At 33.4% G+C, this 69255-nt stretch overlaps 10 protein-coding genes and 1 pseudogene across 12 annotated transcripts; 7 read left to right on the top strand and 4 right to left on the bottom strand.

The window, feature by feature from the left end:
* Positions 1-4282: 4282 nt before the first annotated feature.
* LOC126667827 (eukaryotic translation initiation factor 3 subunit B-like) lies at positions 4283-9369 on the bottom strand. Its single transcript, XM_050360917.2, has 11 exons — positions 9032-9369; positions 8578-8815; positions 8304-8450; positions 7201-7329; positions 6818-6946; positions 6648-6731; positions 6430-6554; positions 6110-6308; positions 5497-6029; positions 5190-5301; positions 4283-4873 (listed from the first exon to the last, which is right to left on the bottom strand). The coding sequence occupies exons 1-11, from the start codon at positions 9151-9153 to the stop codon at positions 4529-4531; spliced, it is 2163 nt and encodes a 720-aa protein (XP_050216874.1). The 5' UTR covers positions 9154-9369; the 3' UTR covers positions 4283-4528.
* A 5184-nt stretch (positions 9370-14553) lies between these two features.
* On the top strand, positions 14554-20391 carry LOC126669318 (lariat debranching enzyme-like; annotated as a pseudogene).
* A 559-nt stretch (positions 20392-20950) lies between these two features.
* LOC126667457 (protein TIC 55, chloroplastic) lies at positions 20951-23406 on the top strand. Its single transcript, XM_050360432.2, has 3 exons — positions 20951-21493; positions 21960-22062; positions 22154-23406. Exons 1-3 carry the CDS (start codon positions 21084-21086, stop codon positions 23270-23272), a joined length of 1632 nt encoding a protein of 543 aa, XP_050216389.1. The 5' UTR covers positions 20951-21083; the 3' UTR covers positions 23273-23406.
* A 106-nt stretch (positions 23407-23512) lies between these two features.
* Positions 23513-31011, bottom strand: LOC126667456 (dynamin-related protein 3A-like). 2 transcript variants are annotated; one of them, XM_050360430.2, is made up of 20 exons: positions 30411-31011; positions 30042-30324; positions 29931-29959; positions 29720-29821; positions 29450-29518; positions 29290-29349; positions 29053-29166; positions 28293-28341; positions 27849-27958; positions 27639-27731; positions 27424-27516; positions 27186-27323; positions 26460-26546; positions 26056-26154; positions 25766-25805; positions 25074-25216; positions 24823-24966; positions 24633-24685; positions 24450-24549; positions 23513-24148 (listed from the first exon to the last, which is right to left on the bottom strand). In XM_050360430.2, the coding sequence occupies exons 1-20, from the start codon at positions 30780-30782 to the stop codon at positions 23960-23962; spliced, it is 2367 nt and encodes a 788-aa protein (XP_050216387.1). In that variant the 5' UTR covers positions 30783-31011; the 3' UTR covers positions 23513-23959. The 2 variants fall into 2 exon arrangements, with proteins under 2 accessions (XP_050216387.1, XP_050216388.1); XM_050360431.2 differs by lacking the exon at positions 23513-24148 and having other exon boundaries at positions 24441-24549.
* A 1205-nt stretch (positions 31012-32216) lies between these two features.
* On the bottom strand, positions 32217-35135 carry LOC126670327 (zinc finger CCCH domain-containing protein 18). The gene is made up of 4 exons (XM_050364030.2): positions 34972-35135; positions 34274-34627; positions 33903-33963; positions 32217-33360 (listed from the first exon to the last, which is right to left on the bottom strand). The coding sequence occupies exons 1-4, from the start codon at positions 35095-35097 to the stop codon at positions 32378-32380; spliced, it is 1524 nt and encodes a 507-aa protein (XP_050219987.1). The 5' UTR covers positions 35098-35135; the 3' UTR covers positions 32217-32377.
* Positions 35136-36434: 1299 nt separating this feature from the next.
* LOC126667572 (uncharacterized) lies at positions 36435-38100 on the top strand. The gene is made up of 5 exons (XM_050360561.2): positions 36435-36642; positions 36733-36828; positions 36959-37084; positions 37307-37346; positions 37835-38100. Exons 1-5 carry the CDS (start codon positions 36529-36531, stop codon positions 37906-37908), a joined length of 450 nt encoding a protein of 149 aa, XP_050216518.1. The 5' UTR covers positions 36435-36528; the 3' UTR covers positions 37909-38100.
* Positions 38101-38261: 161 nt separating this feature from the next.
* On the bottom strand, positions 38262-39921 carry LOC126667573 (protein BUNDLE SHEATH DEFECTIVE 2, chloroplastic). 2 transcript variants are annotated; one of them, XM_050360562.2, is made up of 3 exons: positions 39521-39921; positions 39234-39404; positions 38262-38705 (listed from the first exon to the last, which is right to left on the bottom strand). In XM_050360562.2, exons 1-3 carry the CDS (start codon positions 39707-39709, stop codon positions 38628-38630), a joined length of 438 nt encoding a protein of 145 aa, XP_050216519.1. In that variant the 5' UTR covers positions 39710-39921; the 3' UTR covers positions 38262-38627. The 2 variants fall into 2 exon arrangements, with proteins under 2 accessions (XP_050216519.1, XP_050216520.1); XM_050360563.2 differs by having other exon boundaries at positions 39234-39383; positions 39521-39911.
* A 3349-nt stretch (positions 39922-43270) lies between these two features.
* LOC126667570 (monogalactosyldiacylglycerol synthase, chloroplastic) lies at positions 43271-47432 on the top strand. Its single transcript, XM_050360559.2, has 8 exons — positions 43271-44188; positions 44310-44482; positions 44924-45085; positions 45169-45310; positions 45589-45813; positions 46198-46260; positions 46335-46409; positions 46941-47432. The coding sequence occupies exons 1-8, from the start codon at positions 43667-43669 to the stop codon at positions 47175-47177; spliced, it is 1599 nt and encodes a 532-aa protein (XP_050216516.1). The 5' UTR covers positions 43271-43666; the 3' UTR covers positions 47178-47432.
* Positions 47433-47981: 549 nt separating this feature from the next.
* Positions 47982-52017, top strand: LOC126667571 (thiamine-repressible mitochondrial transport protein THI74-like). The gene is made up of 8 exons (XM_050360560.2): positions 47982-48372; positions 48497-48901; positions 49925-50139; positions 50528-50598; positions 50698-50799; positions 51100-51217; positions 51296-51431; positions 51713-52017. The coding sequence occupies exons 1-8, from the start codon at positions 48292-48294 to the stop codon at positions 51773-51775; spliced, it is 1191 nt and encodes a 396-aa protein (XP_050216517.1). The 5' UTR covers positions 47982-48291; the 3' UTR covers positions 51776-52017.
* A 1516-nt stretch (positions 52018-53533) lies between these two features.
* Positions 53534-56240, top strand: LOC126669202 (uncharacterized). The gene is made up of 6 exons (XM_050362608.2): positions 53534-53821; positions 53907-53963; positions 54633-54786; positions 55271-55368; positions 55474-55539; positions 55961-56240. Exons 1-6 carry the CDS (start codon positions 53693-53695, stop codon positions 55997-55999), a joined length of 543 nt encoding a protein of 180 aa, XP_050218565.1. The 5' UTR covers positions 53534-53692; the 3' UTR covers positions 56000-56240.
* Positions 56241-56698: 458 nt separating this feature from the next.
* Positions 56699-57249, top strand: LOC126669203 (probable steroid-binding protein 3). The gene has a single exon (XM_050362609.2). It carries the CDS (start codon positions 56793-56795, stop codon positions 57096-57098), a length of 306 nt encoding a protein of 101 aa, XP_050218566.1. The 5' UTR covers positions 56699-56792; the 3' UTR covers positions 57099-57249.
* Positions 57250-69255: the final 12006 nt, after the last annotated feature.

The raw sequence follows: 69255 nt of genomic DNA on the forward strand, positions 1-69255 counted from the left end.
CAGACATCAAAATAAAAAATGTGAAAAAGTTCAGACACCATTGATCCAATTTTTTCTTCTTATAATACTATCCATAATAACTCTTAACAACTCTAGTTATTGATATTATTTTTTTAGAAATTAGGCTCTATTATGTTGCTTATAATTTCCACATTTTGCAATTATTTATTTAACATGATTTGCAGTATAGGGTCCACAAATAGAGCAAATAGTTGGTAAAATGATTGATCAAAAACTGAATTATATATGAGTGCAAGCAGCATTCACACTCAATTCATTTCATACGTGAAAGGGATTCGATTTCTGATTGATTTTAACATAGAATTATTAATTAGCGATTGAATTTCTGATTGAATTTTAACATAGAATTATTAATTAGCGATCCAAGGATGAATACCCTTCCATGATTAATGCTACTTTAAATTATAGTTCTCCGATTACAAAGGAACTTGTTCCCATCACTAGTTCTTTAATGATTTACATACTAACTTGATTTGATTACGAGTTGCTTTTACATGAATCCTTCATAATCATGCAAAAAGCATCAATGGAATTATGTTATTTTTTCAAGAGTTAATTACAAATTAAATCACGAACTCTACCCTAATTTATAATTACAACACGAATTTTAAAATTTAGCAAATTCAGTAACCAACTTTCTTTTTTTGACAAATTGATACACTAAGCTAAAAAAAACACTGACGTGGACATTGTAATATACAGTCACGTGATGTTATATGATTGGTCGTTGTACCAATTTGTCAAAAATGAACGTTGGTTATTAACGTTGTCAAGTTTTCAAAATATGTAATTATAAATTACGTTAAAGTTCGTGATTTAATTTGAAATTAACCATCTTTTAAAAATAATAATTGTTAATGATCAAATGATAACAGTCAATAATATAGGGGAAAAAAAGAATCGGATTGTATCAAAAATGACTATAATATAAACACAGTAGTCCAAGAAAGGGCTAAATGAGGTGATTTGAAAAACTTTGATTAGAATAAGTGGCGAAACTAGCACCACTATAAAAAGGTGAATTGACCACCTTTAACATATTATTTCTCAATAAATTACATATAAATTAATACAAAATTATGTATTTGATTATCTTTTACTAGTACATTCCCCACCTTGTTCTTATAATTTGTATCCAATGTTAATTTAAATTTAGGAGTAATGTTAAATAAATTTATAAATTATACATATTTGCTCATTTTAATCACGGATTTTAAAACGTTTCAATTGTATGCATGAAGATTCATTTTTCTTTTCAATTCAATGCATAAGCTGGCGTGACACTCATTAATTGGTGTGATTTTGCTGAGGTGAGCATCATTTTTTGCCTCCACATCATCATAATTTACGTCATCATGTCATGATTTAATTGAGAAAATAATTATAAATTTTTATAACATCACCCCTTAAATTTATAACATATAATATTATGACCTTTAGAATTATTTATGCCTTTGTTCCTGATTATAATTGATCTGATCGTTGAAACTTTGGTATTTTTAAGACATTAGACTTTTATGATTTAGTAATCATAAAATAAAAATATTACTAAACTAATTAGAAATATTTGCATTCTATCATTATAAGGGTTGCAATTTCTTCAAATTAAATTACCCACTTAGTTTCACTTTGGGTAGTTGGGAAGAAAAGTTTTCAATTGTTATTATTAATATTGGAGTATTATTTTACAACTTCCAAGCTCCAAAACGTTTAATGAAAAAGCTTAGAATATTGAAGCCAATTTGACCAGAAAATTATTAGTAAAATTTCCATTCTAGAAGAAAAATGAATTAATCCATGGGTATAAGTCAATTAAACAAGAACGAAGTTTAACTCAAATTTTTAGAGAACAGAAAGTCTATGCAAACAGTCTAAATAATTGAGTCCGCGCAAGAACACTCGAAGCATAAAATATAGTGAAATGCGACCTAACTAAACTATATGTGATTATTAAGTAAATTGTTAAAATATCTAAAGCTAAGAAGTCTTTGTAGTATTAGTTTTTCTTTCAATTAATTCTTATCAAAATCTCGATTTAAAAAAAAATTACTATTAATTTTGTGTACTCATAATTTTTGAACGGGATTACAAAAAAAATATTATTTCATGCAAATCGAGATGGTGATGTTTAATGTACAAAAACAATACCACAATACACAAAAGAACAAGAACACCTTAAAATCAAAAAATTTAATAAGGGCCAAGCAATATAAAATTAATAGTATAGAGATTTCTGAATAGATTAGGCCATTATACAAAATTAGACGTGGATTTTTTACCTAATAAATTTCATTTTCATAGTGATTTCCTCTCTTTTTTAAAAAATGTTGTATTATACATTCCAACCTTTCTATGTATTTATTTATGATAAACAAATATTGTAATTTTATATTTGTTAAAAACGACTATAAACTACACAATAAAAATCGTGAAAGACGAGGGATGAATAATACTATATTTAAAAAACAGAGATTAAATCTTTATAAAAATAAAATGTTAGAATTTGATAGGCGAATAATCCATTAAACATCATATAAAAATACCTCTGTTGATGATACAAAAACTGATAGATTAAAGCCATGGTAAACTATGTGAACAAGGAATCTTATTTGGTTGATAATCTAGTAATAAGTAGGTAATAAGATATGTGGAATCTGAGAGGGAGGGCCATGTTTGGAATCTTGGCCGTAGGCCAACAGACATAAAGAGTAGCTAGTGGAAGAAAGCTGGAATCTATCTATCTCCAAAGACAATTATTAATAAATTGTTATTAACTTAATACGCATTTCACACTTAAATGGGTCATTATTGAACTTCATATCACATCAACTTTTTTGTTTATATATATTCCAACACTAACTAGTTTTGATTATCATGCATGACTTAAGCAAGTCATCATCAGTTTCCTTATTGTTTCTAATCTAACGATTCTTCCTCTTATTTAATCATTGAAGAGGGGGAGCTCTCGTAGGAAAAACTGAGTGAACGACTTTAGCAAAATGATGTCTGTCGCTTATGCCATTTTAATTACAATTCATTGATATGTTTATTCGCTGTGTTTAAAGAATTAGATCATCTTGTTTGACCATGAATTAACGGTTAGTCCAATTCAAATCCTCACTGATAATTAGAATCCCAAAAAACCCATACGAACTCGTCGAACCATATAAATCAATTTCATAATTTTAATTCTAATTCAATTTTTTAACCTATATAAAGTTTACTTATGTTCTTCATGTTGATCTAACAGATTTAATGTATATATAAACTATTAGAAGTATGTTTTGTTATATAAAATTAACTGTTTTTATTCAAATAGTTTAACCGGTTGTTAAACGGATTGAACCGGTTAAACCTAAAACAGATGACCACAGATCTGATTTTTAATTCATTTTTAGTTTATAAGAGTTGCTTGTATTATATTGGCTCTAGGAAATAAAATAGGTCATATTTCTTAAAATTTGTAAAATTCCTAGTTTTGATTGTTAGAGGGTCTTTTTCTTCTATTTCTTACGTGTCACTTGCACATTAGAAGCTTTCATCTTTTTGCTAATTTCAGTACAAGGTTTCAATCCGTCAATAAATAAAAGAAAGCTAAACTTGGCCTACTCATGACAACGGAATATAAATTCTCTAGTCAATTTCAGCATCTCCATCGTAGAAACCAAACTCAAATTCACCTCTGCCTGTATCTATGGGTGAGAGCATTCATTCGGTTGCAAACAAACCAGCTCAAAACCGAAACCGACCAAAGTTACACTTTATCCGAAACCAAATCGATAAAAAATATTAAAAATCAAACCAAACACAAGAAAAATCCAAGTATTTGTCAATTCGGTTAAAACCGATAAAAATACAAGCATCCTGGTCCTCCGAGTATACTTAAGTGAGGCCTTTTCCTCACCCCTACTTGTATCGATATTTGCTTCTTCTTTTTCACCTCAGAATGAGCCGAACTTCGAAACACTCGAATTTTTTTAAACTGAACTAGTTGGTTCGATTAATTTTATAATTCAGTTCGATTTGCACTCAAATTTTTGTATGTCTAAAATAGAAACAACCAAAAAACCAATTTTTGATCATACCAAACCAAACACACGGAAGTTGTTGGTTCGGTTTTTGTAGACCCGTACTTGTATCCCTACATTTGAATATACACTCAGACTCATCATAATTATCAAAGGAGTTTTTGTCCTCGACAGAAAGCTACTTCACTTGAGAGTTAACTAATAAATGAATTTTTATGACCAAGACAAGGATATAATGGAAAATAAAAACTGAAAATTACCAGACAAAATTCACAGTAGATATCAGAGGTCAGCTCCAAAAAAAAAACATCATAAAGCAAATGATATCCTCATCAAATCTAACAAAATTTAAAATACTGCTACAAATCCATAGGGATTAGGTAAATAAAAACAATCTTACCCTGTATTCCAACGATTTCAGTGCTTTGATTTGTAATTATACACCCCTATGAACTCTGAACTGTATTTATTAAGAATGCTTACTCCTGTCCAAATTCAAAAGAAAGAACCTCTTCTTTCACATCCAACAACTCTTCAACTTCTACTTCTTTGGCCTCATACTCTTCTTCTTCATCACTAACTTCTCCATCTCTTAATTGTTGCCTTAACAATTTTTCATCTTCATGCTGTCGTTTCCACTCGTTCACCCATTTTTCCCATTCATCCTTCACCATTTTCCGTTTCTCACGGTCTTGCTCGCTTAATTGTAATGAGACATCCTGGTCCTCCGCCTCGTACTTCTTAGAATATTTCTTCAAATTATTTGCTATCTCTTCCTCCTTTTCAGGACTCAAGAAGCATGGTGGTCTTGGACGCCAAAGGTACTGCACAAAAGATAGAGAACCAATCATCAAGTAGTAATGACAGCAAAAAATGAATGATATCTATAGATTGTAAATACAAGTAAAAAACTTAAACATACTAGAATTTTTTGTCAACCTTTAGCAAGACTACCAAGCCAGATGATTCACATAAAGTGCAATATTACTTTCAAAATTATTTTCTATTGTTACAAAAGAAGCTTCCAAATTGTAAATGTCTAGTCATTTGGTTGCTTGAAACAATCTAAGGGAGAATGTTACTTTCTCTCACACAACAGAGTGAATCAAATAAAACTTCCACAAGAATGATTAACATTACCTGGAAGAAATGATCCTTGAGTATTCGATAAAGCAGCTTGCCGTTAAATGACCATATATTGAATCCATTTTCCATTTCATGATGAACAGACGTCACTGAAGTTGCTACATACCTGCAGAAATAACAGGCATCACAACGTATTAGAAATATAAGCACCTTCCCCACCTTTCGACCGATAAAACCATTCTGCAATCATTAATTTGAAAAACAATAAGAGTATAGCAGCGATTACTCTCATTCACTTCATGAAATATGCTCAAATTACAACCTAAAATGTAAATCAGAACAAACTTGAATGGACAACTACCTTCCAGTAGGATCCCATTCAATATCTGTTGCCATAAAATGCTCAGTGGTTCCCATAGTCTCTAGCTCATCAACATTAAAAAATTCTAGCTGTCCATTGAAACCCTTGAGTCCAGCTAGTATTAGATAGCGACCAGCAGGTGACCAGAACAGGGCATTTGCTTGTTTGGCTTTGAGAGTGGTGAGCTTGGAAACACGACCCGTATTATGGGCCGTCCTCATCGAGTAAAAACTTACATCAGGCCTTGGGCCATCCCCATGAATAACCGCAAACCTGTGACCCTTTGGTTCCCAAGCAAAGGCAATGATCTTATCACTCTTATTGTCAAGCTCCAATACCTCAATGGGTATGTCTCGTTCTTTTATCCTGAAAAGCTCAAATCCTGTGTATGTTGTCCTTTTTGATTTGGTATAGCGATCAACCTTCACAGCAAGATAGTCCCCATTGCTTTGCCAGTACATTTTGCAATCACTAACACTAAATAGATTCTTCTGCCTCAATTCCTCCTTACTAGGAACTTGAATAAGAGACACCTATGGATTCCGCAATTGTAAAGAGTGGTTAAAATACAGCAGAAAATTAAACCCCCAACCATTTAAAAACAAGTACTCACTCTAGCAGGTTGATTTCCGCCAGCATGTTCAGGAACAAAAAGTGCAAAAATGGGATCAGTGGGTGACCAACTGAAATCCATTATGTTTTCAACCTTCAAAGACTTCTTGTCAATAAGAGCAAAGGTCTCAGTTTCATAGATAGAGATCATATTTTTTCCAATTTTGGCAAAGTACTTGTCCTCTCTTCCACCACCCCACCTGAAAAATATGAAGTATTAGTTCTATCAAATAATGAGTAATGACAAGATGATAAAATTCAGTGGTCAACGTAAAAGGAATTATTTCAATGAGGCACATGTAGGTTATCAAAGAAAATCACCTAAATATGGGCCAGGACACTCCTGCAACACCACCAGTTCCTCCAATGGAAAACTCATCAGCGCTTCCCTTGAAATCTCTCATCACTTTTCCAGTTCTTACATCAAAAATATTTATTACAATCCTCTGTATAAAAGAAAAAACATTTTAGTAACAGCACCGTACCAAATAGACCATTATTAAGATAAGGCCATAAGGGTGAAGGAATAGGAAACCAACATTTGCATCACGGGGATTGCTTGGTTCATGGCTGCTGTATGTAACTAAAAATTTCTCACCAGGTGAAAAATCAATAAGTTTAACCTGTAGATATACTTATAAGCTTAGAACAATGAATTTAATAGAAATTATAACAAAATATATTCTGAATGAAACCCAAAAGGTGGAACCTGAGGATGAGCATAGCGCATAAGCCTGTTAAAGGCATTTGCCCCACCCCAGACAGCAGCACCCTGCCTGTGAACTGTTGCCAAATAAGTCCCGTTTGGGGACCACTGCACATAACTTTCAGTCCAACACTGCAAAAGACACATGGATGATCAGTCACCTTATCACATCTAAAGTAAAAAAAAAAACAGATGGCTGATAACTAACAACCTTCAAAAAAAATTGCAACATCAAGAATTTGAACTCGACAATTTCGATTATACAGGTATTACATGTCAAGCTCTAGCAACTTGCATTGACACACAAACAAACAGTTTCTATGGCGGACCAACAAATTATGTTACAAGAGACAACAATGAGATTTTATTTTATCAATTTAACTCACAGCACGCTTGTAAACAGGTTCAGGCTTCATCTGTCTTGCATCATTCCAGAAAACCTCAGTGTCCGAGCCTGCACGAATTACAAATTGATCTCGAGCTTTTTCATCAGTAAGCCACTTTTGAAGATTTTCCTGTAACAAAACAGAAGCATCAGCTCAATAAGTGCAATACACATGCTTTACTATTTATTAAAAAAAGACCATTAGGCAGAATAGAACAAAATTAGAATAAATAAACCATACATTATAAGTTTAAAATCTTCCTTAAAGGTCAAGCTGTATTAGATTATGGACAGTCCTTTCACCCTAAAATTTAAAATTTACTTGTTCTGTTTATAACAAAAGTTTAAGCATATCCTGTTGATCGGGATTAAAAGTGAGTCATGATAACAATATGCTAAGATATCCGATGTATTGGACAATATCTTCAGAGTCCAATAAATTCTTGTAATGTTTTTGCCAAAATTAAATAAATTAAGAATACCGCATATGCAATTATCCTAAAGAGCTACAACTCAGTCATTCCAAGAAAATAAAATCCTACAACTTTAGAGCTTAAGGGCAGAGCTATAAAATCCTACAAGTTTAGAGCTAACAGCTCATAATTGTAAATTGGTACTAGAACTCGCATGAACAAGACAGAAAGGAAAGAAAGTGATTCATGTGTTCCAAGAGGATATGTGTTCCAAGAGGATGTACAAGTGCGAAAGTCAGGATGAGAAGAAACAAGTCCTAGATTTTTGGACTTTACATGACTATCAGCACTTCTGTGTAACCGGCATAATTTTTCCATAGTGCCCAGTCCCAGTTTTACATTGGCAACTTACAATTCTGAAAAGTATTGGCTCTTTAATCACTAACATTAACATGACCATGACAAGAATAAAATCATTCATCTGTCTACCACAAACATATAAAACATATGCGACCAACTGTAAACAATCTCTATTAGATAGAAATTTTAATAACATCTATAATAATAATAAAAGAACAACACCATGCCTAAACATGCACAGAAAAAATAGCAATGAAATCGATCGAATCAATAGAAAGAACTATAAAAAATATAAACAGGATAATTAAATGGTTGAAATAATTGTAATTACCCCATGAACATAAGGCTTGAATTCAGGAGGGGCCCACTCATCTGGAACTTTCATGAACCTATCAAAGTCCTCAAACATGTTGACAGCAAAAATATGTGCTCTGTCCAACTTATACCCGTTTGTCTTCTCCTTAGCCAGCTCAGCTTCCTGTAATAGTGACCAACACCGATCAGATAAGCTATAAGCAATAAGAACATATTAAATGAGTAATAACCTGAGAAAGAATCATCAACCAAGAAAGTTTAGTACAAAACTACATCAAGTGAGCAATAACCTGAGGTGAATTATACTCGATAAAGCAGTAACCTAAGGTTTTTTGCGTCTCAGGATCAAGGGGCATCCAAAGGCCATCTTCCTTGATAACACCAATTTGACTATAAATTTTTCTGATAACTCCTTCAAGCTTTTCGAACTTCTCCTTAGGAACAACTGGGAGATTATCAACAACAATAATATTACCAAACCCAAAATCAAAATCCAGCTGCTCTTCTTGGACAACATCTTCATCATCACTGCCAATCACAACATCATAAGCCCAAAATTACTAAAAAAATATGCAACAAATCAAACTAAAAACACGCCGGCATCCGAAGTTCAATTGGATAAACAAATACAATTAATGCCGCTCAATCTACTCTTAAAGCATACCTAATATCAATTAGGTTAGGTGTATAATCAATTTTCTGTGTAACTAAATAAGGGGCAGTTAGTTATGGAACTGTATGTACCTGATGATTCCGAAATCTTCTCCGGGAGGGAGCTGAATAGAGCTGAGATCGAGCTGTGAAAGATCTATGCCGGCGGCTGCAGCTCGCGCATCTAAATCTTTCATTATCATAACGTCCATCATGATTAGTTTCTGTGGTTTTAAGGATTCTCTCTCTAAGTCTTAGAGAGAGAAAAAGCTAACAGTTCCGCTATTGTTCGGAGAGAGAGGAAACGCCGTGGAGATTGTGGATGAAGAAGATTGGATTCGAGAATTTAGGTGTTACTGGAGAAATTTTTTTAGGGTTTTTGGCTTAGCTTAGTTTAAAGGGTCGGTTCAGTTTGGATATGGTTGAAATGGCCATAATATGATTCGTTCGGGTTGTATTTGAACTAGTGGCTAATGGGGCAATGGCCCATTACTGGCCCATTAACCCTTTGAGAATTTGTGAAAAATACTAAAAAAAAAGGCCAAACACATATTTAGGTCCCTGCACTATCACTCTTTTCCAACTTAAGTCCCTAAACTATAAAACGTTTAAAATAAGTCCATACACTATCAAAAACATCTATTTTAAATCCCTATTGTTGCGCAAGTTAACGGAATGTGGATGACGTTAACAATTACATATCAAAAATGCTATTTTGATCTCTGCACTATCATTTTGTTCCAAATTAAGTCCTTACACTATTACAAACATCAATTTTAAGTCTTTTTATCACATAATTCAAATAATATTAATAATATTTTTATTTTCTTCTCTTTTTTAATGTTATTAAATTTTTTAGCATTTCCAAAACTAGAATCATCTCCGACTATTAATAAAAAAATTGTAATTTAATTTAAAATTGTAATTATTTAAAATTTATTAATTTAATTAAATAAAAATAATTTTTTTATTTATACAATAATTTTTTATTTTATACAATTAATTTTTTATTTTTATAAAAAATTAAATATATTAAAAAATTGTTCGTCTACCTCGCAATCTTTAAAATATCACATTTTTAGAAATAATTATTTTTATTTAACTAAATTAATTTATTTTGAATTAATTAATTTTGAGTAATTAAAAATTTAAGTTAGATTTATAGGCAAGGACTCAAATGGTAAAAAAATTATAGTGCAAGGACTCAAAATTTTAATTTCATAAATTTTAACTACAACCAATCTCAGAGTCAAGCGTTTGTATCTCACTCTCTAACAGAATGGCACGGAGGGACTTAAATCAGAGACTTTTTATAGTGCAGGGACTTATTTTAAACGTTTTATAGTTCAGGGACTTAAGTTGGAAAAAAGTGATAGTGCAGGGACCCAAATATGTGTTTAGCCAAAAAAAAATTCAAACTTAATTTGCAAAAGATGTTGCGGTAAAATACTTTCTACCCTATTCTTTTTGTAATTTTATTCATGCTCTTAAAATTTACTAGTTTCGCATTACGTATTATGCACGTGGCTCGTAACGTAACTCGTCAAGTAAATTTATCATAATTATATCAATTTTTTATTTATAATGAATATTAAATTAGTTAAGAATTTTTGTAAAAGTAAATATAATATATTTCGTTATTAAATTTTTTTCCATACTGAATTTATTCTTCTTTTGGTTTTACAATAACCATAATTAAATAATTAACTTAATTTTATTAATAATATCTTTAAAAATAATAAGATATAAATTTAAATAATATTATATTGACCAAATATATTATTTTAATTTTGTAGTTCAATCTATACTATATATAAAAGTACGGATGGGGGGGGACATGCAAATTTACTGAATAATCCTTTTCAGTTTACTACTAAATAAAGGTTTTATAGTCATTAACTAATTAGTTATTTAATTAATCACTATTGTAATAAAGTCTTAATCAGAATAGGTAACTTAATTATCTCCAATTTAGTTTTTATCTATACTATATATAAAAGTACGGATGGGGGGGCAGACAAATTTACTGAATAGTCCTTTTCAGTTTACTACTAAATAAAGGTTTTATAGTCATTAACTAATTAGTTATTTAATTAATCACTATTGTAATAAAGTCTTAATCAGAATAGGTAGCTAAATTATCTCCAATTTAGTTTTTAGTATGTAAAAAATAACTACATTGTCTCCAAATTATTAGAAATACCTATCTTTTAGTCATTAACTAATTAGTTATTTAATTAATCACTATTATAATTAAAGTCCTAATTAGAATAGGTAGCTAAATTATATCCAATTCAGTTTTAGTATATAATAAATAACTAAATTGTCTCCAAATTATTAGGAATACCGATCTTTTAGTTTGATTTAACTACAAAATTAAAATATCGTATTTGGTTAATATATTATTATTTAAATTTATGTCTTATTATTCAGTAAATTTGCCTGTCCCCCCCCCCCCTCCGTACTTTTATATATAGTATAGATATAGATAAAAATACTATGTTCTGATCGAGAAAGGGAGGATTTGACAAAATTACAAAATAGTTTTAAAAACAGTTGTAAATTGTTTTTTTTTAATGTTTAAAACCTTTTAAAACTGTTTGAAATTGTTTTGTTTTTTGATATTCAAATAATATCATTACTCGAAACAGTTACAAGCGTAAAAATTCGAAAAAGTCCAAAAACTAATCCCGATAACCTGATAAGAAATAGTCATTGCGTGCTAAATAGTATGCAGTATGATTGACAATGCAAACATAAACGACAAATTAGTAAATTGTCTAGCTAAAAACACACGATCGTCTACCAACACGTCTCCACTAAAAGCCCTGAGGATTCCGGATGTCCAAAATTGCTTCAAAAGCATTTGAATCAACAACAACTCTAGACCAAATTTTGATCCAGTTAAGAGCTTCTTTTATCCCAATAATCAACTTAACTGTTCTCGGGTTATAAAAACCTGAAATATTGACTTGCCGAGCTTGGATCAAACACCCGGTCCCGCTGCCATCACACACCACACAACCAACCCCCATACTACCTTCAACGCCAAAAACAGTAGCATTAACATTCAACTTGAACCAGCCAGCTGCCGCCAAACTACACCAACATCCTCAAGCTCTACCTCCTTCTTCGGATAACCTGAAATCTCCCTTCTCGCCCTTTGCTATTGGATAAGTTGTTGACCTGCAAGATTTACTAGGCCTTCAAACTATTAAGTTTATAGTTCCAGACTACCTCGTTACGATTCCTCCATAACCGCAGACATACCATTGAGATCAGTTCACAGTCCTCAACTTACAACGACCCAACCTATGACTAACCCACTGATTAATACACATATTACCACCAGCAGAAACTGACAACTTAGCTGATCTCCAACACCACACATCATAAATACAGTCCGCAAAGAGATGAACTACAGTTTCATCTTCACCATTACAAACCTTACAAGAAGCATTTATGAAGGCTTGCTTTTGCTGCCAATGCATCACAAAGTCAACAAATAATTTAGTCTACATGAAATTCCTCACAAAAGTGAAAATATTCAAAAAATTTAAACGATTCAGAACCGACTCATACTACTGTCTACCTCCAATCCTTCTTCACCTCTCAAAGCCTAATAAACACTCTTAATCAAAAAATGATACTTCGGATAAAAAATCCACACTCAAGTATCATCAATATCATGTCAAGTAATAGGAACATTGTTTGCTATCTGTTTCATGTTAATGATCAAACGAAAATTTGATCTTTTCCTATTAGTTTGGAACTGTTTTGAAACTTAAGCATTGGTTGCAAATTGTGTTTTTATAAATCCGTTAAAATTGTTTGCAACTTTTTTTAAAAAAAAACAAGCCGGTGAAATAAGATTTGGAGTAAGAATCAACATGCTAGAGTAAAAAAGATAAAATATGAAACACACTGGATTAGACATGTCTGTGAGCTTAACTTGACTATTTTAAATGCAAGCCTGAGTCCGCCCCGAGCTCACTATCCAAATCCGGTCCGTACATTAAATTAAATATGGGTCCAGGCTAGGTATTTTATGGGTCTACATAAAAAGTTATGCAATTATAAAAGTTCGAGTCTTCACATAAAAAATCGGGCGGATTACAAGCTCAAATTCACATCGGGTTTAAAGTGAAAATTGAATGTTCAAGCCCAAACCAAGAAGGATGGGCATGGGGGACTGAATCCTAGCCTATGATCATATCTAATTGAGTTAATTAGACAAAATACGTTCATTATCCAAAGTAATTAGAATAGTACGGTTGCACTTTCTCTTTTTGAGGAATACAATTTCCATCTTTTATTTTTAAATTTTAGGTTTTCTATTTTTGACATTTACGTTTTCTATTATTGTTTTATTCTACAATCAATCCATTTCTATCTCTAATGCTCATATCAATTCTTCATCTTCAATCTCCAAACCCTAGAATCCTCTCCTCTATTCAATCGTCACCAAACCATCGGCGCCGTCGTAAGTCTGCCGCCATCGCCCGCCATTGCCGTTCGTGAAGAGATTGCCTACGTTTCCAGAAAATTACAAATGCTTTTTCCACAGCAGAATCATTAAAAATGGTGAAGGAAATTAGGGTTCATGGGCGGATCCGAAGTTTGATTTCAGTCTAATCCTTTGTTAATGTGAATATTTTGGGCTAATCACATTTTGTGTGTTGTTTAATCTATTTTTTATTTTTCTTTTGTAAACGATGCTGTTGATGAATGGTGGTTCGATTTTTTTGTGTTGCACAGCATGTTGCACTCTAAGTGTTTGAAGAAATGCTTGTGAGAATTGTAATATTTTTTGGGTGTTGGATAACCAATGGTTAATATTGGGTAAACCGTTAGGTAACCTGTAATTTTTGTTTTGAATATATCATTAATAAAATCGTTAGTAAACAGTTGTTGAATTTTATGTTTGTGATTTGATTTTTTTGTGTTGCACAATATGTTGCACTCTAGGTGATTGAAGAAATGCTTTTGAGAATTATAATATTTTTGGATGTTGGGTAACCAATGGTTAATATTGGGTAAACTGTTAGATAACCTGTAATTTTTATTTTGAATATATCGTTAATAAAATCGTTAGTAAACAGTTGCTGAATTTTATGTTTGTTGCTAGTTAACCAATGGTGTACTAATAGTACACTAATGACCTTGTTTTTAGTACCTTGTTGGTTAACAAATGGTTAATCAATAATTTTAGATTTTAAAAAGACAATTTAGGTTTTATTTGACGATTATTCTTGCGGTGATGAAGGCGAGGGATTTGTAATAGAATTTTCAACTAGTTTAATAAAGATGGAGGTTTGAATTTGTAATAGTTTTGTTTGTTGGTTAACCAACGGTGTTAGCATACTGTTAGATAACCAAAATCGTATTCCTGAGATTAAAAAAGATATTTTCGAGAATAACAAAGTTATTTTTCAAAAAAAAAAGTACAGATTGTATTTTTCAAAAAAAAACTTTGAGATAGTATTTTTGAGAATATTTTATCTTTTTTTGGTATTTATCTAAAAAACCCTATCTAATTTGGGGTAAGACTTTCTAAGTTATAAATTTTCTTTTGAATGATGAGGATTTACTTCCGTGTAGATTGCCGGCAAGTCCACATATCTGACAATTTCGAGCTATAACGCTAATAGCCAGTTCTAAACACTCCATTTATCAAAAATAACATGCAGTTGGAGTTTAAACCCGCGACCAATAACGTGTAAACGGCGGAGATTTTACCACTAGATCAAATTTGTGCGGAATTAAAATTATAATTTGGAATTAAATTTTGCAAATAATTGTTGTCCTTTTAGATTTTTTGTAAAGATCCTTTGTCCACAACAAACTGAAAAACCTAAAACAGATTATACTGAGTGAACCGTTTGTTCATCGGAAAAACAACAGCAAGAAGAAGAAAGCGATGAAGATAGCAGTAGAAGGATGTATGCACGGAGATCTCGACACTGTTTACAGAACAATCAAACACACCGAAGCTCTACACAGTATCAAAATAGACCTTCTCCTCTGTTGCGGCGATTTTCAGGCCGTCAGAAATAAAAATGACATGGACAGCTTAAACGTACCCCCAAAATACCGCGAGATGAAGTCATTTTGGAAGTACTATTCCGGCCAAGAAGTCGCTCCGGTTCCCACCATATTCATCGGCGGAAATCACGAAGCTTCTAACTACTTATGGGAACTGTAAGTAGTGTTAATTTCTCACTTTTCTATTGTAATTGTGCAATAGAGTACATTTTTGAAACATTCTTTGTTTTTGTTGCTGTTAGATATTATGGAGGATGGGCAGCACCTAATATATATTTTTTAGGGTTTGCTGGAGTGGTGAAGTTTGGTAATATACGGATTGGTGGACTTTCCGGAATTTATAGTGCCAGAGATTATCGTTCAGGTTTGTGTTTCAAGTATTCAGTCGTTTGTTGCTGCAGATTACTTGGCTGAGTCAGTAATTGTTGAGTTAGAAACTGAATTGGGGTTTTTGTGTATGTGTGTGAGCAGGACACCATGAGAGGCCTCCGTATAATGGTAATACTATAAGGTCTGTGTATCATGTTCGTGAGTATGACGTACACAAACTTATGCAAGTTGAGGAACCTATTGATATCTTTCTTTCACATGATTGGCCTCTTGGTATTACTGATTGTGGGAATTGGCAACAGCTTATTCGATTTAAGCGGCATTTTGAAAATGAGGTGAGGTGATTGTAGTTGTTCAATTGATTAAGGAATGAGTTAATTGCAGTTGTCGTTGATATTTTACCTTTTAGAAGCTGTCTAGGAGGTAAAGGCTGCAAGGATTTATAAATTGTACCATTAAGATGTTAGTATTGTTTAAAAATGGAGAGGGAGGTAATCATCTAGAGTATTTTACCTCAGTCCTAAAAGAAACAATTTGGAAAATTTCTTATCCCAAATTTACTATCTTCAGCATCACGAAAACGTCTGTTGTTTGTTTGCATCAGTGAAAATCATTGAATTCAGCTGTGTTGTTTGCATTTGTTAGATTCATGAGAGAACTTTAGGGAGTAAAGCTGCTGCTCAACTGCTGGAAAAATTAAGACCTCCTCATTGGTTTTCAGCTCATCTGCATTGCAAATTTGCAGCTGTTGTTCAACATGGGGAGAATGGACCAGTAACGAAATTTCTTGCTCTTGATAAATGTCTTCCAGGAAGAAAGTTTTTGCAGGTATCTAATGTCTTAGTGTATGTAGTTGCTATCTATAGCAAACTCTGGTAGTTAATGTCTTACCGTTAACTCTGGTACTTAATGTTTATACAGATTTTTGATATAGAATCAGAGCCTGGACCATATGAGATTCGATATGATGAAGAGTGGTTGGCAATAACCAGGAAGTTCAACTCTATTTTTCCCGTAACATTTAAAAATGCAAATTTTGGGTGCGTGTTGACATAAATGCACTTGTCATATATGACTGTGCTCCTCTTTCTTGGTGACAAAGAGAGTGAAACTTGGTCTTTTTCTTTTTTTCCTATCAATGACTTTATGTTTTCATGTGATAGGCATACACAGCTTCAAATGGAAGATTGTCGACAGTGGGTTAGGAGCAAACTGCAAGAAAGAGGTGGCCAACTGTTTGAATTTGCGAAGACTGTTCCTCCTTTTGCTCCCAATCAACCTGATTTGATCAATTCTTTCTCTGGTAATACGGATTTACATTTAGCGATTTTGTCATGGATTATCATGTACTTGTTGGCAGTTGTTACTTGTAATGGATTTGTTCCAACTTGTAGTGGTGTAGGTGTTTTGCCGGTTATTTATTTATTTCCACTTGTTGTATATAATAGGAGGATGCATAGGTTATTATATTAGTTCCATGTACCAAAACTCAGAATGATGATGCATTGGCTCATGATGTGGATGTGGCTTCTTGTTTTGCAGGCTGTCCTAGAAATCCTCAGACAATCTCATTGTTGCAGCTTTTGGACCTTCCTTATCTTCTTGATAGCAAATCAGAGTCAAGAGAACCAACTCATAGTCCTGCCTCATTAGTTCTGGAAGGTAAATTAGTTTTGTTTCTGTCAGAAAATTGTTGCAATAAAATATGAACATCAAGTGAATTATGGACATATAGATATTGAATTGGAATTGCATTCCATTTGTATACATTTGTTGGCTTGTTGGAAATGGATGTTTATTACTTCTTTATGTGCATGACTAAAAACAAATTTGTCAACGCTGTATATTAGGTTCTTCTGCCGAGGATAGTGAAGAAATTAACATAGATGATGTGGATGAACTAGAAGAAGGTGCAGAGGATAACGATCAGGAAACCTGAGATGAGTAATTTGGGATCTTCTACGAGGTAATGATCTTATAGTAGAAATACATTTTCTTGAGGGCTGCTAGTCAGTCAGGAAATACTGTTTGGGATATAACTAACTTATTTTGCGCTCTATTGTTACTGCAGCCAGCACAAAAGGTGAAAGCTTGTGTTATTTTTTATGATAGATACGGATCATCGTAAAGTGGAATGCAGTCACCGGTTTCCAGATGCAAGAGGGATACCAGATATGGTTTTACCAGTTTAACCCTTAGTACATGTAAAGACATGCAGAAAGAACAGCCACTCAGTGAAGTCCCAACTCCTGTTGGAGGCATCAATTTTTTTCTCTCCGATGCGACCTGATGACATTCTTGCGAATCTTTATGGGCATAAAGAGCCGACACTGACCATAGCATAGTTTAGCACAAAGTATTCGAGTATGGTTATTGTTGATGTTAGTTTGCTTGTGTACTTTAACTCTAAACGGATGTCTTTATTGATTTTTTATTATTAAGGTGACAGCCTTCTCTCTCTGTTTCTCTCTCTAGCACTGTAAATTTTGAAGTGATAAATTAACTTGATAAGATTAGCTGGCATTCACATGGGAATGGACGAAGCATTTGTTATTATGCAAGTCAATACGCTCTTTCTGTTCCTTGACTTTCACAGTGCAAAGGCTTGTTTGTGGGGCTCAAAGGGAAGCACCAAATAATTGGTTGGGGAGCTGACAACCTGACATTACCAATTCAGAGCTGCAATTAACTCCGTCAACTTTGTCTTTTCACAATCAGGTATGGCTTGTAATAAATTAGCTGCCGTAATAAATTCTTGAACCTAAGAAGTGATACTTAATAATGTCAATACTAGCCGTGGCCACCAGAGGAATGTGCATACATGTACCGATAAGATGATACCACACAAATTGAGATGCTCTTGAATTTCAATTTTTTGTGAAATACTACGTGATAAGTGTTAACTGCATGACTGAAATACATCTACCTTCTGACATCACCAAACTCAATTAAATGCAGCTTTAAATGCTGACATATTTATTTATACCTGGTGGCCATTTTCTGTTTTCTCTTTTGAAATAGATCAATTTGAAGTAAAGACTAAAAACTAATCTCTGCATTGTTTTCCGAAAACCCACCCAAAGTAATTTTCATGGAGAGAAAGCCTGAATGTCAAAGACCCTGTTTCCGTCACTTTCTCATTTTGGTTCTTTGCAGTTTTGTTTTATCTTCTTCTGCTAGTCTGTCTTTCGACTTTTATGCAGCTTCATGCCCGGCTGTTGAATTCATGGTTGCAAATACAGTAAGAACTGCTTCCTCTTCTGATCCAACCATTCCTGGAAAGCTGCTACGCTTGTTGTTTCACGACTGCTTTGTGGAGGTGAGTAGATATGTTCTCTTTTGCAGTCTTTTTGTTCATTACTTGCTCGAATGTAAAATGACCAAATCCATAGCCACCTGTAATATTTGCATGTTCTTATTTGTATCTAAGTTCATTATTAATGTTGCACTACTGAATAAAATATTTTGGAATTAAAGCATACAGCTCTTTCAAACTTTTAATTGCTTAAGAGAAAATTGAACCATTAGTTATAATCAAAATGACCATTTTTCCTACTAACATCCAATAATTCACCCTTCATAATCAAACATGATAAAAAATGGCAGAATCTTAGTAGGGAAATTGGTGGCTTCTATTTAGTTGAATTATTGTCATGGTTGTAGGGTTGTGATGCATCTGTACTATTACAAGGAAGTGGGACGGAGCGCAGTGATCCAGCAAACACATCTCTTGGTGGATTTTCAGTTATAGAGTCAGCTAAACGGCTCCTTGAAATATTCTGTCCAGGAATTGTTTCTTGCGCTGACATTCTTGCTTTGGCCGCAAGAGATGCTGTTACCATGGTAAGAAGTAACTCTTTGTTATTTCTGTTACTAGATACTGTATTTATGCTGCTTTTACTTGATTGTTATGTATTCACAACATGAAAACAGACTGGAGGACCTATTATCCAGATTCCAAAAGGTAGAAGAGACGGGAGGGTATCTTCAGCTGAAAACGTCAGACCAAATATTATAGATACAAGTTTTACTATGAATCAAATGATCAAAACCTTCTCCTCTAAGGGGTTATCCTTGGATGACCTTGTTACCCTCTCAGGTATTTGCAATTTATGCTCTCTGCCATCTTTATGAGGTGATGTTATCTAATGTCATAGTGGTTTATATTTTGTAAATTGGCAATTTTTTTTTTCCAAAACTCAAACACCTAAACTTTAGACTGCTCAAACAAAATAAAAACATTTTTAGGTGCAGAAGTAGGGGGTTAGATTCAGTTGGAACTTAACCAAACCGAAACAAATTTATAAAGAAGTAAAAAAATGTAAACCAAATTGAATCAGTCGATTCGGTTGATTCTGTTTGTATTCAAAATTAATTAATTTTTTTACGTCCAAAACCGAACCAGAACCCAATTTTTTTTTATATTGTCTAACCGAATCAAATCAAAGTCGTTGGTTCTGTTTAATTCTTTTTCTAAGCAATCCTATGCAGGATATTTCTGTCATATCAATGGATTGAATCAATAATCTGGAAGTGTCGCCTTTGCAGGTGCTCACACTGTAGGAGCAGCTCATTGCAGCGCATTTAGCGACAGATTCCAAGAAAACTCCAAAGGACAACTCAAACTTATTGATTCAACACTAGACTCGAGCTACGCTAATGAGCTAATGAAGAGATGTCCAGCACAAGCAAGCTCATCAATAACAGTAAACAATGATCCTGAAACCTCTTCTACATTTGATAATCAGTACTACAGAAACCTCTTAGCCCACAAAGGCCTATTCCAATCCGATTCTCTACTTTTAAATGATGCAAGAACAAGAAACCAAGTCGAGAATTTTGCAAATGATCAAATCAGTTTTTTTGATTCTTGGGGTCGGTCTTTTTTGAAGCTAACCAGCGTTGGAGTTAAAACAGGAGACGAAGGCGAAATTCGACAATCTTGTTCATTGATTAATAGGTGAACAACCTATTCACATATCACTTTTCTTGTTCTGTAAGAACTTCTGAAATACACATATACATGCATATATAATGATGTGTAAATTTAATTCATTAATAACTCTTGTTTTTGGTCATTTTAGAGAACTGCATATAATCCTTTTCAGCATGAATAAGTGGAAGGTCCATTCCAATCAGAAAAATTGATGTTCTAGATATACAATTTTAATTGGAGAATTTTTTTTTTATAAATCCTTGTTTAAAATAAATGTTCTTTTAAAATACAATTTGTCAACATAAAATGTTTTTTTGGAAGAAAAAAGTTTAAATAATAGGAAAATTATGCCATTTGTTTTTATATATAACGACAAGCAATGAGAACATTTTCTCTAGCATGGAGTTTTTAGCGATGAGAAAGCCATGCTGCAGAAATTTTAGTTGACGATGCTAAAACTACAACTATCAACACAAAAATTAATTGCTGCTGAAACAATACAATTTTAGTCGCCTATACGCTAACTGATAATGCAGAATTAACCGCTGCGAAAACTATTGTAAAGTATCATTAGCCCTTTTAACAACGCTGAATAAAGATTGTCGCTAATGAAATACTAAAGTAAGTCAGGATCAAGCATTTCTTTTTTTTTTTTTGAAAATTTGCAATGTATATTGTGTGGCTACAATAACAGCAACTTCCTTACAAGCAATTACCTCAAATTTGGACACGCTTCCTCCTTCTTAGCTTCAATAATTCTTCATCTCTCTGCTTAATCTCCCATTTATGTAAATTCACAGCTTTTTCTTATACTCCTGAAGTAAAATTAATTCAATGGCCTTACCGTTTCACCCATTTATCTCCCGTACAACTTCCATTACTAAACCTCTTCCTTTCACTCCCATCTCCTCTTCTTCTTCCAAACTACTTAAACCCTACTCCATCAGACCAGTAACATTACAGAGCAGCTTAAAACAACAGCACATAAAGTGTCATGCAGCTGCTACTGATCTGCAAACAGGAGTTGTAGAAGATGAAGATCAGACAGTACTTGTGGGTTCATCCAGTGATGGAGAAAAAGTGGTGGCTGATTATGATTGGACTGAGGAGTGGTACCCACTTTATCTTACTAGAGATGTACCTGATGATGCTCCTTTAGGGCTTACTGTTTTTGATAAGCAGATTGTTCTGTATAAAGATGGAGATGGTCTGCTTCGATGCTTCCAAGATAGATGTCCTCACAGGTCAATTACTAACCTTAAATCTTTTTAGCCATGTTAAGTAGCACCAATACTTCACCATAAATCCATTGATAATTTGATGTTACTGCTCTTCTATCTTGTTCAATCTTGTGGCGTAGTCGTAATTACGCTATGATGGGGTGAAAAGAGTTTGTGATTACTGAACTATATATAGGCATTTTAGCAATTCGTTTTATTTGTTAAATTTTGGTAACCGAACTTTCGTGTCAATATATTGACCGGAAGGTTACTGTAGCGATTCAAGATATATGTCCTTACATAAACAACTTTTGGCCTGGATTCTAGAGTAACCTCCCGTTGATGTAAAGTTTAGTTACCAAAATGTAACAAATAAAACGATAGTGACCATTCTGTAAAAGACCTATAGTTCAGTAGCCGGCCATGATGTTTGTGAAATTTGACCTGAATAAGCGAGAAAAATTGAAATTTACTGGTTTTCTTGAATTAGGTTAGCTAAACTATCAGAAGGTCAGTTGATTGATGGAAGACTTGAATGTCTGTATCATGGATGGCAATTTGAAGGGGAGGGCAAATGTGTCAAGATACCTCAGGTGAGCCTTGAATCCCTGTTTTTCTGATTCGGCTGTGAATGTTTCATGCTCTAGTCTAATCCTCATTATCGTTACTGGGTTTATGAAACAGCTTCCTGAAAATGCGAGTATTCCACGATCAGCTTGTGCGAAAACATACGAGGTTAGAGAATCACAAGGAGTTGTGTGGGTATGGATGTCTCAAAAGAACCCGCCAAATGTCGATAAGCTACCTTGGTTCGAGAATTTTGCCAGGCCAGGGTTTCAAGATACTTCAACCATCCATGAGCTTCCTTATGATCACTCTATACTTCTTGAAAATCTCATGGACCCTGCTCATATACCAATCTCACACGACAGAACAGACTGGACTGCGAAAAGAGAAGATGCCCAAGCACTGCGTTTTGAGGTCACGGAACGCACTGATAGGGGATTTGCAGGGTGGTGGGGGAAGGATAAGGATCCTTCTTTATTGAATTTCTTGCGGTTTGAAGCACCGTGTGTTCTTCAAAACAATCGAGAATTTCTCGATGAGAATGGAGTAAAGCAGTACTTCTCAGGACTTTTTCTATGTAGACCAACTGGACAAGGAAAATCCATGCTCATTGTTAGGTTTGGAGGAACAAGAAGACCTTATGTTTCCAAATGGATACCGGAATGGTACTTTCATCAGAATGCAAGTAAGGTCTTCGAGCAAGACATGGGATTCTTATCGTCTCAAAACGAGATTTTAATGAAAGAAAAAGTGCCGACGAAGAATTTGTATCTTAATCTGAAGTCATCTGATACATGGGTAGCAGAATACAGAAAATGGATGGATAAAGTTGGACATGGAATGCCTTACCATTTTGGGTACAACACAATCCATCTTTCTGAAGTGCCTGCTGTTGTAGAACACGCCCCAGCCGGTCTTGTTGCTGCACATTCAGCTTCTTCACCAGCTAAAGGCGGTATTGGAACAATGCATGCACCAAATTTGGCTAACCGGTATTTCCGACACGTAATACATTGCAAGAAATGCAGTAATGTAGTCAAAGATTTTGAAACCTGGAAAAATGCGTTGTCGGCTATAGCGGCTGTAGTGACTACATTAGCAATTCTAGCGTCTGGAAAGCAGTGGAAGTCGTTATTTTTGGTATCAGCAGGATTGTGCTTGGCAGGAGTATATGCATGTTCTACTGCTATTGCAATGAACACAACAAATTTCATAAGAACACACAGGAGAATATGATTCAGAGGCGGCAATTTGAAATTCTTTAGTTAATATCGTAAATCAAAAAAATGATGTTTAATGAAAAACAAACTTTGTCGATGGTCTAATGTTAAAACAATGGCATGCAATTGAAAGAATTATTATTATTATTATCATAGAAAAGTTCAACTCTAACCCTATGATTGATTTGATTCATTTCACTTGGAAATGAATTTATTTTAATAATTCATTTGACAAATACATAATCAATTCTAAAAATATTAAAAATAGTTACAAAAATAAATTAATAAGTAAACCAAACACAACTATATCCATTTACAATAAATTCCACAAAATTTTGTGAATTCATTGGAACCAAGCACACCTTTAATGCTAAATGCTTCAAGACCATAAGATCAAGAAGATTAATCTTAAAACAATACAAGACAATATAGCAGAGGACAGAGCAGACAGACGAAAAGTATCTGTATCACACTTTGCTGCAAAATTGGAAGCTCTAAATAAAGGCAGAAGTTCCTGCTCATTTACGGCGAGGCCCGCATATCGAAATTCCCATGGGAAATGCTATCATTTATATGATAACAAATGTTTAATTTATACACATTGACATCAAAAACCCCAACCCATAACAACCTGGAATTGAATTAACCAGCAGCCATCTTGAATTAACACCTCAAAATTTGCAAAGATAGCTTACAGTCCAATTCAGTTCACAGGCAACACCTGCTCATCTGAGTAATATAATCTAGGGGATTTGCCGACGGATGAAAATGTCCGAGATGAACTATTTTTACCAGATATTGAATGAAGACGCCCTGAATATCCTGGCGGCAATCCGGTAGTACTGCCCTCATATGATCGAGATGACACATCAGATTCCACATCATTAAGGGTCTGCAATGTTGATATGATTTAAGTTCTTTTCCCAAAAGCAAAACAGCCAAAGAAATAGGAACAAATGATCAGCTTAAACATCGGTAAACGCCAGACGATTTTAGTTCTGAACATTAGAAAAGAGAATCCAAAAATGAAAGGACCAAAACTATTTACAGAAAGAAGATTTGATGGTTACAGCTTGCAATTTGACGAGTTTGCTTGCAATTTGACGAGTTTGCTTGCAATTTGACGAGTTTGCTTGCAATTTGTTATCAGGTAAGTAACCCAATAAGATTTTATGGTTACAGATTTAACTAACCTGTATAGCTTGCTTCAAAACAATGAAAACTTCTCGGGCATGTTTTCTCTTTGCAGCCACCTCAGCATGCTCCTGCAAAAGCTCTTCAAAAAGAGCATCCCTGGTTTTTTTAACAGAAAGTAAAATTTAAGACTGTTCACCCTGATAAAAATCAAACTATTGTTAATCAGATTATACAAGCACCTGTACAGTTTCTGTACGAAGTTGTTATGTAGCTCCCTTTTAGTATGATTCACCTAGAGCATGTAAAAAATTGTTTAGATATATAAGGTATTAACCAGAAGAAAAAAGATTTATTTTCAATGCTCCGAGGAAATTATCACATGTCCCTCGTACGAAGCTCGATAATCTCAGGAAAAAATGATAAAATTACCAAAAAGTGCATTATGGTTTTGGGCACTAAGTCTTGAATGTTCTTCCGAACAATGTCGTAGTAAGACCTCAAAAGCACTTTGGTTACAATTATTCCCACTGCTACTTTCTCTGTCATTTCTTGTGCTCTCAAGATGGATGGAGGCTATAATAACCACCAAGAGAATGCAAAGAGTAGAAACTCAAACAGTAAGCAAAATGACAGATCATAAGATGGAATTAGAAACCAAGATCTTTTCATAAAATTATCACCTCTCTCAATTGGATTGTGTATGATGAATGCTCAGTGTCATGGAAAGTTTCATGAAGATTTGTTCTGGATGTAACTACTCCAGATGATACCTTGCTTCCAAATATAGATGAAATGCCCCAGCTTCTCGTGGATGAATTGCGACCTAAATCAATTACTGCTAAAATCAGTTTGGGTAATTGGAAACGCCTAGCCACCATTGCTAATCTGTTGGATGACCGTGGTAATCTCTACAAAACTAGGATTCTCCACCAACTTTGAGCAATTATATGATGATTAAATTATTAACTTAATCTGTGTATTTCTATCCTCATATGAGCATGTGCATCATTGGGAGAAAAAAAAAAGACAAAAGATTAAACTGTACATTGCACAGAATAAAGAACTGGCAAACACACACTTGCATGTTAGTCTATGATCCTTCACTAGATCTTGGTGAAATCATACTATTGTTAGGAAAGTTAATTGAAGCTGCACATGAATATGCACTCTTCCACATGTATATTTTTCATCTCAGAACAGCAGCACAGAACACCACCAAGCCACTGCGCCTTCCCATCCTCACCCAAATAACCAAATAAAGGAAAACATATAAACACACGCAACCCGAAAAACATTCAGTAAATTGCTTATCTAAGGTACGTTCTCAAAGAAAACAATGGTAGCTTAAAAGATATCAACAAATATAAATTACCTGCTGGAGCTTTATCATTATTTGACTGGAGATGACTTCCCTGCCACATATCAAGCCAAAAGTAAACATCATGCAGTTTAAAGTTTGATAATTTTCGGATAAATTGGGTAACTTCTACCGTTTAAGTACTACTTATAATATTCTTCTTCATTTAGAGTAGAGATTCTCCCCTTTTTATAAGGATTTAAAAAAATTCACCATTCAGAATAGAGATTCTCCACTTTCTTTACAAAGAACTTGATTTACTAATCAACTGTTTGAAAAAACTTCATTCTAAAATAATTAATCACCTGATTAGATGTATTTCCGTTGACACCTGACCTAGCAATACTAACCCGCAATCGCTGTTCTCTCTCAGGTGTTGATATCCTTTCAGCGTTAATATTATCCTGAATTGTGATGATGAAGAATCAATAACAGTATTGAGGTGGTCCCAAAAAGTGCAAAGGTATTAGTAGCTTCTACAATCCATAATGATCTAACATCAATAAGGAAATCCTAAATGCATACTGGACTTAAATGTCCATATATGAATTAAGAATTTAGTTGATTCTAAAACTGAAACCACAATTTGGTTTAAAGACCAGAAATGCAGATGATGAACAAACATCAATGAAGAAACCGAGATCAGTTGAAAATTAAGGGGCAGAATGATCCTGATTAAGGTTTGGCTTCACAAAGCAGTGGGTATTACCTGTGTTGATTTCACTTCCTGCATGGCAAGTTCAACAGCTTTGTTCCCACCTATAAAATTTGGATGTGACGAATTTATGTAATCCATCTGAACCAATAAAGGAAAAACAAACTAGGCTTATAATTCCATATAACAAACTGAAGCAAGGAAACTTTCCAAAATATTGAGAAAAATGTCAACCCCCTGGATAATGATCCAAACCATCTACCAGATAGAGTGGCAGGTCAATACCTCATAATCGAGCCAATAGTAAATTTGATGATGGCAATAAAACCCATTAGACAAATAGGTGCATCAATCTATAGTAATATAGCACTTACATATTCAACAACTGGTGACAGATGGCATTCTCTAATGAGAGCCACAAAAGCTCTTCCAGCTTTATGTACGCTCACAATATATAATGGCTTGCTTAGCAAACAACTAAAATAATTGTATGAATCTTAAGAGAATTAAAGAAGTTGGGGTATGTTAAAACTGAATGACAGTAATTAAAATACCATCAAAACTGTTTGAAAACCATATGTTTATTCCATCAAGAATTAAGGTTTCTTTATTTTTAAATTTTCATTACAACAACCTAGAAATCAATTGAATGGAAAAAGGAATTTTTTTTTTAAAAATACATTTCATTTTGATTTTAATAAGAACATATAGAAGATGGACCTGAATAATAGAAAACTGTCCAATTTATGCAAATTTAAATGAACACAAACAAATAAATACCTCCATCTCAATTAAGTTTCTTATCATACTCTCTGCTGGTTTTCTACCACCAAACATAAATTGTCCCATCTCTTCATTTAGGCGGCTCCTCAAAAATGGATATCTCTGTAACTCAGTTGCTTGACAAGAACGACTCATCTGTGGTGAACAATGAACATACTAAGACAACCTGTGACAAAATTAATAGCAATGAATCATGCTAAAGCTTCTAACCAGCAAAAAGAGTTGGCCTTTTAACCTTCATCAGTTCGTCATGAACAAATCTTAGACACTGGAGGCTAGGGTCTAGCAACTGCACTATTTGTCTTCTTATCAAAACTTCAAATGGAGCCTGAAACATATATTTCATAGATAGTTACTTCACAGCATGTAAAAACAAGGATAAAAGGACTTCCACCAGGAAGATGCAAAACTTACAAATCACAATGTACAACCATCAATGCTAATGCTAACCTCTGGCACAAAGAGAGCATTTCTAGGACCAGTAGAGTTCTGAACTGCTGTCCGAATATCGTCATCAGTTAAATCTTCACAAGGATCAACTTCCTACAAAAAATCTGAAGAAGTTAACAGCAAACAGAATTTTCAATAAATAAGAGTACTACCAGAGAAATGTTCTTTCACATAAGAAGGTGGCATAAAAAACAGCAAAGAACTCCGCACCTCCAATCTTTTAACAAAAATTGACTGAAAAATGTAGTTGATCCTCGCTCCTCCAGACAGCTCTTTGGTTGACATATGCTGACCTTTTCCATCCACCATGGCAATAAAATCTGTTGAATAATTATCAAGAAACCAATGTAATCTACGTTAATATTGAAATGAAAATGGATAGACAAACTAGTATTAGGTTGAATGAAACATAACTTTGCACTTTAAATGAAAAAGAACATAACTTTTCGATGCACAGGATATACTAGTCAACAATTAGGAATATGCAAAATGAATCTCAATGTAATCTACGTTAATATAGAAATGAAAATGGATAGACGAACTAGTATTAGGTTGAATGAAACATAACTTTGCACTTTAAATGAAAAAGAACATAACTTTTCCATGCACAGGATATATTAGTCAACAATTAGGAATATGCAAAATGAATCTCACCTTCACAATATCCTTTCAGGATATTCAATAGAATCATTCCTTGGTCAGCCTACACAAGGGCAACATAAATAGAAATATTATTTAGAACTATAAATGAATCATTTATTCTCCTATATCATCTGCAACAGTATAAACATGTAGATACATGTAATCCTGTATGCAATCATTTATTCTCCTATATCATTTATAACAGTATAAACATGTAGATACATTTAATCCTGTATGCAATCGTATGAATATTAATGCATGTACTATACATATATCTGGAGCAAGATCTTAGGCAGCATCCAGAAAGATACTAGTTAGACAAGCAAGACATGCAAGCTGTTAGCTAACAGTATAAACATGTAGATACATGTAATCCTGTATGCAATCATATGAATATTAATGCATGTACTATACATATATCTGGAGCAAGATCTTAGGCAGCATCCAGAAAGATACTAGTTAGACAAGCAAGACATGCAAGCCGTTAGCTTGAGAAGTAAATGATAAAATCAGTTTGTTAGCTAACATCCTTTATATCTCACGAGGAAGTTACATAACAGGGTTTCTGATAAACTATGTAAAAAACTGTGATCTAAAACTTCCTTTTCACTGTAGTCCACTAAAAAATCAAATTACAGAAATTGTGCATAGAGAAACTAGAGTTCCAACTTAATTGGATTCTTGCTGGAACGATAATAAATGGCATACTAATATGCCCAGGACAAAATATATCACCAGAAATGCTGATGTCACAGGAAAACTGTTCACGTACTTTTGACTCTATTACTTCACCATATGCGCTTAGCTCTTTTGACAAAGCAGCTGCACGAGAATTTAGCTCAGCCTTCAAATTTGGAAGAACCATTCTGATATGCTGCTCCAGGATCTGGTATAAAGCGTCAATAACCACCACATTCGCACCAGATATAATAACAAGTTATAAATTTAACTTGCATCTCGGATATTCAGACGAATAAGAGAATTTATTTTAGGTTGCATGAGAACCAACCTGATTCAACTTCTTTGCTAACTGGGGAACTCCACATCGATCAGAGAGGCCATTATATATCTTAAGCAAGAGCGCCATCAAGCAAACAAAACTATCAAAATCAAATCATCCAAAATAGAAAACAATAAATTTAAAAAATAATCGAAGGAGTGAAAATTACAGGATGGTCACTGAAGAAACGCTCCTCACGTGCAAGCGCATTACGGATACTTCGGTTATAGTTAATATCCTATGCATTAAAAGGTAAATAACCAATTAGAAACCAGCAGCCACAATGCAATTCTTTTGTACTTTACCAATTATTAGTTGTGTATAAAGCCAATTTTAATATTTGGCTGAAAAGAAATCACAAAAACCATAGAGATTACCAAATAAAATAAATTAAACATATACTGAAATTCAGAAATGATGATTAATTAACAATTCATACCTCTTGACTACGATTAACAACACCAATATATCCAAGACGTAGTGGGACAACTTTTCCAAGTAAAAAGTTGCAGGCATCAGTTCCTCGATCCATTATATCAAGCTACATGATAGAAAGGCAAAAGCAGCATCAATTTACATTGCTGCTCAAACCAACACCGACGGCTAGAAAACAAATTACATATTTCAGAACAATAAAATGGTCACTTTACCTTTGTAATAACACCAATTGTCCGCGTACCTGCCCGAAAGCAAAAATAAACATGAACGCCTAATAATAAACAATCTAAAACAATGTCTTGCTAAGTAAAAAGCAAAGATACCATTAGGATCAGCTTCTCTAGCCATCTGAAGAGCATCAGAAGTAGCTAAATCTGAATTCGCGGGCGTAACAGCTAATATAATACAATTCTCTTGACTAATATGAGCCATTATCATCTTCCTAATCCTTGATTCGATATCACTAGGTTGATCTCCTACAGGTACTTTAGTAATTCCCGGTAAATCGACAAGTGTCATATTAAGTACATTAGGAGAGCATATCTTTAAGCTAATTTGTTTATCTGATACTCCTTTATTACTTCCTGCTTCTCTTTCAGTCGCAGCCTACGATTAACACACAAAATTAAAGTAAATTAAAATTACATTAAATCATTATCGAATTGAAGTACTAAAAATAAGAAGTGATTAACCTGAATTTCGTCGCGAATTTTATGAAAATCGTAGAAACGTTTTCCAGGTAAGTGGCGAAACTCGCCGTACTCAGCATTATCGTCAGGTGTAAGTGCACGATTCTCGAGCATTAAAACAAGAGGTCTGCGAGTACAAATATCGCAGCCACGTGGAAGAAAGTCACGGCCGACGAGTGCTTCAAGAACGCTCGACTTGCCGCTGCTTTGACTGCCAACCACCGCTACTTGCGGCAGTGATATTTTTGTTAATTCGTCGCTAATTGGAGAAAGTATGTCCTGAAGTTTATGAACTGTAGGAATCACTGACGAGCCAATCGTCGTTGTAGAGACCGGGTTCGCCTCGCCGTTCCGGTAATGTGCTCCGTCTACCATATTGTTTTGAACTTGCTGTGAAAAAAACTGAAGCTTAAGGTGTAATTATGAATGAGAATTAGTAGGGTTTCAAGAGTCAAGATGAGGATTGAAATTATCTGTGTAGAAATACGTGAAGAATAAATAAGAAGATACAGAATTATGAGAAATTACTGAGCTACATACATGCAGTACAAGTATAAGAGTTCTTGAAAAGGAAGAAATGTTAAAGACAGAGATTAGAGTCGTTACGTGTTCTTTATCTTAATTCTTCTTAATTATAAATTCATTTTATACTATTAATTTTGAACTTTCATAATTATTGAAGTATTATTTAAAACTTCTTATTAATTTTAATTTTTCTAAATTATTTGGCTTTTATTAAAAATTGAAAACTCTTATTTGTAGAGGATTAGTCTTCTCATTAATTTTAATTTTTTATAAACTGCTAAAGTAATTTTATTGTTTATTTTAAATAAAAATACTTATTAATTTCCAATTTTTCTATTTTTCAAATTAGTTTCTTACTTTTAAAAAATATTTGAGTTTTTAGAATTACTCTATTATTTATTTTAACTGTATAAATTTATATAAATTACTGAAGTATTATTTGATATCTTTTTTTTTTGAAATCATCAAATCTCATTAAATCGAATATGAAACAGTTACATTTGTAAGAAATTCGGAATAATTCGAAAACTAAATCCGATGACCTGACATGGAACAGACAACATGCTGCCTGATTCGCAGATCTTACTTACGAAAATAAAAATAAATTATTAACTGTTTTGCTAAATAAGTGCAGTCTTCGATCACTCGTCGATCAAAACTTATCCAATCACCCACAAACTCAGAGCATTCCATTCAATCACCACTTGATAACTCCTTCATAAAAAAGAGACAGCAAACTCCTACATAAAAAGGAGACAACAAACCTTTCACAGATAAAGGACAACAAACCTTTCATAATGAAAGGACAACATAAAACATTCAGAAAAAAAACAAACAATGAAAAACAAATAAAACTAATATAGCTCATAAACGATTCCATTTTATTGATGAAAGATCTTCGATCTATCTTCACTTCTTGGTAAATGAATTGCGCTTCGTTGATAGATTTTAATCCATCAAAAAAATGAAAAAGAGTCGCTATTTATTATATTCTATCAAATTAAAATAACATAAATAAAGGGATGGCTACCGTCAACAACAAAAATCAAACCATTGACGGCAGCCGGAGAAGAAATAAGAAGAAAACTCTTGGCGGCTAGGGTTTTTTTAGAGAGAAAAAAGAGGTGTGTTTATGCGGTGTTGTTTAATTCCATTGATTTAGAATCCATATTATTTGATATCTTAAACTCTTAACAATGACTATACTACTAAACATTAAATAAAGACAATATAAAAACTTTTTAGATGAGAATAGTTCGAGATTTTAATCATAAATAATAACAATTATAAATGAATATTATGATTTGTAATTTTAATAATTTAAATGATAATCAAGTTCAATGAGGCCTCTGCAAAAACAATGACCAATATTTGACCAGTTTTTTTTTTTAATATACACTAAATAATTATGGATTACATAACAGATTCAAAGATGATAATATATGTCAAAACTTGAGCCATTTCTTCTCTTTTTCTTTGCTGACAACTGCATTTGATGCAGAAGCTTGAGCTGCCTCAACTTCTGCTAAAGCTTTGCGAGTTTCATTCAACTTCCTCATTGCAGCATCGTAAACCACCTTCTCCTTCTTGTTTCTGCTTGCCATTTCTTCCAGCTTTTCGACTCGCAATCTCAGTTCCTTCGCCTCATCTTCGTAAGCTATGAGTACTCGTCTGTCGACTTTCTTCTCTCCTGAATTATGCTTCTTAGACGACCCACCATTTAGAGCTTCATTATGCTTTGCCAGTTGAACATTGATGAGACTAAAAACATCTGGAGCTGCTTCCTCTTCTTCTTCTTCGGCTACTTTAGCCAATGCAGCTATCTTCTTGTCGCGTTTTCTCTTCCCGCCTCTGCTTCTTTTCTTCAGGTGATTTTCTTTCGTTCCTTCTTCTCTCTGAGATTGCAATGCATGATCGAGTGATTGCTTTGCCGGGAGAACCTTCACAGAAATGGGATTCAACATTCCTTGCCCAGATGCACCTAATCCCATCCCATCACGATAGCCCATGTTTGCCATCATCTTTGAAGCTATACCTCGGGTGTGATTCTCCCACTTCGCAAATATGGCAGTTTCTGTTTGTATGCCTCTTTGTAGTGCGCTGCTGTCGAGAAATCCTAAACCCTCTGCAATCTCTTCTTCATAATCACTAGAATCATATTGTTCTGATCTTGAATCACTTTCTTCTCCATCACTCACTAAAGCATGCTCAGACAAAGTCATCGATTCACTCTCAAGCTTTGCTGAGCTTCCATCATCACGAAAAACAACCTTCCCTACTCTGAGTTTATCATCCCATGATTCAAGTTCAGCCTCCCTCCACACGCCAGCGTTACTATCTGAAGTTGCCAAAATACAGGACCCAACCAATAACGGATTCCATGTTGTTGGAACGTAAGTCTTCAGAAAAGATAACGGCACATCAAATCCTGCATGTATAAACCCATGTCATCTTTAGGATCTTGAAAGAAACCATTTGAGCATATAATATTCTTATGAACCAGGTAGCATTACATAAAAGATCTGGAAATATATATGATGAGTTGTAATGTGAAAAAAATAAGAGGGTTGTTCTAACGCAGAGGCAAGCACACATGAAGAAGCTTGAATGGAAACATATTATGTACTAGTCTACTTGTATGTTAGAGCACAAAAGAAAAGGATCCTGAAAATGTGCACTTTACCAAATTTTTCATATCTTTGGAATAGACTATGAAAATCAAAGCCCGTCTCAATCACGATACAGAGATAAATCAGTGCCACATTTACTTTTTTCCAATTTACAGAACCAAACATTATTAAAAATGCCCTTAATTTATTCTACAAAAGTTGCTTGCCTAAGACAAGACTGGTAAAACTTCTATTCTTATAAAACGCCCTAAATGGTGTGAGAATTGAAAGAAGACAGAGAGTGTCAGTAAGAAGATTTTTGTATCCACTGATCCACATAGTGGAAGCCATTACAACATACCATGAGATAAGCGGCAGTTAGTACCAAATCGACATCGTTGTTGCAGAAAAAACTTGCACATCTGCACTTGGGTGGTCTATCATTAGTAAAGTGACTATTGGATTGTACCTTACACAAATTGGCACATAGAAAATACAGCACATTAACATTTTTTTTACCAAGCAGATAGTGATCCCTATAAACATGAAGAGGTGCATGAGTAGACTTTTGCAATTTTTACATCATACGAGAATAGCATGCACTACTTCGAGGTCTTCCACACAAACGAAAAGAAAAAGGAATGTATATCAAACAAAAACTTCCCTAAAAAAAAGGAGGTAGCTCAGGTTCCATTTCTAAGAAGTAAAAAGTAACGCAGAAAAACAACGCACCAACATATTTTCTGATGTAGGAGTGAGGAAAGAGATCTTTGCTGCACCAGAACCGTCCAACTCAATAATTTTACCATTATACCAACGTCCATCGCTATGACGGAACCTACACTTTGATCCAACGTTGTAACTTTGCTCCTCCAAAGGTTCTGGTTCTGGTTCTGGTTCTGGTTCTGGTTCTGGTTCAGGTTCAACATCATTTGGATCAAGAGGCTCTATCTTGACATTGTTACCAGTAATAGTATTCTTAGAATCACATAGAGAGGAATCAACTTGTCGTAATAAGCGTGCGCGCTTTAAATGCAAAAGTCCATCCTCTGCCTCTTTAACAGCCTGAACAAGCTCCTCTTGAACCTAAAAGTCACAAACTAACATTAAGCAACGTGTACAGCTACTAATTATATATATGAAGTAAAAAAACGGAACGATCGACTCGGAAACAAAATTAACTAACATTGCTACCTTCTCTACTGTGCAAGAATTTAACCCTAATAATTGAATGTTATTATACATCATTAATAACCAATTTCCACAATCTTTAGAGAGTAATAAATATGATTAGATAATCAAATGCATGTATTTCAGTAATTCTTATGCCAGTAACGCACAACATAAAGATTCAATACATAGAACTGAGAAATGTTGATTGCAGTATAAAAATCACAAGAAATAGGAAGACAAAATTAAATTAAATTTACAGAGAGAAGCTCGAGATTTGAGGGGTCAGAAGCGAGAGCTTCATTCAACGCAGCAATTGAATCTCTCTGTTCCTCTAACTGTAGCTCTAGCTGCTGCTCTAGACCTCTCTCTTCTTCGCTCCCCATCGCCGTAAGCTTCAATGTTTTTTTTTTCTTTTCTTTTTCAATGTTGAATGAGAAATAAGAAAAAGACAAAGGTTCATTTTGCCCCCCTTATTTGACACAAAATATTAATGAACAAACAATTCACCCTTTCAACTTAGCACACAATATCAAATAAGTCAATTTTTTTACTTTTGATGCAAATAGACTCGTAACTTGGTTTTTGTATCATAAAAATCCCTCGGCAGTCTTTGCCCGGTCGCACCTTAGAGTGTGTTTCACTCTTTACTAACAACATAAAAAAAGATATAAAATAGCCTCATATTTAGTTCATTTTTAAATTGACACTTAACTATTTTAATTTTTTCATTATAGTTATAATTCTTTTTTTAAAAAAATATTAACTAAAAAAACAAAATTTTGATACTTTTTTTATATTTCCCCTTCTTCCTCAAAGAGGATGAATAGTATTTGTCCTTGATGATGGCCAAAGTGTTCAGTAGAGTAGGTACTAATCGGTCAGAGTGCGAGAGGGAAACACGGTCGTGGCGAGAATATAAGGTCGGTGGTGGCAGAACTAAAATTTAAAATTTTAATTAAGTTGTAATTAGAGGATAAATTAAATTGTTATTAATTAAGTTAATTAAATAAAATTAAAAATATCATTCTTTAAATAGCCTTTTTGATAAAAAAAAATAAACATAAATTGCAGGTTAATTTGTTCCACTTCTTTTAAAATTGACTCATTTTATATTTATGCCAGGTTGAGGAATTGAATTAATTCTTTATTCAATTTTTTTTTTTCAGTTTATTCAAATATTAATTAAGGGCATGTTCATACTTTTAAACAAAACATTTGCAGTTTGGATAATTTGACTTGACTCTCTAATTGATGTGGCGTAAAACAATTAGATATTGGAATTGAGATATAATAAATTATATAAAATAATTAGATATTGAAATTGAGATATAATAAATTATTAAACCACTTAACACATAAAATTAATTTTATTGGTAAATCAGTACACGAACTTAGTGATTATGAACAATTAACCCATTTTAACAAATTAACTTACAAATTAAGGGGGAAATTGTCAATTAAAGGAACTATTAACTTACAAATTGAGGGGGCAAATTGTCAAAATAAGATAAATTGTCCATAATCACCGAATTTATGTACTGATTTGCACACTTTATCAAAAAATAAATATACTGATTTGCACATTATAAATTAATTGTGCATTGCTTACAAATTGAGGGGGCATATTGCCACTTAAATCAAGATTTATCCTCTTTAGTATTTAAAGAAGCTTAGCAGATGATACGACGCGTCGTTTTTGTAATGCCCTATACAAAAAAATTTTAAAACTGAAAAAGTTAAAGGCGCGGGCAAAAAGAAGAGCACTCGGTATTGTGTGCAGAGAAAACCCTAGAGATTGGAAAAAGTGGAGAGAAATGGGGCATCAAGCAGCAGATAGTTTAGTGAATCTGTTGAAGAAGGCAAATCATGACCTAAATTTAGTTCAATTGAAGCTGGAGAAGGAGTTTCAACAAGTTTATCCTGATAATGTTTGTTTGCAATCACTTAACTCTCAGTTTTTTTTAAATTTCTTCCTTGAATTGTGCTAATTAGGTTCTTAATCTTTTGTTAAAGTGCAGGCAAATCCTATGAAGCTAGTTAATAGGATAAAGAAGGTACAAGAGGATCTTTCTGCTTTGAAAGAACAATGCCGTGAGCTTCTTGCTGCCAAACAGGTACATTACATACACCTCTATGTTATTTATTCTCTTTTTACTCCATTGCTAAAATCTAAAATTAATAATTTCATCGATTGGAGTTCCAAACGATGTATTCGGTGTTTAATTTTTATAATTCTGTCTGTAGGATTTAATTGATAAAGCTCAAACAACTCTTGTTGGGAACAGAACTCAACTCCAGAGAATGCAGGCTTCCATGGGCATTACGACTACCCCCGTCGATGAGGATCCTGCATTTGCTAATTTTAACCAGGTGTTTTTCCGATGAATCACATCATGTCTTTTATGCGATTCCATGCAGTCGTGAATTGCAATATAATTGTTTTGCCTGTCGGATTTACGAATTTTCTTGCTTTCTGTTATAGAGTCAAAAAGTTTAAGTTCAATGATAAACAACGTCTTTTACATAATTTTATTTATTTATTTAACGTTTCGAATCACTCCTAACTTTTCTTTCTTTATATCATTCTTTTAGATTATTGATGAGTGGACTGCTCAAATCAGATCAAGGACAGGTATGGATTTATCAATGAATCGACTCTTTTTCTACTGCTGCAGTATATAAGACCTGAAGGTCATCTGTTAAAAACTGACAGCATATGGGTCATTTCTCTGAATAATAATAGAAATATGAGAATTTGATTAATTTTAAAAGGATTTAGTGTGGCTAAATGTTTCGACTCGTAAGTTTTAATTATGGGCTCTGTTTGAATCTAGTTCCTTGCAATTGTTTCAACTTGTGATCCCTGAATTAAGAAAACTGTTCAAATCAAACTGCATTTGAGAGCCACAATTTGGCATTCAAATTCCTTAGCTAAGTATAACGCTGAAATAGTTATTAGGTAACAATTAAAACTTGCAGGAAATTGGTTGAAACTTGAAAAAAGAAAACAGAAGTTGCGAACCAATACTTGTGGACAGAACATTTAGTATAAGGCAATATTTCTTGCAGAAATGTGAATTATGGACAAAATTTCCAACCAATTTTCTGTTGCTGATGCAGGGGATGAAGGGCAGAATTCAGAATCAGAGAATATAAACAATTTACTCTTCTCAGCCATAGTTCAAAGCAATTGATAAGCCTTGTCCAAAAAATTCTTCATTGAAAGTTATGCTCTCTGAAAATACTATTGGAAGTGGAATCTGTTCAGTTTAAGTTTGTAAATTGTCCATGTTTGGCAAAATTATCTTATGTTTCCTGAGTTAAATTTGTATATGGATTTCAGCAATATGCTTACTGATTGGGAAATTAATTGCACCTTGAAGTTACAGGATTTTACTCATGTACAATAATCCTGACTTGGTACAATTCCTAGGTTTAATGGCAAGTTTGACAATTGTATGAAGTTAATGTTGCTGTTGGCTTTTTAAGGATCTCCTGGAACTCGAAATTCAACTTGAGAGTTAAAATTATTGGAAAAGAGAAACTCTAAACCACAAAGGAATTCAAGCTTGCACACAGGTTTTCTTGAATATTGAAAGACTACAAAAGTTATACCATTCACCAATTTGCTGAAACAGAGAGCTGTATGAATACATTTGGTAGTGTCTTATGCTATAAATTTTTTCGCTGGTAGTTGTGCTGACATGGGATGATTTGCTGAATAGACATTGAACACAATACAGACACACACGGTACGATCTGTGCTGAGAAGTGCATTTGTGAGTCTATAACTACAACAAATTTACAATGAATTAGAAAAGTATACAACAAAGAAATCACACGAACGAATCATTGTTGAGCATTTCTCATTGGCTTAGTGTTTGTATCTGGTTGATGATTTCCTATAATACAGCTATTTAGACATTGGAGGCTCCTCCAACCATTTGGCACGAAAGCCTGTTCCTTTACAATCAGAGCAGCGCATCAACCCCTGAAAAACAAATACATGGTTATACTGTAGTTTTATCATTTATGTTACCAATCAACAATACTTCCTACCCCAAGTGAGTGCATCAAAAGAACCATTTCCCAGTTCCCACTATCCATACAAATTTGGCTAATAAACAAGATAATGCTCTATTACTACATATTTAAGCATTGGAGTGGTTCTTGATGCAAAAGCCTACTATGTAATATTTATTAGCTGTTGACTATATTCAACAATGTCGCGTGTCACGTAGGTAATGGATGGTTTACAATTACGTGTCAAACTGAGTTCATAATCTTATATGTCGAACTAGGTTCATAATCCTCTATATCGGATTAAATTCATAGTCCTATGTGGCGAAATAGATTCATAATCTTATGTGGTGAACTAAACTCATAATCCTACACGGCAAGTTACGTTCATATAAATATTTCTAATTTTGCAGGTTATACACAGAACAAAATTACTAATAACTGTATCACATTACATTGAACAGAGCAAGGAAATTTATATGGTTAAGTTGTAACATACCTTTCCAGCACAAATGACACACGTAGTGTTTCTGGAAGGGACTTGACAAAGCATGTTATCACCAATAATGAAGAAACCAGTCCCCGCACACCATTCACAGTCGATATGTCCATTTGAGCTACAAGAAGTACACACAACTGGCCTTGGTTGCTGCAACAAATCACTGTAACCCTAAATCAATGGTTCTACAAATTTGTAACAATTTACAATGTAAAACCCTAAATTAATGATTCTACAGGACAAAATGAAAAAGGAATGCAAAAGAATCACAGCATATATAAAATTACCTGTGAAATTAACCAAGCCTGTTCCGTGCGCTTAGCGAAATTAGAAGAGCTCTCCACCGTTGAAGCCCTAACCCTAAAATCTCTAGCGGTTGTAACTCCCAAATTGACTGCCACTCTACCAAAGCTCGCCTTACTATTGGATTTGGGTAAAATCACTGGTTGGCTACAATAACATATACAATTTGTCATTTCTTTATTTTCTCGAGAGTTCTAGAGAGAAAAAATGAGAGATTTTGAATTTATTTTCTGGTGGCGGAAACGTAACAGAGAATTTATTGTTTCCCTCGTCTTCAATGTCAGCTAACACCGGTGACCCGATCGGCGGCTTTTCGGTCCTCGTACAATGACAGATATCTGTTTCACGCCGATTTTTCGCCAACTTGGACGGCGTAAGGAAACGTCACACGCAAAAGCAAATTCAGCATATTTGTGGGCTGGGCTTTTTTACTGAGCTGAACCCATTTGTTGAGGGTTTTACTATTCGCCGCCCCTTTTTACTTAACACCGCCCTTACAAAATACATTTTCGCCCTTCTAGTAAAAACAAAACCAAAAAATTCTCTCAACTCATTCGAACAAATACGTAAAAAGTCTATTAAAATAACGGACAGCGATTATAATTCGTCGGGTAAAAATTATCGACGTTCGGAAACAAGTTTTTCCGGCTTTTTCGAAATAAAAAAAATGATTTTTTTCTATATGGGAAGTCAATGTCCCTCCTTTTGGAGAGACTTCCTATATGGGAAGTCCCTCCTTGTGGAGGGACGTCCCTCGGGGACATCCCTCCTTTTACCGAATATATTTTAAAAAAAATAAATTTTATAAATTGTTAAACGTAATTATTTATGTTAAACGTAATTTTATAAATTATTAAATGTAATTAGTTATGTTAAAAGTAATTTTATAAATTGTTAAACGTAATTGATTACAGCGACCAGTTTTTTTAGAACATGGGTTTGATACTGATACTGTAGCAATTAATTGGGTTAAGAATATTGCTATAGAGATTGGGTTTGAGTTAGTCATTTCGTCTCATAAGAACGGGAGCAAACGAAAGCTTTTGAGATGTGCTCGGGGTGAACGTTACAAAGGTACGGTCACAGATTCTGATTCAGCCGTACTAAAAAATATTAAGTCATACTACTAATATTCAGTATAGGGGTGTGCAAAAACCGACAAACTGAACCGACAAATTCGGTTTGGTTCGATTTGGAAAAGTAGAATAATTTCGGTTGGTCGGTTCGGTTTTTAGAGTAAAAATATTTCATTCACTTTTACACGTAAACCAAACCGAACCGAAATAACCGACCGAACCGACAGGTTCGGTTCGATTCGGTTTGAAAAATTAAATTTTCCCATAATTCCGGTTCGGTTCGATTTCTAAAAAATCAAAAAAATTGGTTCGGTTGTTTCGGTTTAACCGAATGCACACCCCTAATTCAATAAATATTAAATCGAATCGAGGTGGCCACGGTTCATAACCTGGCGGTTCCGGTTCGGAACCGCCGGGTCACGGTTCAAGAAAAAGTGGAACCAGCCCGGAACCGCCTAAGAGACGATTCCATGACGGTTCGGAACCGGACGGTTCCGGTTCCGGTTTAGGACGGTTTAGAAAAAAATTAAAAATAAATTTAAAATTTAATTACTAAAAAATGTAATTTAACAATAAAATAACTCACGGAGATAATATTACAAGAAATAAAGAATTTTAAAAAAAAAATTAAAATATTAACCAAAAATTTAACTAAAACAAATATAACATATATTTTATTGGAAAAGTAAATATATTATATGATAAAGATATTATATGATAAAGATATAATATATATTTTAAATATATAATATATATTTTTTATCAACGGGTTCGACCCTTAAACCGCTGGTTCCAATCCGGAACCGCCGGTTCACGATTCAACAAATATGGAACCGGCCCGGAGCCGCCCTTTGTACGGTTCCGGGCCTGTTTTAGTCCGATTCTGGGTTTGACCGGTTCCGGGCCTGGTTTGACCGGGCTGACCCGACCCATGGCCACCTCTAAAATCAATTAAATTTTTAAAACAATTAAAATAAAAAAAATTAATTATACATATTTTTTTAAAAAAACCCGGTTGCAACGTTTCCGGTCGCAGCCGGAAACAGCCCCTTGAAGGGGGACGACCACGTAGAATATGGTTTTAGCTTGAATGGATTGAGAGCTTTTAGTTTTGTATAGAAATAGGAAAAAAGGCAAAAGGGTAAAGTGTGGGGACGGTGGGTAGTACTACTAAATACCACCCCTAAATTACTACTTACCGAAATATCCTTTTACCTTTTTATAATTCCAAAACTTGTTTCTAATCCACTCAAATCATATCAAATACACTTATATTATTTTGTATATTAATTTTTTATAAATAAAATACACTTATTTTTATTTTTTTGTTAAGTTTTTTTTATCAAAAAAATACACTTATATTATTTTTATATATATTAATTTTTTATATTAATTTTTTTATCAAAACATATATTTATATTGTTTTTAAGTACATATGTATTATTTTTTATATTATGTTTAAATGTTTTATCAAAAAATACACTTATATTATTTTTAATTACTGATTATAGACTATTTCTTTTAATATTTTTTTAAAAAAATTCACATGGACGTCTCCGAGAGACGTCTTGCACCATGCGAGACGTCTCCCGAAAACGTCCATGCAAATTTTTTTATTTGAGAGGGCAAAAAAGTAAAAAAGAGGGCAGTATCTAATAATCTAGGGGTGGTATTTAGCAACACCCTTTTTTTTTGATAAATACCTATTATAAAGTAAAGGGTTAATTACTTAAAAAAAACCTTCCTCTTGAACTTTTTTTCGTTTATACTCGGATCTTGTAAAAAAGTCATTTGTACCCAATTTTGGGTTTTTAAGTTTCATCTCTACCCAATATAAGAATATAATTGACAGTTTAATGAATTAAAGGATGAAAAATTTTTAAACAATTAAATAAAAGGTTATATCATACGTCTAATCAGTATATTAATATAAATTGAAGGATTATCTTAAACTTTTTTTCAAATGAACTCTTTAAATATAGATGAAGTATTAGCCCCCCCCCCCCCCCCCCCAAAAAAAAAAAAAAATTTAATTTTTGCCTTTTCATCTTTAAATTTTTTTGTTTTTTAAATTTTGTTTGACCTTTTAAATGTTTCTATGCCTCTCCATAAATAAATTATGGCTTCTTCTATGTCCGGATCGTTTTATTTACATGTCTAGTGCGAGTGTGTAAGTATCTTTTTCATAAAAATAGAGGGTTGGAGTAAAATGACTCCCCTTATATTATAGTACAACTTTTTATATAATTGGACGGTGAGGTTTTCAGTTGGCCAACTCCCTCCCGTCCTCCACCATGGAAATGGAGTTGACTTAGAATTCGCATGGACATCACATGTCTATAATTTATAACCTAGTTTTAGAATGCAAAAATCATAACAACCTTATTCTAATTTTTTATTTTTATTTGGAAACATCCCTTTTTCTATTCAATACTCCTAGTAGTATTAAATATAATGGTGTATTTTAGTTGACTACAACCACATTTCAAGAGAAGGATTAAATTTTGAACACTTATTAAGTAAATTTTTTTTTATGTTCAATAAATGGAGTAGTATATAATAATTTAACTGATCATACCATTTCTGTAAGGTTTTTTTTTTTGGGGTCACCAATTGCATGTTATATTTAGCGGATTTTTATGAAACGCGAAAATTGTGAAGTTGTGACAAACAAAAACTCTCAAAAAAGACAAAAACGACACGAGCTGTAGCCCTTTTGGTTTTTCTTTTGGGTCCTTCAATTTTTGGCCGGTTTTTCCAAAGATGAGCTCTTTTTAAAATTTCAATTCGCAGAATATACTCTAAATCCTCTCTCTGTGGCTAAAACCTCCCCTCTAGATTTTCTCTCTAATTTATTTGCTCTCTACCCCTAAAACCTTCTTAGTTTTCATTCAGTCATATTATCAAACACCTTACTGTCATCTCTCTGAGCTCTACTTTTTATCCTTTGTTTGTATTATTCCTTAGTGCCCATTTATATTTTCACATGATCAACCACAATGGATTGATTAGCAAGCTGATTTTAACTTATTTTTCAATTTAATTATTCCCATCATGCATCATCCTTCAACTGTCACCCAAGAATCTGGTCCAACTTTTGATTTTGTTGGCCAATTTGGCCGGTTTGCATTTAACACAGCTTTTCAAAGCGTAAATTCAAATGGGTACTCTTCTTTTAAGTCGAATTACTTGTTTTTTGAGAGTCCAGTAGTTGGGCAAACTAAGCGTAAAGTTGCTAAATTTGCATCATTGAGTTTGGGTACTGGTGGTAGTTTTAGTGTTCGGAATATTTGGACTGAGTTTAATAGTTTTGTTAGGTTTCATTGTGATAGAATTCCAATTGGGTTTGCTTCTGTTCAGGTTGGTCCTGGTGATGTTAATGTAGATAGTAGTAGTAATGGGTTAATAAGTGATGGTGGTGATGGTTTGATTGATGGAGACTTGTCTTTGAATGGTACAGTGGCTAAGAGCCCTAAAAAAATTCTCATTTTGATGAGTGATACTGGTGGTGGTCATAGAGCCTCTGCAGAGGCTATTAGGGCAGCTTTTAATGAAGAATTTGGTGACGACTATCAGGTCGGTTGTCGAATTTCCATAAGAAATATATTTAAATTTCACTAGTTGCACAATTTTTCAGCTGTTTGTTGCATTAGCGAAAGATGTGTATGTGTTTATCTTGTTATACTTGTTAAGGCAGGTGTTTATTACTGATTTATGGTCGGAGCATACACCATGGCCCTTTAATCAACTGCCCAGAAGCTATAATTTCTTGGTGAAACACGGGCCACTGTGGAAAATGACATATTACGGGACTGCACCTCGTTTTATTCATCAATCTAATTTTGCGGCAACTTCTACGTTTATAGCCCGGTGAGACTTTCTTGTCCTCTTTAGTTGCCCATTGTGATGTTTGTTCTTCCTGTGTCAAATGCATTTTGGATTCGTTTTCTCCGAGTTAGCTGCATTCACATTCTGTCTTTACTTTTTCAACTTAGTTCATTAGGACCTAATATTTCCTGTCATTGTAACTTCTCCTCCGCGGAGTGACCAAATTTAATGGGGATTTGGCTTCTTTACAGCCCTCCAATATTTGAAGTACTCAGCAATGACGAAAAGCATTTGATGAAGTTAAATAGTTTTAGCCACAAGGGCTATTTGTGTCATTAGATGAATGCTTCAAGTAAAAGCCTAAACAATAACTTTAAAGACCTCTTAGCTGTGTTATTCACTGTTCTATGTTGAATTGGTGAGGATGGTTTTGGTGGAAGTTGACTATAAATTTCTCACTTGCCTCCTTTTTTATTCTTGCAGTGAGGTTGCCAAAGGATTGATGAAATACCAGCCTGACATTATTATCAGTGTACACCCACTAATGCAACATGTTCCTCTTCGTATCCTAAGAGCTAAGGGCCTTTTGCAGAAAATAGCTTTCACAACAGTAATCACAGATCTAAGCACTTGCCATCCTACATGGTTTGTTTTGTACATGTAATTTGTATATTATATACCTTCCATATTCGTGGTGTGATTTCAATTTTTTATATTTTTATGCATAGGTTTCATAAGCTTGTCACTAGATGCTATTGTCCAACAACAGATGTGGCAAAAAGAGCCTTGAAAGCTGGGCTTCAACCTTCCCAAATCAAGGTTTTTGGCCTTCCTGTGCGCCCTTCCTTTGTCAAGCCTGTCCGGCCAAAGGTTTGTTGTCATTCTAGCTCATCAAAATTGAACTATGGTATATCGAAAATATTTTTTGGCCTGTAGTACATTTTAGTTTTTGGAAGACCATATGGTCCCTGCAACTGCATAAGAAGATTAGTTAGTAAAATCCATAGACTTAAATTAAGCAGAGTCTAGGACAAAATATTCAATTTAATGGCTTAAATAGATAGTAGACTTTGAGCCATGGATCTTAGTATAATATTAATACAAATAATTCTCTACTTGCCATAGCCTGATGTGTTCTATAATTGCAGCATGAACTAAGGAGAGATCTAGGAATGGACGAGGACCTTCCATCTGTGTTACTAATGGGAGGAGGAGAAGGGATGGGTCCTATTGAGGCAACTGCTCGGGCACTTGGGGAGTCATTATATGATGAGAATTTTGGTGAGGCAATTGGCCAGATCCTGGTGATATGCGGTCGCAACAAAAAGCTGGCCAACAAACTGCGTTCTATTAATTGGAAGATACCTGTCCAGGTGATGACTTGATTTCTTAAAATTATCTGCTAGAGTCCTCTATCATGAATTATCTGTTGAATTTCATATATCCTAGCAGCAATTGATAATTATTTGTATCTTTTACTGCTTGTAGTGTCTGTGTCCTTTGCATCATTGTAAAATTCTTGAAGGCCTAATTGTGACCAAATCATCGACTTTGTCAACTATTACTATAATGATCTTGTAATAGAACTGGTTTTTGCCCCATCTGCAGCAAATTTTACTTGTTTCACTTTAATGACATTAAAGACATTTTTATTTCAAATTAATTTTGTTGTCAAGGTGTCCTTTGGTCTACCAATGTTTGGCAAATTACTGCCCTCCAGTCCCATATAGAAGTACTTAAGTGGTTTTATTGTGCAGATTAAAGGGTTTGTCAATAAAATGGAGGAAAGCATGGGTGCCTGTGACTGCATTATAACGAAGGTAAGTTTTCTGAAGTGGTATTTTAGTTCTTCTGATTCATCATCAGCCACTGATTAAAAGTTTTGCTTCTGTAGGCTGGCCCTGGGACGATTGCAGAAGCGATGATACGAGGCCTTCCTATAATCTTGAATGATTACATTGCCGGGCAAGTAAGTTGCTTCTCTTTAATTCATTGAACGACACGTTTTAAGTACTCTACCGTTAGAAACATAGAAATCCAATTCATCCATTTTCGTTTACTAGTCTTACTAAAACTGGACTACACGAAATCAATATTTAGAGAAATCCTAGATACTGCAAAGGTTTCGCCGCCTCACAATTAAGAAGGAAAATAAAAGAACAAGCGCATGACGGCATGAGTGAGGAAGTTAAGCTTGATACGAAAGTATCATAAGCTTGCATCGTAAAATTCATGAAGTGCGTAAAGAGAATTATGTTTAGTTATGCTAATTTTACCTTTTAGAAATTTGTTTGATCTTTCATTTTCTATTGCGTACAATAAAATAATCAGCAATCTATTTTCTGAAAACTGGTGTGCCTTCAATTCCCCTACATATGCATGCATGGAATTTCCATTCTACATTTTAACTATCAAAATTAGAGGGATGGAAATAAAGTGATTGTCCCTGCAATGTTATTCTACAGAATTCTCGATATAACCATGTATTTGGATGATGCAGGAAGTAGGGAATGTACCTTACGTGGTGGAAAACAAATGCGGAAAATATTCAAAGTCACCGAAAGAAATAGCAAAGATAGTTGGTGAGTGGTTCGGTCCAAAAGCAGATGAGCTGAAGACCATGTCTGAAAATGCACTGAAGCTAGCAAGACCAGATGCTGTATTCAAGATTGTTCATGATCTCGATGAGCTGCTTCGCCAAAAACAATATGCAGCACAGTATTCTTGTGCCAGTTAAAACATTTTCATGGCCACCTTTCAATTTTGGTGATGTATAGTGACTAGTGAGTGATTTAATTAGGTGTACTTTTGTTACCACTGTTTGATTATATAGTTAGGGAAAATGGTTTCTTTAGGATGAAGTTATTATGTTTTTGCCCTATTTGTACTCACGCAAGTGAAGAGTCTTATTGTATGGGCAAAATAAGAGTATAGAGGCTAGCATTTCTTCAATTTTCAGACTAATCCAAGTGGCCATGGTATTTTCGTAAAATTATTGCTTTTTTATATAATTATGTTTAATTAGCTTGATTTTTTCTTGAACAGGGTCTATAGTGTTACTTTATAAATAAATCTAATAAAAATAGCTACTTTTTTTTTATAAACATCAATAGTAAATTTTAGTTATACCAAAAGAATTATTTACAAAATAACTTAAATAATCCTTAAAGACTCGCATATATTTTATAGGAAATTATTAAAAATAACCTAAAACTGATTAAATATTTGTAATTTTTTTATATTTCCATATTTTTACGTTATATCTAATAAGTTTTCGCAATATACGAGAAATGTATTGAATATATGTCATTGACGTATTTTTAAAGTATTCTTATGTATTTGTGATGTATTTTTGGATAAAGATGAATCTTTTTAAATTTTAAATATATTTTAAAATTGTGCCTTTTTTTTAGTAGTACATTGTACAACAAGTTTAATGTATGTAGTTAGAAATAATTGCCACATCATTCAGAGGATTTGCGCATGTCTCCAAAGATGACATGGCAGCATCAAAACTGTCCTGAACTCCAGTTTCCACCACGTCATCATTTTGGTTTTGTCAAAGCTTCACCATTTGTCACGGTCTTTTAGTTTGCTGACACCGAGATTCACCGCAACTGCAAAGATTGCATTTTTGTTTTATTTCAACTTTCAAGTTTCAAGTTTTCAACTTTCAAGTTTCAACAAACCAACAATTACACCATCTCAACCCATAAATTCTAAACTTTTTGATTAAAAATGAACTTTTTATAGCAATTTCATCCACACCCACTTCAAATTTGGGGTTTCATTCTTCAATCCTTTGAAAAAATTCAGATTCTCTTTAAATTTTTCTTGAGAATTTACAAGAAATGGGTTGGAGATATCAAGCTGGATTAGGATTAATTGGTACAGTTGTGTTTATATGGGTTGCTTCTGCAGAAGTCACTCAGGTATTACTAATCACCCTTTAATTTAAATTTTTTTGCCTTTTCAATCTTTAATTAGAATATTTCTCTATTTGTTATTGATAATTTGCTAATTAGTGTAAGAACTCCAAATTTTTGTTTTGTGCAGAACATATTTGAAAAGTATAAGCAACCATTTGCACTCACATACCTTGGAGTGTCACTTATGGTAGTTTATCTACCTATAGCATTTGTTAAAGATTGCTTCTGTGGCTTAATTCAGAGCTATTTGTTCAAGAAGAAATATACCGAACTTGATATCCCGCTTAGAATCAATGAGAGTCATCAGACCGTAGAAAATGACCTGAAAACCTGTCTATTATTAGCTGACAATGATCATCTAAGTGAAGAAAAGGAAGAATGGCCTGTCACGATCGAGAAGGAGAAGGATGAGGAGGAGGACGACGACGACGAAGAGGAAGCAGCTCCCTTGATCGAACAGAGCTGCAAACTGAGTTCATGGGAAGTTGCCAAGTGTAGTTTTTATCTTGCACCTGTCTGGTTTATAACAGAGGTTAGTTGATTCAATCATCCCCTATTTTTGGCATTTACTATTTTTGTCTAGGAGATTATAGGAGATTTTGTGCATATATGTCTACTAATAGATAAAAGAAAGGGTTAATTGCAAAATAAATTATGAACTTTTGCGTGTTTAGGAATTTTACAACATAAACTATCAATGTTTCGTAATTCCGAACATAAATAAAAAATGACAATGTGGATCAACTTTCCCAATGTTTCTGAGTAAAAAGTACAAATATGGACGCCGCAACAGTTGATGCAGAACAACTGAACAGGCTACATTAATTTTTTTTATCAAAAAATTGATCGGTGTTTTGAATTATAGAAATAGTAGTTGCGAGTTCTTTTTTAAATTGCTGAAATTAAATGTTCATGTTAAAACTGTAAAACACGCTAATGCTCATTGATATGTTTCGCAATTAACCCTAAAAGGAAGGAGCAGAAATAAAGGCATTATCTTGGCTGAACAGATACTTTCAAAGCAAGTTCAAGTTTTGTTTCCTTATCATTTATAGGTTTCGAAGATGGAAGTGGTTTACTTTTGTAATTGATAGTGATTAGAAGTCAAACAAAATTCATAACTCTAATTTCATGCAGAAACTTTTGGTATTATTGATTTTGTAAATCAGTATAGCAGCATGGGATGTCATTTATCTAAATGAGAAACAAATTCCGAAGCTTCGTGGCCGTTGTTAGTATCCTGTTGCATTCGCTGATATTGTAAATGCTGATATTATTTGGTAAAACATATACCTGAACGGCTGAACCTGATGCCACCTATGCACTTACATAGAAGGATATCCCAACTGTTCCTTTTAATTGTTTTCAGCGAAATAGTTATTTTCTCTAAACTTATTTAGCCGCTGCGTGTTTCATTGGAAATGAGCAACCTGTCTGTGTTTTGTGTCTCGCATGTAGCATGGGTCTTCTTTCTTGTTTTTTTTTAATGAGATAGCTGTAATCAAGAAACCTTATCAACATTTTGTATAACTTCTTAAGTTGCTTTGAAATGCAGTATCTATCTAACTCGGCTTTAGCGAATACAAGCGTTGCAAGTACAACTGTCTTAACTTCTACCTCGGCGCTCTTTACTCTCTTTTTTGGAGCTATTCTGGGCCAGGACTCTATAAATGCCGCCAAGTTGGTTGCTGTTTTCATCAGCATGGCTGGTGTTGCTATGACCACGGTTGGGAAAACTTGGGCAACAGATGAAATGCTGAGCAGCTCTGAGTAAGTGGATAATGCTATCAACGTTTTGCTTTAAATTATTGGAATATGGAAGGCTGACGCAGTGCTGCTCTAAAAATATTTTTAACTTGTTTAGTTTTCCTAACAATGTTGGCTGCGCATGTCGACACACTTTTTCTTGTCTGAGAGGGATTTAAGAAAATTCTAATTTATTTGTTAATTTATCTGAATGTTACTACTGTTGTGAGGACATGTTTGGTAACAACAATTTCCTTAAAAATCTTGGTTTCAAGACTCAAGTACTGCAAATAACAGACATGGTCCCTGATCTCAACTTCGGACGACCATATCTGGGCGTGATGTTATTAAAACCGTCCTTTTCATGTTATACCCTTTAAGTTATTAAAACTGTCTTTTTCATGTTTCCAAGGACAACAAGGCATTCCATCACTGGAGACATATTTGGTCTTTTCTCAGCTATATCCTATGGCTTATTTACAGGTTAGATAAGTGATTTATGCATTTGATGGAGTTTATGATCAATTTAGCTTTAGCTGGCTGTTTCTGATTTTTTTTGTTTAAATCATCACTTAAGTGCAGTGCTGCTAAAGAAATGTGCTGGATCAGATGGAGAGAAAGTTGATATGCAAAAATGCTTCGGCTACATTGGTCTCTTCACCTTTCTCGGGCTTTGGTGGCTTTGTAAGTAGCTTACAGTGTTTATAATCATCGACACTCTTTTATTGCAAGATTATAGCTAAGAAGAGAGAATTTTGAACGTAATATGCTATTCTAGTTCCACATGACCGTTATTTAGCGATTAGTTTTGCATCATATTTGAGTTAAGTTTTACTTGCATATGTACTTTAATTTTCGTCTTATAGCTGATTTGCATCATATTCAATTTAATTTTAGTTCTTCACAGTCCTGTTCTAAATTCGTCTTCTAATTTTCATAATTGCCTAAAGAGGCACATTTCACGATTATATCGTCTTTTTGCAGTGTTTCCCCTGCAGGCTATAGGGATTGAACCAAAATTTACGTTTCCACATTCCGCATTTGTTAGTGAAGTTGTGCTATTAAATGGCTTTGTCGGGAGTGTTCTATCCGACTACTTTTGGTAGGTATCACACTTTTCCGATATATATCATGTTATCGCTGTGTTCGGCACTAATTTCTTGCAATAATATTGATTCAGGGCACTTTCTGTGATATGGACTACTCCGCTGGTCGCAACATTGGGTATGTCCTTAACAATTCCTCTAGCAATGGTAGCGGACATGGTTGTACATGGCCGTCATTACTCCGCAATCTACATTGTAGGGTGCATTCAGGTATACTCATCTTTCTTTCCGTACATGCAATGGTTTAGTTTGTAATATGTAACACAAATACGGAAAAACGGGACACTTGGACACGAATATGGGAAAACTGTGTTATTCCATGTTAAAAATGAAGTTTCATGTCCGAAATGCCAAGTTCCGACACATTTTCGAGATAAACATGTCGAAAAACGTTTATTGAATGAAGTCCTCCTGCTACTTATATGTTTGTATTTAATGTTGATTCAATTACTTTAAAGAAAACTGGACTGACCAGATTTTGTTGGATTCAGGTATTTGCAGGTTTTATCATAGGCAACATTTCAGACAAGATCTTAGTGAAGAGAGAGTTATAACAGCAGCAACAGCCATAATATAAAATCTTGTAGATAAGGAATATTGACAGGCGGTTGCATACTTCCAGAACTTTCTCAATTATCCTGTGAATTTGCTTTGCTAATGCAATTCTTGAGTGTGGGATTCTTAAGCAGTTGGCAGTACCACTATTGTATCTTTGGATGCATCATTAATGTGTTCTCCATGAATTTTTATCAGTCAATTTAACAGCTTTATCATTAGTGCATAACAATTATGTTCACTCCAACTCTTTTGGTGATAAATTACTTCCAAAAAAGTGGTAATAAAGAGAGAAATAAAAAGTTACCTTTCAGACTTTCATTAAATATAAAAATATTATAATATGAAGGAGAATTATTTCTTCCAATGAGTTATAACTCCCCAAGCTTTTTTTTCTTCCAATTATAAAAAAGAGTTTTTTATTAAATTATTTTAGTAATGCAATATAGTCAACTATAAAAAATTTCATAAGAACAAAGGATCAATTCACCCCCTCAATTTGGCACAAAATATCAAATGAGTCAATCTGGACGATTTTAGTACAATTTAACCCGCAACTTAGCAAAACCGGATCATTTCAATCCGCAACTTAGCAAAACCGGCTCAAATTCACCCTTCTGACAAAAAAAGAGAGTGGATTACCTAATTAAAAAAATTAATTCTAATAATTTTAATTTAATACTAATTAAACGTAATTAAAATTCTAATTAAATCTATTTATACTAATTAAACACCTAAAACTAATCAACCGGAAACCGCCGCCACCGTTGAAATCGCTCCACTGTCGACACTCCGTCCACCATCGAACAGTGGGTCCACCACCGGCCCGCTGTTCTCAGACCAGAACAGCCCGGCTGTTCTCGTCTGAGAGCAGCAGGTGTGTTCTCGTCTGAGAACAGACCGACTATTCTCGTCTGAGAACAGACAGATCTGTTCTCAGACGAACAGATCTGTCTGTTCTCAGACGAGAACAAAAGAAAGAAAGGGAGGTCGCTTGGTGGTTGCTTAAAGATGATGGGGCTCCGGTGGTTGCTCGAAGATGGTGCGGTGCCGGTGTTGCTTGAAGATGGTGGAATCCGGTGGAAGAAGAAGAAGAAAAAAAAATGGAAGATCCGGTGAAAGGGATGGGGAAGGAGAGAAGAAGAAGAAGGGGAAAAGGAAATTTTGGTACCTAAGTTTTTATTTGAAAAATAAATTAATTTTTGAAGTTTTAAAATAATAAGGTTAAAATTGAAATTTTAATATCATTAAGCATTAAACCAGGAATCATAAATAATATTGAGTACTATTTTAAACTTTTTGTTCTTCATAACCAGAGAGTGCGTTACACTCTCTTAGGGAGGGTGCGATTCGTACGATTTTGCTAAGTTGCGGGTCTGTTTGATCCAAAAACGGTAAAATTGACTTATTTGATATTTCGTGCCAAGTTGAGGGGGTGAATTGATCCTTTGTTCATTTTTATAATGCTAATTTTATTAGAAAACAATTATTAAAATCTCAATATATAATTATAAAAGAATTAATATAATTATAATATATTTAAATTTTAAACACCATATTTATTACTATAATAATAAATTTTAATCATATTTTAATTTTAAAAAAAGGTATAACAAAGCACATAAGTGCTAGAGTGTTGCGCTTGGTAAATATTAGCGGCGAAGGTCAGATGCTGTCATACCCTCGGTCCTTTTTTCTTAAACATTTTAGCAACGAAATAAATATGACGGTCAACTGGATTAAATGGGATAAACTTTTTTTAACCAAACCGGATCCAAAACAAAAAAGGAACCCCTCTCAAACCCGACGTCTTTTAATCTCTCTTCGTAAGCTCCTAACACAGTAGCAAACAACGAGAGAGACGATCGATTCAAATTATCAATTTTAATTAATTAAATCAGAAACAAAAGACGACGATGGAGAAAGGTAAAGGAGTAATGGGTTCAGGCCGTCGATGGGCTGTTGATTTCACTGATAATTCAACTCTTCCCGCTTCTCGTGACGTTCCGGATCCTCCTGGCTTCTCTCGTGCCTCTCCTGATCAGGTACAGATTATTCCGCTTGTTAATTGATTTTCAATTGTGCTTTTTTGGGGTTAATTTTGTATGTTTTGATGTGGGTTTGTCGCAGGATGATTCGACAGTGACAAAGCAGAAAAAAGATGCTGAAGCTACTTGGAAATCTCAGGTTTTTGTTTCTTAACAGAAGCTAGAATTTTAGTTAAAAATATTAGGTTTGAACAATTCTTTTAATAATGGGTATTTGAAGATTTGTGTGTATTGGTGGCTGCCCTTATATTTTGTTGTGATGCCGATTTAGTCAACAAATTGTGAAAAGCATTACCAATTTCTGCATATTCGTACGATATTATATGATTGCATAACGTAGTACTGGTCATAAATTTTGACAGTGATTTACCAGCTAAATTCATCTTTTCCGGTTTGACAAAGTTCTTCGGCATTTCTTTCTTGTTGGCAAACTGACCGATTGTGTTCAATTTGGTTTATTTTTCAAATGTTTTCTATAGTTAATCATTCCATTCTGGTAAATAATGGCGTAAAGCACCTACTATAAGTGAGCTATGGTTAGAATAAAATGGGGAATGAGCAATAAGGAAAGATGTAGTATCATTCATCATTGTAAATTGGGTGTTAAGATATGACATACTAGATCTTTAAGCAGATGACAAAGGATTTTATCAATTTGGCTGCTCATAGAAGAGAACTGCAGGAGAAATTTGCTGGTTTCCCTTCATGATTTTAGTTTTATTTTTAGGTCTGATGTTTATTTGAAGCTCTCAAAATGATTGATATATTATCGTATGCTATATTAGAAACTAACACCATTATTGTGCAGAAAGCTTGGGAAGTGGCACAAGCCCCTTTCAAGAATTTGATGATGATGGGATTCATGATGTGGATGGCTGGAAACACAGTGCACCTGTTCAGCATTGGTATTACATTTTCAGCTCTTTGGCAGCCCATCAGTGCTCTTCAAGGGGTTGGGAAAGGTAAGCTGACTATACAATAATATCTGTGACTGCTTTGGTATGAAAAAGTAGGCTGAAATTTGAGAGGTTAATCATCAAAGTCTATCATTAACTGGATTTACTTGTTGATGGAGCTTTTGCTGGTTCTTTTAAAGGGCTGAGTTACCTAATTGTACATTCATTATCTTCATCTCCAGTACAGAGCATATAAATCCTACTCTCGGAAGCAATCACAGAATTCATTTATCTATACTTGCCTTTTATCTCTTGAATTTAGTATACTTCGATTTTTATTCTGTTTTTCTGGAAATTGTTGGCCCTTTCCTTTTTGTTTGTCATTACCAGCTATGTCATTTACTTTTCTGGTCATGTTCACTGTCAGTGAGACTGAGACTATCTTGCTTGTAAATTGTTAGAGATTTTGTTACATATTCCGATGATAGTTATCATTTTACTCTCCAGGACTCATAAATTTGCTTACTCATTATCTTTTTTCTCATTGTAGTTTTTGAACCATACAAAGATAGCAAAGTAGATCTTAACGGGCCTAAGTTGCTCTTTATTGCCCTTAATTTGGGAGGTCTTCTACTCGGATTTTGGAAGGTAAGATGCACTCAGCTTTCCTGACGAAGTTCTCTCTTAAAAAAGAAAGGGAAAAAAAAACAGAAAAGGAGTGTTTTGTCTCATTTTGTTTTCTGATTTTGGCAGCTTAACTCATTGGGGCTTCTTCCAACACATGCATCAGACTGGGTCTCTTCCTTGCCTCCTGCTCAGGTTTGTGTTCTATTCCTAAGATTTTATTCTTGAAGGGTTAAAATTATTTCATCCATGTTTATAGTTATACATTTACTTGCACACTTTATTTTATTATTCATGGCAATCTCCAAACTTTTGTTGGATATGAAGTTTCAAAGATAAGAGGTCTTATGACAAGTTTGGTCTTTCCAAGATGTAATACATCATTTAGGATCTATTTGGTTTAGCTGTTGGAGCTATTAGATGAAATCCAAAACATGATCTTAATAACTTATTAGAAAAGCAGCACTCAATATATTTATCCCCTGCATTTCCTCTGGTTTTGGCTATAAACTTCATAATATGAGGTACTGATTCTGTTAAATTGTTATCTTCATGGCTGACAAACTGCTGTAGAACCTTCTGTAATCTCGAGCTGTTTTCTTTGTATACTTTTCAGGAGGTTGAATTTTCAGGCGGTGGCTTCTTTATGCGTTAAATTCTGTTTGTATTGCGGTCGACAATCAATCGAGGGATATGGGAGGCACAAAGATCCTGACAGATTAGGGCTTATACATCAGTAGCAGGATTTGATTAATATAGTGAATTGGACCATTGAGGAACGCTGTATTTCCTTTTATTTCTTTGCTTTTTTATGTCCTTTTTGTTAAGGTTTTTTTTCAGAAGTGTTAATTATATGGATTAGAGAAGCAAATGATATGATTTTTGTCTGCCTTTTATTCTTCTTCACTGTTGGTGACTATTTTTTAAGAGTAAGCTTGACTATAGAGAAAGGAAGTAATGAATGGCCGAGTTTTGTGAGAATGTCCACCATCAATGGTGATGGTGGTCGTGCACACAAAGCACTACATGTGGAATCAAGTCAATTCTGAAGCCGTTCTTTAATTACTTTAACTTCTACATACATTCACTGCCCTTTCCTTTACATCGTTTAAGAATTAAACAATTGACTAACATATGATTAACAGAAATAAAAGTAAAAAAATATATCGTTTAAGGATTAAATAATTGACGGAAATAAAAATGAAGGAATATATTGTTTCATACAGGATGGACTAAGATAAACAATATGGAAAGTTTTAAAATAATTACTAGCTCTTAACAGTATTATTTTAATGAAATTAATTATATTTTTTATACGAGTAAGTTGAAGAAGCGTATTAATTGTAGATAAAGGAATATAATGTTTCATTCATCATCACTCACTTCTCTAGCTCAACCACTTTCTCATATCTCTGCTCTTACCAAACCAAATCAAACCCTCTTCAATCATGGAATTCACAGCAGAACAACTGATCCAATACAACGGCACAGACCCATCAAAGCCGATCTACTTAGCAATCAGGGGCCGTGTTTTCGATGTCAGCACCGCCAAATCTTTCTACGGTCCCGGCGGCTCCTACGCCATGTTCTCCGGCAAAGATGCAAGCCGAGCTCTCGCTAAAATGAGCAAGAACGACGAAGATATCTCTCCCAACGTCGACGGTCTCACCGAAAAGGAAGTGGGTGTTCTTAACGATTGGGAAAAGAAATTCGAAGCTAAGTATCCCATTGTTGGCCGTGTTATTGCTTCTTAAATTGCTGTATTCTCTGGTTTTATGTGCTGTGTTTGATCTAATAAAATATAATTGTTTTAATATTATATTTGATGAAGTATGAGTCAAGTGAACTGTATGTGTATGTTTTCTGTTATGATTATTGAATAAAATTGGGGTATGTTTATGATAATGTTTATTATGGTGTTCTTGATTATGCTTTGTTGGTATATATTGTATGTGATTATGGTGTGCTGAGCTAATTTTGGAGTTTCGAAAGTGTTTTTAGAAACGGAAATGAAATTCTTAAATGAAATTATCGACAAGTTTACATAGTACTCGATAAGTTTTCGTGTAGGTGATGAATCATAAGAAATGTAAGCATATCTACATTATGATATTTCTGAACTGGTTTTGTGAACTGTGATTAGATACGAACCAGTAATTTTGCAGGGAATTCCATAAGAAAATGCAATTGAATTTAGTTTGAACATTGTAATAAAGAAAACTAAAAGAACATAATGGTGATCGGAGGGATTGTAAATTAGTAAAAATCGTGCAATCAAGAGAGATTACAAGTAGAGAAGATGGGAGAAATTAGAGATGTTTACTGTTATGTAACACAGACACAGCTATCGGAAAATGGGGCACCAGCGAAACTGTGTTATTTTAAGATTTTTTTATGTTAAAAGTGAAGTTTGGTGTCCGAAATGCTAAGTTTCTGTTACGTTCCCGAAACGAGAAACGTTGATCAAGTGAAGTGTGAGGGCTACTTAATTGTTCTTATTTCCGGCCAGTATATATGGAGATAGAGTATCTGGTTATGGTTAGTGTTATGTCTGTATCAATAACAGCTTAGTCATAATCTTATGATGATTGTTTTGCTGCTGCGATTGTCTTTAAGCCAAACTTGTGCTTGTATGAGATGAGAAGATTGGTAATTGGGAATGTTCAAATCAGATTATTGCAAGGCATTGTGCTTGTGTTTTTAGTGTTTGGCTTCCCTATATTAAACATAATTTGTTTTTGCTTCTTATGTTCTACTGTTACCCGGGGCAGGAGGGGTGTCCCAAGTGCCAATATCTCTATTAAAATTGAATTCAGTATTCTGAAGAACACCTATGTAAAATTAGGTGTTAAAGAGAGTGAGATTTGAGACATTTAACAATGGGCTTTCTATACAAACAACCAACTTTTTCCAATATTTTACTTTTATACGGGTCTATGTTTCACATGTCAAAACTACAGCACACTCTACTAATATTATCTTTTATAACCTAACTATAAATACAGCCAAATAACTCATTATTTTGTTTTATTTTCTCTCTCCAAATTTAAAATTCAATTCCTCTCTCTATAAAATGGGGGATTTGCGATTCCGCCTCTATCATTCTGCTGCGCCACCACCGTCGTTTCGCCGTCCACCGTAGTTCCGCCGCGCCATGGCTGCTCACCATGTTATCTTCAGATGAAATTAACCTTTTCTTGAACATCTGTCATTATTAGGGTTTCATTTTAACACTTCATTTGCTTTCAAAATCCCTAACAATGGCGGCACCAACATCGGCATGACATGACCTTACTTGTTGCAAATCCTAGGCGGTGCGAGTCTGAGAAGTTTGGTGGTGACGTTGCTTGTTCTGTATTCCACAAAAATCATCTTTTAATTTCTTCATCTACTGTATATGATTCCTAAATATAATTTCTTGCTATTGTAAATAATATGTTCTGATGGAAAAGATATTGTTTTTGATAAGTTATCTTGTCATTCATGTGTTTATTGTTTCCCTGTACTTATGTTGTGTGGTGAGTTCTATGTGAATTCAAATGTGTTTGTAGGTGTACTCTGAATAAAATTTCCAAGCTTATGATATTCAATTTTGCTGAAATTTTTGTGGTAGTTGATAAATTATTAAAATATCTGAGGGTTTTAAAAGTGAAATGAATTTGATCACAATTCAAGCAGAAACAGTATCATTTGAAACAAAATCTAACTTTGTGATTAAAACAAAATCTAAATTTGTGATTATTGCATGTGAGATGAGCTGTAGTGGATGTGTTGGTTTTAATAATTTAGTTTTTGACAAATTAATAATTGTTTCTTTTTCACTTTTTGTTTGTTTAAAATCATTCATGAGTTCTTATATCATTTTGGCATATTTATTTTATTATACAATGTTAATTTTATGTTAAGATTATGTTTATATCGTGTTGATTTTTTTCGTTGATTTTCGCAATAGCGAAAAAGACCATATCATACATGAAATAAAATAAAAAAAAATGAGGCATTGTTGATATATAAAAAAAATATTGTAAATAAAAAATGCTAATTACTATGAGTGAAAAATAAAGATACAAATTAGTATAAAAAAGATTTAAAAATTAATATTATCCAATTTATTAAATATTGTTGATCTTGTGTTGATATTGTGTTGATATTTATGAAAAAATTAAAATTAATATATATGATAAATAACAAATGTTGATTAGTTATGAGTAAAAAATAAAGATAAAATAATATTAAAAAAGTAAAAATTAGTCTAAAAAGATTTAAAAATTAGTATTACCCAATTTATTAAATATTTATTGATTCTGTGTTGATATTTGGTTGATTTTAGCATTAAAGAAGAAAACCACATTATATGTGAAGTAAAATAAAAAAAAATTAAATAGAAACAATGTCAAATTATAAAAATTAATGTAAAAAACTAAAAAATTTAAATTAGTTAGTTTATTACATGTTTTTTATTTTGTGTTGATATTATGTTGACTTTGTGTTGATTTTGGTTGATCATCAGATATTATTTTGTTGATTTTAACATTAATAAATAAGACAATATTGTACGTAATATAAAACTAAAATAAAATTAAGACTGGATAATTATATATTAAATATTTTAAATTTTAAATTGATATTTAATTGATTTTGTGTTGATATTTTATTGATCTTCAAATATTTTTTTGTTGACTTTAACATTAATAAAGAAGACGATATTGTACGTAATAACCTAAAAAAATTAAAACTAAATTAAGACCGATAATGACATATTAAATATTTTTAATTTTTAATTGATATTTGGTTGATTTTGTGTTGATATTTTGTTGATCTTCCAATATTATTTTGTTGATTTTATCATTAATAAAAAAGCCAATATTGTACGTAATATAAACTAAAAAAATTAAAACTAAATTAAGACCGGATAATGACATATTAAATATTTTTAATTTTAAATTGATATTTGGTTGATTTTGTGTTGATATTATGTTGACTTTGTGTTGATATTTTGTTGATCTTCCAATATTATTTTTTTGATTTTAACATTAATAGAAAAGCCGATATTGTACGTAATATAAACTAAAAAAATTAAAACTAAATTAAGACCGGATAACGACATATTAAATATTTTTATTTTTAAATTGATATTTGGTTGATTTTGTGTTGATATTATGTTGACTAGGGCAGAGCATCGGTCGGTTCGGTTCGGTTCGGTTTTGAAAATGTAGAAACCGTCGGTTTCAAACTTATTAATATTGGGGACCGAACCGTGCTAATATTTATCAAAAACCGAAATTAATTTTCACCGAAAATTAATTTCGGTTCAGTTCGGTTTCGGTTTAATTAATCGGTTTGGGCTTGTACCGAAGCCCATTTGCAAAAGCCCAAATTTTAACAAAAGCCCAAATTTTAATAAAAGTCCAATTTCAAATCTTAACAAAAATTTTAACAAAAAATCAGTTTTAAAAGACATTTAAACTGATTAAATTACAAGACCTTACAATTTATATACAATTATACAAATACAAAAAAGATAATCTATTCTATTACAATTTACATATCAAATGATTGATAAACAGAATTAAAAGCCCTATTCTATTACAAATTGACAAATTACACATACTAAATCACATACAATATATAAAATACTATATGGAATTATGGATACACTTTGTATCCTGAAATTGAACCCTGTTTTAATACAATTATACAAGCTAAACATTCAAACTTATATGCAAAAATAATAGGTCTAACTATTACAAAAGATTTGTGTCCTGAATTAATAAAAGTTAGAAGTTAACTTATATGCAAAAAAATGTAAACTTATATAAAAATCATCAGTTTCATACTTGTAAAATGTAGCATCCAAAAATCAGATTGATCAACTGAAGGCATCGAGAATAGGCAATCAGCAGCAGCAACTGAAATTTAAAAAAAATTGTTCTTTTCAAGTTTATTTAATTAACAAAATAACAGAAGTGTAATCAATGCAAAGAAACTAAAAATATTTAATAAAAAGGGGCTCAGAAATAAGATTTTCAAATCAAAATAAGGCGATCTAATTCGCACGGTTGCAATTAGCCTCATCATGCAAATCAAAAGGCCTTATGTGATTGATTAGGTGGAAGCATCATCATTGCCCAAAAACAAGTTCAAACTAATGCAAATGTTAAAAGTTCAAACAAGTTCATTAGTTCAAAGTTCAAACTAACAGAAGCAGTAGTTTCAAGTTCAAACATGTTCTAAATTCAAACAAAATCACAAGTTCAAACTCAAACAAAATCACAAGTTCAAACTCAAAACTAAAGCCAGTAGTTCAAACCTCAAACAAAATGACAAGTTCAAACTCAAAACTATATTTATTAGTTCAAACTTCAACAAAACAGATTCATAAGTTCAAATTTAAAGAGTTGAAGTTTTTAATGATTTATTAAAAACAGAAAGTATGAAAAAGTGTAGAAAGTGTAGAAAGCTTGAAAAGTGTAGAAAGCTTGAAAAGTGTAGAAGAAAGTGTAGAAAACAGTTAATAAACAAAGAAAAGTATAAGGCTTCCACCTTGTTCAGATTGCATTAAGTCCTCAGCCTCAGAATGGGATCAAGAATGTGCTTCAGAAGGGTCAGGGATCAAAAATGTACTTCAGAAGGGTCAGGGACCATAAATATACTTCAGAAGGGGCAAAAATTGTTAACTCGGTGTAGGGACCAAAAATTCAGGCACAAATCAGAGCAACACTGCAACAGTTTGCTTCCACCAAAAAACCAAATTGAATAGGCACTTCATTTTGGCAAATCTGGATCAAAAAAACATTTGAAATTAGCAACCAAACTAAGTTAATAACAAAAAAATCAAAATAAATAGAATAGTAAGAATTCATAACCTTGTTCAAAAGGCTCAAGCTCATCAAGACATTCTTCAATGACAAGAGGAATATTTTCAGCTCTGAGCCAGTCCTGAGTGCATACTAAGGCTTCCACAATTCTTGGAGTTAATGAACTCCTAAAACAGTCAAGCACTCTGCCAGAAGTGCTGAATGCAGATTCAGAGGCTACTGTAGAAATTGGGACAGCAAGGATATCTCGAGCCATCCTCGAAAGGATTGGAAATCTTCCAGCATTAAGCTTCCACCACTTAAGGATATTAAAATCCTCATCACTCTCAACAGGGGCCTCATTCAAATAAGTTTCCAGCTCAGATTTCCTTGGCCCAGTTTCAGCATGCCCCTTATTATGCTCAGCAAATTTGGCTTTCATTAAAGAAGTATGCCTCTTAGCAGGTGGGGGCATAGTCAGAATTGGCATTTGATTAGAAACAAGTCCCTCTATTGGCTGACTAGAACTAAATTGAAAGCCAGACCCACTAACACCAGACAAGTATGCATTTTGGTACTCATCAAACAAGGCATTCAATTCAGATTTAACATTTTCAAATAGAACTTTACCATGATCTTGGCCAAACAAATTGCTAAGGAAAAACAGCAAATCATTGAACTTGGAAGTTGGGTCAAGTACATAAGAGAAGAAAATCAGTTTGTTTATCTTAAGGGGATCACCCCAATACTTATTGAACTTTTCTCTCATTTTTTTACCCGTATGTTTTATCTCTACATCCTCACTAGCAATCATTTCATCCAACATAATTGACAAATCACATATCTCCAAAAAATGCATGTTTGAGGTCACATATAATGAGCCAGATATGCGAAGAGTGGTGATGTAAAAGTAAGACAAACAAGTAGCAAATTTTTTTGCAGTTTGCCAATCAAGAATATTAGGAATATTTTCAATCATGTCATTCCTAAAAGATTCATTCACCTCCTCATAAGAATCAAACACAGACTTAAACAAACAAGCAGTGTCTAGCATCAAATATGTGGAATTCCATCTAGTGGCAACATCAAGACATAGAGACTTTTTAGTACCAAGTTTAGCCTCATGGGCAAGATCATTGAATTGTTTAAGCCTAGAGGGACTGTTTCTAATATATCTAATGCAATCCCTAATCTTTTTAACAGATGCATTCATTTCTTTTAAGCCATCAGAAACCACCAGATTAATTACATGTGCAATACATCTCATATGCAAATACTGACATTTAGATACATTAGTGCCCCATGAAATCATTTTCTTCTTAAAAGCAGCAATTGCAGTATTATTATTTCCAGCATTATCCATTGTCACAGTGAAAATGTTTTTCAAACCCCAAGCAAGCAAACAATTTTCCAAAGTCTTACTAATATAATCACCTTTATGACCACAAACAGGGACAAGGGACAGAATTCTCTTATGCAGCTTCCACTCATTGTCAATCCAATGACATGTGACACACATGTAATTGACTCTTTGAATGCTAGTCTAAGTGTCAGTGGTTATAGAGACTCTTTGACTTTGGTTTTTTAAAATTGTTTTCAACTTCAACTTCTCATCTAAATACATTTGGTAACAATCTCTATTAACAGTCCATCTAGATGGGATGTTAAACCTAGGGCATGCAACATTCATCAATCTTTTAAACCCCATTCCCTCTACAAATCTAAAAGGGAGTTCATCAACTATTATCATGTAAGCAACAGCGTTTCTAACAGCTTCCTGTGAAAATTTCCAGGTTCCTAACTGCCCCTGACCCTCATTCCCCTCTTCACATTTCACAACAGGTTGCAAAGTAAGTAGGGCTTGTCTAGTGTCTTTACTGTGTGGGTTTTTTAAACATGCAATGTTATGTGCTCTAAGTGTTGAAGTTCCATTCAATTTAGTGTCAGAATGATAGACTCTAGCACAATACAAACACTTAGCCATAAGCAATTTCCCAGAATTTTCATCAACAATACGTTCAAAGTGATCCCAAACCTTAGATCTTACCACTATCTGCTTCCTCTTTTTATCCACTGGCTTATTGCCAGTGGCAGTGGCAGTCTCAGTTGCATCCTTCTCCTGCTGCTGATTGGGATGAGGTGAAGTATTATCACCAGGACCAAGAGGTTGCTGCTCCTGCTCCTCTCTAATGAATGGCAATGGATCAAGCAGGCCATACAGGGGATCGTCAGAAGCAGTGGCAGCAACCCCAAGTTGCCCAGAATCAGCCATCTGCAAAAGAAGAAACCAAATTATTAACAACCCCAAAGAACAAACAAAATGTAAAAGAATAAACAAAATAAAAAAAATAAAGATCAGAAGTGAGAATTTGATAACTTACCAAGGATTACAGATGCAACCACCAAGCTTCAAATTTGAAAGCAGATAGTGACTAAGGGACCCAGGTATAGTTTATGCTTCCACTGATCACAGACACAAACAGGGCAAAACAATCAGTGAAATCACACTCAAATGAAACAGACAGAAACACAAAGATTAACAAACAAATAACTATCAAAAAATTACCTTTAAATGAATCTATGAACGCAAAGATCAAGTTCAGGGCTTCCACCAAGCCTCCACATCCAAAATGAAACATGAAAACCAAAGGATAGACAGAAAACCATCAAACAGTGAAGCACAAATGTAAAAGAGACTATCAAGTCTCAAGAACTTGAAATAATACAGATCCAATAGAAAAGAGATTACCTTGTTTGAATCGATTAAGATCCAGATTAGGGCTTCCACCAGCAAGCCTCCATTTTTTCAAAATAAACATGAAAATCAGAAGAAAGAAACCATCAAATAAAGAAAATAACATAAGAAACAAATACAGATCTTTAAACCCAGAAACCATCAATTTCATACCTTTTCTTCACTCAGGCTTCCACCTTTTGCATCAAGCCTCAATTTTTTAAATACAGAAACAACATGCAAGGGAAGAATAAGAAACGATCATCATCAGAATCATTAATCAACTTCTAGTAACTCAGAAACGAAAGAGAAACACAGAGAACAATAAACCAAACTCACTATTATAGAAGCAGAGGATCGATTAAACATGAAAACGAAGGCTAGGTTGGATCTCAATCGAATCAAGAACGCATAAACGAGTAAGGGAAATCATTAATGACTTTTGTATTGTTTAATCTAGAGAAAATCATAACGAAGGAGTAGAGAAATTTAGGGTTTCAATCTCTGGAAAAGGGTTGAATCTAGAGAGAAGGGAGAGAGTTAGGTTTTAGTGAGAGAGAGAGCATCAGATTAATGAGAGAACATTCGAGTGGCTGCTAGGGTTTGAGAGACTGAGGGTAAAATGTTAAGGAGGGTATATAAGGGATATGCGAAACGGTGTCATTTCAGAGGCTCCCTAGGGTTTGCTTCACACGTGTGACACGTGCCTTCAAAACGACGTCGTTTTGAAGGTTCGGTGTTATCGGTTTTTCGGTCGGTTCGGTTTCTGAACCACCAAAACCAAATCATAAACCAAACTCCATACTTTTAATAATTTTAATCCAAATCAAACCAAACTAACCGAATAACCAAACATCAAACTGAATTATGGTGCGGTTCGGTTCGGTTTTTCGGTCTGGTTCGGTTTCTGCTCAGCCCTAATGTTGACTTTGTGTTGATATTTTATTGATCTTCATATATTATTTTGTTGATTTAAAAGCCGATATTGCACGTAATATAAACTAAAAAAATTTAAACTAAATTAAGACCGGATAATGACATATTAAATATTTTTAATTTTAAATTGATATTTGGTTGATTTTGTGTTGATATTATGTTGACTTTGTGTTGATATTTTGTTGATCTTCCAATATTATTTTTTTGATTTTAACATTAATAGAAAAGCCGATATTGTACGTAATATAAACTAAAAAAATTAAAACTAAATTAAGACCGGATAACGACATATTAAATATTTTTATTTTTAAATTGATATTTGATTGATTTTGTGCTGATATTATGTTGACTTTGTGTTGATATTTTATTGATCTTCATATATTATTTTGTTGATTTAAAAGCCGATATTATACGTAATATAAACTAAAAAAAAATTAAACTAAATTAAGACCGGATAATGACATATTAAATATTTTTAATTTTAAATTGATATTTGGTTGATTTTGTGTTGATATTATGCCGACTTTGTGTTGATATTTTGTTGATCTTCATATATTATTTTGTTGATTTTAACATTGATAAGAAAGCCGATGTTATAAACTAAAAAAGTTTAAACTAAATTAAGACCGGATAATGACATATTAAATATTTTTAATTTTAAATTGATATTTGGTTGATTTTATGATGATATTATGTTAATTTTGTGTTGATATTTTGTTGATCTTCAAATATTATTTTGTTGATTTTAACATTGATAAAAAAGACGATTTTGTACGTAATATAAACTAAAAAAATTAAAATTAAGCTAAGACGGGATAATGATATATTAAATATTTTAAATTTTAAAAAAGATATAATCTTAAATTACCCTTTTTATGAAATGTTGTTGATTTTTGGTTGATCTTATCTTGATATTAAAACTAACGAGAAACTTTAAAAATTAAAAAAAAAAGTCACAATCTAAAAAGAAAATAAAAATTAAATATGTAATAAGTAATAAGTATTAAATGTGAGAATATAATGGTACAAAATTAAAAACAATGAAAGATGCTATTGAAGTCAAACAAAGTCAATTCTACTAGATCTTTATCTTTATCATCTGAATGCTTCTCCACATGAATGGTTGTGAAGTGTCTCTTGAGGTTGCAACTGCAGCTGCCATATTAATCAATAAGCAAATTTTGTTTCCAAATAAAATGAGGAATCCGAACTAAACATTCATCTTAGAGAAAGAAAGTAACAGGTCCACTTCACAAAAGGACCTGAAGTGGCAATCTTTTATTTCTTACCAGTTTTTTAATTGTTTGGTTGGCTCTCTCCACTTCATAATACCATAGATCATAAAAATGATGACAGCAACAACTGAAATAAAGAATAGGCTAATTGTAAGTTCCTCTTTTTACCTTCTTATCATCACCTAAAAAGACAATTTGTAATGAAATAATTGTTAATTGCTATTTAAGTAGTAAAAGAATCACAACAAAATTGTTCAAAGATGTAAAATTGCAACCTTTTGATTTCACATTAGTAACAGGAAAAAAAAAATTGCCAATCATCCTATAACTTATACATATCCATAGCATTCATTTGCATACCAAACCATCAAAAAAATTGGCAGAATCAGGAACTTTTAAGCCACTCAATTCAAAAAATTGTGGGGTTTTTCCTTCAGTAGTAGAGCACTGCCTGTGCTTTGTGCCTTATATAATTTAATTCTGTTCGCTTTACGAACTCTCTTGTCCAATTTCCTCTCCCCCATTCTTCATCTGATATAGGCACAAATCCTTTCAAGCAACTACAAGTTAGATTAGATTTAGGTCATATCTTTTACAAACAATCCACATGCTCCATAGATTTAAAGTAATAGGTGCCTTCCATCTTGCATAACAACCCCGGATTGAAACTAACACAAAACCCTTAAAACTCATATTGATGAAATAATAAACATAGAGTAACTACATGATGCTTGAATCCATCATAGCAAATAGGTTAGAGCTTTTTCCTAAACAGATTCATAATTTCATCATCTTGTATGCGCTCTTCTCTCTGATTTGAACCTCTCTTTAGGATTCATAGCACCCCTAAAGTTCAAAAACCCTAAAAACAACATGTAATTTGAATGAACAACACATAAGAATCCATCATCAGCATTACAAATTTTGAATGACAACAACATGTTATGTATTTATTATTCATTTTCTTGTGAACCAATTTCTTTAACAACCATAATATTTAGAAAGTAATTAAACAAAGAGACTGAGATTAACTTGAATTCAATAATTCAGTAATTGAACTGTAACAAGTAAACAAAATTGAGATATAATCAAAATAGAAAAGGAGCGCTTACAGAGAAAATGGAGAAGTAGAAACAGAGAGAGATAACAACTGTTCAATAATCGTGGAAAAGAGGAAAGATACCGTCGTTCTGCCTTCTCCGCTGCCGCTGCCGTTTTTCCTCACCATCGTTCAACTGTTTCCACCGTTCCGTCTTCACCATCGTTCCGTTGCCGCCGATGCCGTTCCGTTTTTATCATTGTGGAGAAGAGAGGAGTAATCGGTCAGCATAAGAGAACATTGGTAAAGCGTTATAAAAGAAAAGAAAATAAAAAATTAGGTCTAAAAACAAAACTAAACCTGTACTGAATGTAAAAATTAAGACCGCGTCGTATAAAAGTAAAAGTTTGGAAAACAATCGTAAAACGTATAAAAAGCCCTTTAACAATTGTCCAAAGCCCATTATAAACCCTACCATCCCTAATAGGGATAAATAGGAAAATACTTAAAAAGGAACAATATTAATATTTTTTTAATTTTTATTTTCCATCTTTATTTCTGTAACTCGGCGTGTTTTATATTTTCTTTTACTTTTTTCTCTTGTTTCTATACTTCATATTTACTTTATATATTTTAGTCACATCAACTTCTTCTTCATCTTTTTCAACTTATTTTAAAAAGAAATTAACAAGTCAACAAATCAATTCTAAATTTTCAATTCATAACATGATTCTTGCGATTCGATTATTAATTATTAAAATTTTATTGCTAGTTTCAACTGATTCGTTCGAATTTTTAATTCGTAATCAAATCTTTTCAAATTTTGTTACGAGTTTAGACACAATGATCACAACTTTCTTTTAAAACGAAAGAACACTATAAACTATTAATTTATTTCTTTACTTAAAAATTTATTAAAAATAGTTTCAAACAGTTTTAAAAAATTTCTTAAACATAGTTTTGCAACTATTTTTAAAATATGTTTATACAATGGTTTCAAACAGTTTACAAAGATTTCAAATTTCAAACGGTTTATAAAAAACACTTTTAAACAATTTTCAAAATCACAATTTACAACATTTATCTAAAACAGTTTCAAATATTTTATAAAGGTTTCTATAAACAGTTTCAAACAATTGTTAGAAATAATAGTTTACTCTAAAACCATCT

The sequence above is a fragment of the Mercurialis annua genome, linkage group LG2 (genome assembly GCF_937616625.2).
Source record: "Mercurialis annua linkage group LG2, ddMerAnnu1.2, whole genome shotgun sequence".
Taxonomy (NCBI): Eukaryota; Viridiplantae; Streptophyta; class Magnoliopsida; order Malpighiales; family Euphorbiaceae; genus Mercurialis; species Mercurialis annua.

Excerpts from the sequence above, each read along its gene's own strand:
- LOC126667827 (XM_050360917.2), bottom strand. The coding sequence starts at position 9,153 with ATGATGGACGTTATGATAATGAAAGATTTAGATGCGCGAGCTGCAGCC. Across the intron at positions 6,732-6,817 it reads TGCGCTATGCTCATCCTCAG|GTTAAACTTATTGATTTTTC; the intron begins GTTCCACCTTTT and ends GTATATCTACAG. Across the intron at positions 4,874-5,189 it reads TCAAGGATCATTTCTTCCAG|TACCTTTGGCGTCCAAGACC; the intron begins GTAATGTTAATC and ends TCTTTTGTGCAG.
- LOC126667457 (XM_050360432.2), top strand. The coding sequence starts at position 21,084 with ATGGCCTTACCGTTTCACCCATTTATCTCCCGTACAACTTCCATTACT. Across the intron at positions 21,494-21,959 it reads CAAGATAGATGTCCTCACAG|GTTAGCTAAACTATCAGAAG; the intron begins GTCAATTACTAA and ends TTCTTGAATTAG. Across the intron at positions 22,063-22,153 it reads AATGTGTCAAGATACCTCAG|CTTCCTGAAAATGCGAGTAT; the intron begins GTGAGCCTTGAA and ends TTTATGAAACAG.
- LOC126667456 (XM_050360430.2), bottom strand. The coding sequence starts at position 30,782 with ATGGTAGACGGAGCACATTACCGGAACGGCGAGGCGAACCCGGTCTCT. Across the intron at positions 30,325-30,410 it reads AAATTCGCGACGAAATTCAG|GCTGCGACTGAAAGAGAAGC; the intron begins GTTAATCACTTC and ends TGTTAATCGTAG. Across the intron at positions 27,959-28,292 it reads CCTGAAAGGATATTGTGAAG|ATTTTATTGCCATGGTGGAT; the intron begins GTGAGATTCATT and ends ATTATTCAACAG.
- LOC126670327 (XM_050364030.2), bottom strand. The coding sequence starts at position 35,097 with ATGGGGAGCGAAGAAGAGAGAGGTCTAGAGCAGCAGCTAGAGCTACAG. Across the intron at positions 34,628-34,971 it reads CAAATCTCGAGCTTCTCTCT|GTTCAAGAGGAGCTTGTTCA; the intron begins GTAAATTTAATT and ends TGTGACTTTTAG. Across the intron at positions 33,964-34,273 it reads CTACATCAGAAAATATGTTG|ATGTGCAAGTTTTTTCTGCA; the intron begins GTGCGTTGTTTT and ends ACCCAAGTGCAG.
- LOC126667572 (XM_050360561.2), top strand. The coding sequence starts at position 36,529 with ATGGGGCATCAAGCAGCAGATAGTTTAGTGAATCTGTTGAAGAAGGCA. Across the intron at positions 37,085-37,306 it reads CATTTGCTAATTTTAACCAG|ATTATTGATGAGTGGACTGC; the intron begins GTGTTTTTCCGA and ends TCATTCTTTTAG. Across the intron at positions 37,347-37,834 it reads TCAAATCAGATCAAGGACAG|GGGATGAAGGGCAGAATTCA; the intron begins GTATGGATTTAT and ends TTGCTGATGCAG.
- LOC126667573 (XM_050360562.2), bottom strand. The coding sequence starts at position 39,709 with ATGACAAATTGTATATGTTATTGTAGCCAACCAGTGATTTTACCCAAA. Across the intron at positions 39,405-39,520 it reads AGGCTTGGTTAATTTCACAG|GGTTACAGTGATTTGTTGCA; the intron begins GTAATTTTATAT and ends CCATTGATTTAG. Across the intron at positions 38,706-39,233 it reads GTGTCATTTGTGCTGGAAAG|GGGTTGATGCGCTGCTCTGA; the intron begins GTATGTTACAAC and ends TTTGTTTTTCAG.
- LOC126667570 (XM_050360559.2), top strand. The coding sequence starts at position 43,667 with ATGCATCATCCTTCAACTGTCACCCAAGAATCTGGTCCAACTTTTGAT. Across the intron at positions 44,483-44,923 it reads ACTTCTACGTTTATAGCCCG|TGAGGTTGCCAAAGGATTGA; the intron begins GTGAGACTTTCT and ends TTATTCTTGCAG. Across the intron at positions 46,410-46,940 it reads ATGATTACATTGCCGGGCAA|GAAGTAGGGAATGTACCTTA; the intron begins GTAAGTTGCTTC and ends TGGATGATGCAG.
- LOC126667571 (XM_050360560.2), top strand. The coding sequence starts at position 48,292 with ATGGGTTGGAGATATCAAGCTGGATTAGGATTAATTGGTACAGTTGTG. Across the intron at positions 50,800-51,099 it reads TCTCGGGCTTTGGTGGCTTT|TGTTTCCCCTGCAGGCTATA; the intron begins GTAAGTAGCTTA and ends GTCTTTTTGCAG. Across the intron at positions 51,218-51,295 it reads GTTCTATCCGACTACTTTTG|GGCACTTTCTGTGATATGGA; the intron begins GTAGGTATCACA and ends ATATTGATTCAG.
- LOC126669202 (XM_050362608.2), top strand. The coding sequence starts at position 53,693 with ATGGAGAAAGGTAAAGGAGTAATGGGTTCAGGCCGTCGATGGGCTGTT. Across the intron at positions 53,964-54,632 it reads AAGCTACTTGGAAATCTCAG|AAAGCTTGGGAAGTGGCACA; the intron begins GTTTTTGTTTCT and ends ATTATTGTGCAG. Across the intron at positions 55,540-55,960 it reads CTTCCTTGCCTCCTGCTCAG|GAGGTTGAATTTTCAGGCGG; the intron begins GTTTGTGTTCTA and ends TATACTTTTCAG.
- LOC126669203 (XM_050362609.2), top strand. The coding sequence starts at position 56,793 with ATGGAATTCACAGCAGAACAACTGATCCAATACAACGGCACAGACCCA.